Source organism: Palaemon carinicauda, chromosome 41 (genome assembly GCF_036898095.1).
Source record: "Palaemon carinicauda isolate YSFRI2023 chromosome 41, ASM3689809v2, whole genome shotgun sequence".
Taxonomy (NCBI): domain Eukaryota; kingdom Metazoa; phylum Arthropoda; class Malacostraca; order Decapoda; family Palaemonidae; genus Palaemon; species Palaemon carinicauda.
The window spans coordinates 26,177,053-26,238,000 of NC_090765.1; the positions used below are offsets into that span (position 1 = coordinate 26,177,053).

Below are 60,948 nucleotides of genomic sequence, written 5' to 3' on the forward strand. Positions count from 1 at the left end.
ATTGGGCCTTCCTACCCGCATCACGCCTCTCTCGGGCTTCTCGGCACCAGTCGAGGAGGCGTTCCTTCATGTCGGGGCACGAGATCTCGGGACCCCCCTTGGCCGAGAAGGCCTCCTGGATTTCTCCATTTAGAAATCTTCCGAGATCAACGGTCCACCGGCCAGAGCTCCCTGCGGTATATTTACTCGAGCAGTAGGCCTAAAAATCCCTCAGGAATCGGACAAAACTCTGGCCAGTTTCCAGCTGGAAGATTCCAGGCTTGGGGTTCCTCCTGGAGTCGAGGACCTTAAGCAGATCAGACAGATTGCGTTCTGTCTGGAGGGACTGGACATGGTCGGTGGAGACAGTGTCGTCTGAGCTGACACTGAGACAGGAGCTGGAAGTGTCACTACCAGAATCTTCGCTGGTAGACTCCTGGAATGATAATGTCACTTCAGGTATGGATGGTCTGGTGTTGTCCTTAGCTTGGCGCATGTGCTTTGGGATGGCCCCTATCTTGGCAAGAACTGCCTCAGCTGTAGCTGCTAGAGCCTTTTCTGGCCTACTGGCTTCGGCCGGGTTGTCAAGGAACTGCTCCCCTAGTCTACTGGCTACAGTCTCTGGTGGACTAACGGGGTTAGTTGCAGGAACAGGCAAGGAAGCAAGCAGTCCACTTGGAACAGGAGACTCCCAGAAGCCTGGTACAAGGGGGAGTAATGGTGTGAACCCTGGAGGGAGCTGGAGACCTCCAATCACTGGCTCTGCTCCAGTTACTGGGATTGCCAGACCATTAATATTTGGCCAAGCTGGGGACGTAGAAGGAGCACTGGTGGTCACTGTGGTTGTGACCCAAGTGGCAACGTGGCGGGTTGGTGATGGCTCAACGCTTTTCAAGGCCGTCACTTCAAGTGTCAGGGACTTGACCTTAGTTACCAGGTCACTGACAATCTGGACAAAACTCGCCACATCCCGGCTCGGGCTCTTCTTAGCCTTACAGCGTTTACTTGATTACGATGCCATACCTAAAGATTGGTGTTTCCCGGGTCTGGGCACCCAAAATTATGCAGTGGTTTGCGGACTGTGGCCAGAGACTGTTCCAGCCAACTTGCAGCTCTGCTCAGAACAGTTATTAGGAGATTCCGCCTAAGCTCCCTCCGGTCCAGACTACGGCGAGGATAGGCCGACCTGTACAGGGAGACCAACCGGACGGTGTATATCTTCAGCAGTTCGCCCTCGCCACAGGTAGCACTGCTGAAACACTTGAAAGTCCCGAGGCTGGTGAGCAGGCGATCTGTGAGATGGAAGCTGAGAAAGCAATTGATAGATGCACAGGCGATTGACAAGCTGCAGGTCGGCGGGAGTCTGGACGTCGAACCTAATAAGCAGCCGAACGCTGGGCAGGAGCCCAACACTATGGAGATCGCTGTGCAGGAGCTTGGCGAGCAGGTGAACGGCATGTAGATAGACGGTGAATACTTGGTGGATGCTCAGGCAAGGAGATGTGACCATCGGAAGGGAGCACATACTTCGGAGGAAATCGCAAACGATCCCTTGCAGGAGGAGAACGAACAGCAGTTCGTTAAGGAGAAGACGAGTCCGAAGAGCCAGGCAAGGGTCAGGAACCAGAAGAGGAAGGCTGAGCAGGATCCTCCAAAAAAAAAAAAAGTTGAGGAGAAGAACCAAAAAAGATTTCGACCGAAGGATAAGGGGCACCCCGAAGGCTATGGAGGACGAGCACAGTGAGGTCTCCAGCAACGACGATGTCCTTCAGCAACCGGTGAATCAGCAAGCTGACCGTAAGCAGGCCTCCAAAGGGGAGTCTCCATGAGTGCCCCTTCACGCAAACGAGAAAGGGGAACATTCGGAGGATACGTGCCTTGGACTTTCCTCTCCCCCCAAAGGATGTTCGTCAGGGGGAGAAGCGCAGTCCTCGGCAGCAGCAGCGGGGGAAGCAGAAGGCGGCGCAGCAGACAAGACCCTATTCACAACGACATCGACTAAGGACAAGGGGTCGACATCAGAAGCCGACGATCGCTGCGTCTCAGCACCACGGTGGAGTACAAGCAGCAGCGCTTCCTTGGAGGCAGGACTGAGCAACTGCAATGAAGGCCAAACCTGCAAACTGTAAAAGCGGAGAAAGACACACAACTTCCTCCGGGGAGAGAGCCGGGCCACCTCACTAGGGGAGGCAATACCGTCTCTTGAGAACTGAGGGTTAAACGGCCTACGCTATTACTCGACGGCTCCCCAGAGAAATCAGTTTGAGTAGGAGCTTCGGAGGAAGGTCGAGAAGCGTAAGAAGTAGTCTTGGGTTTCTTCTGCTTCAAAAACCTTCGAAGGAGAAGTGCCCCGCTTAGACGACTTCTTTTGCCGACGCCCATACCTTTCCCACTGGGAGGGAGGCAGACCACTCCCGGCATTCACCAGACTTATTGGATTGGTCACATTGTTGGCCCCTATACAGAGGGCGAAGGCGGTGAGGATCGACATCCACCGCGGACATGAAGATGCCGCAGGTACGGCCCTCCGAACCAGGGCAAGTACGCATGGCCGATAGAAGATGTCAGCACACACACACAGAAGAGAAAAAAACCAAAACATATTAATGGCAGCTCACAATGGAAAGGAGGAAGAGCGGTAACAACCGTTCTCCATCTGAGCCAAAACCAAGTGAAGCACAATCACAAGTATGTGAGTGAGAGCAGTAGCTGGCTACCCCCCTATAACCCCACCCCCCCCCCCCCCCCTAGCCTAACTAGCAGAATGGGTAGTTAACCCTCACTAAAATTCTAATGGCTCGTCCTTACAGCTTTGCCGAAGGTAATATCCCTATACATAGCATTGGTTTGTACAGTATTCCAGTTATGGAACAACTATTAATTACTTAATAAGGAATGAAATAATACTGTACTTCAGAAAAACAATAAAACTTTGAATACTGTATTCAGTAATTAATAGACATGATCAAATAAAAAAAATTTATGATTGTATACTATACTGTACTGTACTGTATAGTAATTAAATTCTGATCAGTACAGTATAGGTTATTTTAAGACTACATATAATCAGAGTTGTGTGGAAAAATAAGGTTCATACATCCAGAGGTACAGAACTGTAGAGTCCAGTAATCAAAATAAACATTCCGAAATACCCATTGTTGCTTACTTTGTTGCCGCAATTCTTGTATATATTGACGAGCTAATCTCACTTTCTTTTCTTGCGCTGTTTCCAAGTCTTCAACCCCCTTTTCTTCTGCTGCATCATTAACTTTTCCTTTTAAATATTCTTCATCCTCCTCACTTGTTATTTCTTCATCAAGACCAGAGTCTAATTTTGACTTCTTTGTAGGAAGAGCTTGTTTATTTTTCAATCCTCTCTTTTTTCCTTTCTGTAAAGGAAAAGAATTTAAAATGCAGTGCTTGAAAAATAATAAACTTAAAGAAGCTAAGTAACAATTCCTGTCAGTAATACTTTACATAAATACATTTAGAAATAGTGATCAGAAGAAAAAACCAGTATTATTTCTGTGAAACTCCCGATGTTCATATTGCTCTTCTTTTGAAGCTGTTTAAATGTCGACATCTATCCTTAATTTAAAATTTCCCATTTCCCTTCCTTGCCAAATGCCTGGAAGTTGATGGTAACCATCTAGGCATGAGTGTACCGTTTAAGAGTGTTAGATGTGTCTATCATTATTAATCACCTACAATCCTGATTGGATTTATGTTCTTGCTTTTAGGTTATTAAATGTTTCAAAAGGGGATGTCTTCTGGAATTGTTAAGAATACTGAGGGTGGGGTTCAAGCAGCTTTGTGAAAGCATGCCAGCCACAAAAATGTTTAGTTTTATTGTTTTGAGGACTATTGTTTACTAACAGTTCCTCTTCTTAAGAGTTATGTTAAGCTGATAGCTGACCGCTTTAATTGTTAAGAATGGAAAAGTAAATTAACATTTAGTTCAGGGGAAACTCCAAGAAGACTAAGCTAGTCAATTACACAGATGACGTTGAAATGGCACTCAAGCCATTTTTTTAATTTTCTGGGTTCATAGCATTACACTGCAGTGGGTTTCAAAGGCTTCTGCTACTTTTGCTGTGTGTGCATCTTACAAGGCCAATTAGTCTTTGGACAAGGCAGTGGTTATGGTCTAACCTCTCCTGTTTTTAGCTTATTCCAACTTCTCCAAAAATGACAAATTCGTAGATAATTTGTATTTTTCCTAACTATACAAAACTTAGCTATTTAATTGGGGTATTACTTTTGGCATAGCTGAAATGACGTGCCATTAATTTTTAATGAGGGTTAACTACCCACACCGCTAGTTAGCAGGGGGGGGGGTGTAGCTTGCTACCGCTCTCCCTTACACACCTGTGACTGAGCTCACTTTGCTTGGAGGTAGGACTTCAAGGGGGATAGGGTTGGCGGGCAAGTTTGGATGAATAGATAAGGTTTGTATAGTTAGGAAAAATACAAATTATCTACGAATTTGTCATTTGTTCCGTAACTGGAGTACAAACCACGCTATTTAATAGGGGTGACACCCATTAGGAAGGGTGGACGTCCCAGCCAATCTGCTTTTTGGCTTTACTCGGGGGCTCCTTATCTGAGCGTGTTAGCACTCAAGGAATAAGGAGTTCCTGCGCCTCGCTAAAACCCTGCTACCCAAGGTTCGCGGCCAACGACAACTGTGCTGTAAGACTTTCCCAATACCAACTCATCAGGGTATGGGGACGCAACAGTATTAATCTTAATACTAGGTACACAAGGGAGCATGGTTTACCTGCAGTGGTTTGAGGTCAGCTACGCAAAGAACCCAGGATGTTGCTTTCCCCAAGAGAGGGGAGAATGAAGAAAAGAGTAAGGGCCAGTCAAAACTTTTCATTCATGAAGACTAAAACTGGGTAACAATGCCCCCAACCTTCTGCTACTTGTCCAATAAGGAGCTTGAGGTTTCTAAACCAGCTGTTGTGCAGCCACCACCGGACCGATAGAAAACGTATCGAGTCTCCTGTGGGTCACGTCTTGCAGGCAGTGGGATGTGAACGTGTTCTGATGTTTCCACACCCCATCTTGAAGAACCTGTGTCACTGAGTAGTTTCTTTTGAAGGCCATGGATGTAGCTATGCCCCTGACATCATGTGCTCTGGGGCAACGTGACAGAGGAGGGTCTGGAGCCAGTGCATGGTCAATGACCCTGTGAATCCATGCTGAGATGGTGTTCTTGGTGACCCTCCTCTTGGTCTTCTTGTGCTGACGAATAGTGCAGGCATACGAGGATGGGCTGCAGCTGTTCTCTTGAGGTACACCCTCAAACTCCTTACTGGTCATAGTAAGAGATGGTCTGGGTCATCTATTACAGTACGAAGACTAGCAATCGGGAAGGAGTCGAATCGAGGATCCGCTACTCCCAGGTTCCGAGTCTTAGCAATAAACTCAGGGACGAAGCTGAACGTTACCTCTCCCCATCCCCTTGAATGGGTGATGTTGTATGAGAGACCATGAAGTTCACTGACTCGCTTGGCCAAGGCCAAAGCTAGCAGGAACACCATCTTCCAAGTCAGGTGGCAATCTGTTGCCTGGCGTAATGGTTCATAGGGAGGTCTCTTAAGAGACCTGAGAACTCAAACCACGTTCCATGGGGGAGGTCTCACTTCTGACTGGGGGCAGGTAGGTTCATAACTCTGTATGAGTAAAGAAAGTTCTAGCGATGAAGAAATGTCCATTCCTTTCAGCCTGAAGGCGAGGTGATAGCCTTTCACCGCCGATACTGATAGGTGCATTTCTTCACGCAAATACACGAGGAACTCCGCTATTGCTGGAATAGTGGCATCGAGTGGAGAGATACCCCTTCTACGACATCAACCACACAGAACTTTCCACTTTGCCTGGTAGACTGCTGCTGATGATTTTCGCAGGTGTCCAGACATCCTGATCACAACTTGTTGCGAAAATCCTCTCTCACAGAGATGCTGGATAGTCTCCAGGCGTGAAGTCGTAGCGAAGCTACGGCTTTGTGGAAGATGTTGGCATGTGGTTGTTTGAGTAGATTGTCTCGTGGAGGGAGTTCTCTTGGAGGCTTCGTTAGGAGTTGCAAAAGGTCCGGGAACCATTCTGCGTGATGCCATAGCGGAGCTATGAGGGTCATTGAAAGATTGACCGATGTTCTGGTCTTGTTGAGTACCTTCCTCATCAGACAGAATGGGGGAAAGGCGTAAACGTCGATGGTGTCCCACTGTTGTTGGAAAGCATCTTGCCAGAGAGCCTTGGGGTCTGGGACTAGGGAACAGTACAGCAGGAGCCTGAAGTTCAGGGCCATTGTGAAGAGGTCCACAGTCGGAGAACCCCACAAAAGTCAGGACTTTGTTGGCTACTAGATGATCCAAAGAACACTCGGTACTCACTATCTGAGATGCTCTGCTCAGGTGGTTAGTGAGCACATTCCTATTGCCCGGAAAGAAGCGTGCCGATAGTGGTATCAAATGAATTTCGGCCCATTTCAGTATCTCTACTGATATATGGGATAGTTGCTGCGAAAAAGTACCTCCTTGTTTGTTGATGTAGGCCACTACTGTGGTATTATCGCTCATCACCACCACAGAGTGGCTTGCCAGGAATTGTTGGAGTTGTTGAAGGGCCAGAAAGACGGCCTTCATCTCTAGGAGATTTATGTGGAGGTACTTTTCTGACTCTGACCAGAGGCCTGAGGTCATGTAGTGCAGCATGTGGGTCCCCCACCATTTTTTTGAAGCGTCTGAAAACAGCATCAAATCTGGGGTGAGGACGAGAAGGTCCACTCCCTTTCGTAGATTCTCGTCTGACACCCACAACAGAAGGTCTGTCAGTTCCGCAGGTCCCATGGGGATCTGGATGTCCAGGAAGTAGTATACTTGATTCCACCGGGACTTGAGTCGCCACTGGAGGGATCTCATCCTGAGGCGACCATTGGGAACTAGACGGACCAGCGATGAAAGATGACCGAGGAGCTATAGCCACGATTGGGCTGGAAGTTCTCATCTGAGAAAAGGTCTTGCAACCTTTCTCAGCCTTGCTATCCTGTCGTCTGATGGGAAGGCTTTGTGGAGAATGGTGTCTATGATCCTGTCTTAGTATACCAGTCTTTAAGTGGGAAGCAGAGAGGACTTCTCGAGATTTACCATGATCCACAGATCCTGGCAAAGTCTCAGAAGTTTGTCTCGGTGTTGAAGAAGGGTTGACACTGAGTCTGCTAGGATTAGCCTGTCGTCCAGATAACGGAGGAGACGGATGCCAATCTTGTGTGCCCAAGATGACACTAAGGTAAACACTCTGGTGAAGACTTGTGGTGCTGTGGAAAGATCGAAGCACAGCACCTTGAACTGGTATATTCTGTTGTCAAGGCTGAATCTTAAGTACTTCCTTGAAGACGGATGGACTGGGATCTGGAAGTACGCGTCCTTTAGGTCCAGTGTGCACATGAAATCTTGTGGTCTTACTGCTAGTCTGACCGTGTCTGCCATCTCCAAGCTGAACGGAGTTTGTTTGACAAACTTGTTCAGGGCTGAGAGGTCGATGACTGGTCTCCAGCCTCCAGACGCCTTCTTTACAAGAAAGAGTCGACTGAAGAAGCCTGGGGATCTGTCGAGGACCTCTTGAAGAGCGCCCTTCTTCAACAGGGTCTGGACTTCTGCCCGAAGGGCTTGCCCCCTTGCCGATCCCATGGCAAGGGAGCTCAATGACACTGGATTCCTGGTCAGGGGAGGTAGAGATGTTATGAACGGGACGCGATATCCTAGACTGATCAAGGATTGTCCAGGAATCGGCCCCGAGTTGCTTCCACCTGTCTGCGCAACTTTGTAGGCATCCCCCCACTGGTGGAAATGCAGGGGGACTGCCTATCCTAGCGTTTACGGCCTCGGCTTCTCCCTCTAGGATTTTTCCCTCCCCTAGAGAACTTTTTGCCTTTCCTGTCTTTGACAAGAAATGGCTTAGACACCACTGTTTTTGCTACAGTTTTTGTCGTCGTTGTGATCTTGGTTGGACGAGACTGCTGTGGTGCTGGATGTTTATAGGGCTTAGATGTTAAAGCCCTATGGAGGAGGGTGTCTTGATGACACTTCCTTCACTCTCAGCAGCATGTTCCACATCCTTAGGCTCAAACAGATGTGACCCCTCTATGGAGGAATGTCTGAACCTATTGATCTCAACGCTAGGGACCTTCTGGTGGAACCCCTCAGCTACTGCATCTCGTCCTTTCAAGATGGTATTTGCCCACAAGTTCGAGACATGGTGGGCAAGAAACTAGATCGTGCGAGTGCCTGAGAGTAGGAAGGTTTCCATAGCTTTCCTGGTATGTTCCTTGGTGAAATCCTCGGATCGTATCAGGATACCTAAGGTCCCCGACCAGATATCGAGCCACGAAGTGGCTTGCATAACACACTTCGCGACTTTCTACTGATTGAGGATCTCGGCTGCCGAGAATGAGACCTGCCGGTTTGAGTGTCTCTCAGAGGGATTCCCCTGGTTAGCTCTTCCTCTTCCAGCGAGTGGTGAAGAAGAAGAGCTGAACTAGGCTCCTCCAGGATCTCGAAGTACCTCCTCTGCTGTACGCGAGGTGGTGGGAGGAGCTTGTTCATGGCTACCGGAACGGTTGGAGGAGGCAAACTCGGAGAGCTGCTGGGCGATCTTGTCCCTGGTACTCTTCACCCCTCGAGACCAGGGCAGGGCTGCACTGGTCTTTGAGGGTTTTGAGTACTAAAGACGCGGTCTAGGACAGTGTCTTTGCCCTCTCGAGGGGGGATCTCTGGGTCGGAAACCCACTGAGAACCCTCATTAGAGTCAGAACCTGCCAGAATGCATGTTCTGACTCCTGCTGGTCTCCTGTTGTAGGACTTGCAGCGAAGTCTCCTTCTGTCCCCAAAGGCTCTTCTTGGGGAGATTCGTGGACATTCCCTGAGTGGCTGGCTGGCTGGCTGGCTCCATTCTAGCCCTGGTGGAGGACTTCGGCATGGTTTTGGAGTCTTTGGATTCCTTCCGGGGAAGGAGGTAAGACTCCAACATCGATGTGTGTGGCATGTCCCTTCAGTTCTCAGACTGTGGGGAACTCTTGGCATGAAGAGAGATTTCCTCCATTGGTGCGATGGGGGTCTCTCTCTCTTCGCATGGTTCCCTAGGTGACGGAAGATCTTCGTCCGACAGGGATGGAGAGTTTGTCTGAGGAACATGAGGAACTTGCCTCGATGGTCTGCATGGAGTCAGCTTCGCCTTCGGGGGAAATGACCGCGTCAGCAACTCCTCATTTCCTCTTCAAAGGGGTAGAGGAAGCCATGGTTCCATGCCTTAAATCTAGAGCTATAGGTTGCTCTAATGAGCGATCAGACAGGACAGGCTTGAAAGCCTAGGTTACGGCTCTGATTAAGGCACTGAACCAAGGCTGTTGGCTGACAGATCCCCTGAAGGGAAAGGGACCAAAGGTTCCCAGGGAGGAGCTACTGTAATAGGTGGGTTTTGCCTTAGAAGGTATCTTAGGGATCCTGAACCCCTCTGCATGAAATGGTTTCCCTTCTCCCCCCATGCACAATGGTATGCGCTTGCGGGGAGGGGAATGAGGCGATGGCGACCTTGCCAGATGACATGCCTGTTGATGCGCATGCTCGCGCGCGAGAGAATACTGGCGCTCGCGCGAGGGAGAGGGAGAATACTGGCGCTCGCGCGAGGGAGAGGGAGAATACTGGCGCTCGCGCGAGGGAGAGGGAGAATACTGGCGCTCGCGCGCGGGAGAATACTGGCGCTCGCGCGCGGGAGAATACTGGCGCTCGCGTGCGGGAGAATACTGGTGCTCGCGCGCGGGAGAATCATGATGAGCGCGCGGGAGAATACTGGTGCTCGCGCGCGGGAGAAAGATGGTGCGCAGGTGAGTGCACATGTTCTGGCGAGCGCTGGCGTGCAGGTGAGGGCGGCAACATGGTTGTCGTCTCACCTACGGACGTGTGCGCAGGTTTCTGTTGGCGCGTTGGTTGGCATGCAACATAGCGCACAGGAGAGCGCTGGTACGCAGGTGATGTAGGGCGAACAATGTTGGCGCGCAGGAGAGCGCTGGCGCACAGGTAAATACTGGCGCGTAGGAGAGAATTGCCGTGCAAGTCAGCGCTGGCACGCAGGAGAGTGCTGGCATGTAGGAGATCGTAGGTGCGTGCGGGCAGGGTGTATAGGTGTAGGAATCGTGGGCGCGTGTGGGCAGGGCGTATAGGTGTAGGAGAGCGGTGGCGCGCAGGAGATCATTGGCAGGCAAGAGAGCGCAAGTGCGCTGTGGTGTGCTGGCATGTAGGCGACCCTAGGCGTGTGTGGGCAGATAATCGTGGGAGCGTGTGCGCATGGCGCGCAGGAGTGCGTCGAAGATCAGGAGACTGATGGTGCGTAAGCGTATGTAGGCACGTAAGCGCTTGACGCTGCTGCCGTCTGTGAGGGCGAGCAGGATGAGTGGTGCGCCGAAGCGTTGTAGACTGACGAGCGCTGTTCAGGGGGCGTGGTGCGCAGTTGCGCACTTTGGAAGAGCTTTATTAGGCTCAACTGGCGATAGGAACGGCTATGGAAGGTCGACGTGTCCTTTAAAAGGACGACCATCCACTGAAGGAGATCGCGAACGATCTGCAAAGATGTCCATGACCGAAGTCACAAGACTGGTTGCAGGTGCAGTGATGGATGAATGAAGGTCTAGAGGATCCTCTGCAGGAGAGTGCATTGAAGACGTTGTACCAAAGAGACACCTCTTCACCTCAGGTGAAGGGAGGCTTCTAAGACGAAGAGGAAGGAAAGCCTTCCGACGGATGTGCCCTCTGGGGGCCGTTGGATCAGCAAGCTGACCGTCAGCAGTCCTCCGAAGAGGAGTTTCTGTAAGCGAACTCCCCCGAGAGACCGATGAAGAACTTAGTTTCCCCCTCGGAGGATGGTCAGGAACGGGGGAAACTAAGTCGGCAGCTACAGTTGTAGAGTTTGGAGTGGCAGAGGAGATAGGTGATGTCGCATGAGACACCTCTGACACAACAACGTCAACAAGAGTCATTGGATCTACCTCTGATGGTGACGACGATTGCTTGACAGAAGCACCCATGCGGATGAACTCAAGCAGGGCCTGCTTGGAGGGCGAATCCGTGAGCCCCAAAGAGGACCAATTCTAAAACACGGAAGTTAGTGACAAGGCCTCACCCGGGGGGGAGGTGGTACTGCTTCGCCAGGGGAAGCAACCTCATCTCTCAAGACACAGGGTTGGTCAGAAATAACTTGGTCTACGCTACTACTCGACGGTCCCTCGTAAGAGACCGACCGGGTAGGAGCTTCGGAGGAGGATTGGGCGACGGAAGAAGAGGCCTTGGGTTTTTCTCCCTTCAAAGCAACCTTCAAAGGAGAAATATCCAGCTTGGACTTCTTCCGCCGTTGCGAAAACCTCTCCCACTGGGAGGAAGACCACTCCCTACACTTGTTGACGCTATCACACCATTGACCTCTGCAAGAAGGACAAAGGGCGTGAGGATCAGTCTCGACCACCGACATAAATGTTCCACAGGGGTGGTCGCAGAGTCCAGGGCAGGTGCGCATGGTCGCAAGAGTCAATTTCACACACTTTAAGAGATAAAGAGAAAACAAAATGGCGTTAACTGCTGCCAAAAGTCAGCGAGGATGAAGCACAGCAACGACCGTTCACGATCCAAGCCGAAAGCAAAGTGAGCTCCATCACAGATGTGTGAGGGGGAGCGGTAGCAAGCTACCCTCCCTACCCGCCACTATCTAGCGGTGTGGGTAGTTAACCCTCGTTAAAAATTAATGGCTCGTCATTACAGTTACGCCGAAAGTAATACCCCCTATTAAGTAGCGTGGTTTGTATTCCAGTTATGGAACAATGACAAATTCGTAGATAATTTGTCAGAGATCAGCCAGCTGAGGTCGATGATCGAAGAAAGATGAGCTGCCCATCGGCAATCTGTTATCAGCAAGCTGATACTAATATCGCTAGCAATTGGAGAGACTAGAGGTTAATGATGAGAGAGAGATGAGCTAGCAAACAGTGATCTACCGATCAGTCGGTTGATGATTTCTTGTTTGCTGATGGTGGTACTATCAAGAAAAAAACTCCTGAAGAGAATGGGACCAAGGGTTCCCTGTGAGGAGTCTCGACCAATGGTAGATGCGTTTGATTCCCCTTGGAAGATGGAATCTTCGGGATCTTGAAACCTTCTGTGATCTGTGAAGCCATCTACCCTCTTTTCCCAGCAGACATGCTGTTATGCGTTTGCTGGGAGAGGAATGGGGCAATGGTGACTTGTCAAAAAGTTTTTATTCTTTTTGCCTATTGCACAAGTGTGCAGGAGAGTACTGGAGCGATGGCCCACAGGATGATGCTGGTGCTCAGTTTTCGGTGAATGCACAGAAGAGCGCTGGAGAGAAGGCAAGCGCTGATGCGCAGGTGAGCGCTGGCTCTTGGGCAAGAGCTGGCACATTGGATCTGAGACCGCAACTGTGGATCTGAGAGCGGAGGAGAGCGCAGGTTCTTTGTGAAGAGCTGGCGCAATGGCTAGCTACCCCTCCCCCTCCCCCCTCACACACCGGTGAAATGATTCACTTCGCTTAGAGGTAGGACTTGCCTTGGGGGACAGGGCTGGCGGGCGAATATGTGTAAATAGCTAAGGTTTGTATGGTTAGGAAAAATACAAATTATCTCCGAATTTGTCATTTGTTCCGTAACCGAAATACAAACCACGCTATTTACATGGGGTGACTTACCCCTTAGGAAGGATGGAAAGTCCCAACCTTACCGGCTTTGGCTTTGCCCGGGGGCTCAGAATCCGAGTGAGCAGCACTAGAGAAAAAGTCCCTGCACCTCGCAAGTTACGTGCGGCCTACATAAGCTCGTGTGTGGAGGAATGAAGTGACTTGTCCTAGGAAGTTCACCTGAAGTCCCTTAGATGGAATTCTAGGCTAGGACGTTCCAATACCACCTCGTCAGGGTATGGGGGACGCGACAGTATTATTTTAATACTAGAAACACAAGGAAGCATGGTTTACCTGCAGAGGTTTGAGGTCAGCTATGCAGAGAACCCAGGATGCTGCTTTCCCCAAGAGGGGGGAGAATGAAGAAAGAAGTAAGGGCCAGACATACTTCTTTCATTCATGCAGTCTAAAACCAAGTAACAATGCCCTCAACCTTCTGCTACCTGTCCATTAAGGAGCCTGAGGTTAGACCAGCTGTTGTGTAGCCACCACAGGCCCGATAGAAAACGTATCGAAGCTCCTGTGGGTCACATCCTGCAGGTAATGGGCTGTGAAGGTCGTTTGACGCTTCCAGACTCCAGCTTGTAGCACCTGCATCACAGAGTAGTTCCTCTCGAAGGCCAGGGACGTTGCGATGCCTCTGACGTCGTGTGATCTAAGGCGACGTGACGGAGGAGGGTCTGGATTCAGGGCGTGATGGATGACCCTTCGAATCCAGGCTGAAAAGGTATTCTTGGTGACCCTCCTCTCCGTCCTTCCTGTGCTCCGAAACAGGGCTTGCACGTGAGGACGAACTGCAGCTGTTCTTTAAGATAACACCTCCGACTCCTTACTGGGCATAGTAGGAGATGGTCTGGGTCATCTGTTACAGAACGGAGACTCAAAATCCTGAAGGAGTTGAACCGAGGGTCCGGGCTCCAAGATTTGAGTCTAGTAACCCACTCAGGGACGAACCTGAACGTTACCTCCTCCTCTCCTCTTAAATGGGCGACGTCGTACGAGAGACCATGAAGTTCGCTGGCACGCTTAGCCGAGGCCACTGCGAACAGGAGCACCGTCTTCCAAGTCAGGAGACGATCAGAAGCCTGGCGTGAAGGTTCACAAGGAGGTCTCTTGAGAGCCCTAAGAACCCGAACCATGTTCCATGGAGGAAGTCTCACTTCCGACTGGGGCAGTTAAGTTCGTAGCTTCGTATGAGCGAAGAAAGATCCAGCGAGGAGGAAATGTCTATTCCTTTCAGACTGCAGGGCAGGCTTAAGGCTGAGCGATAGGCTTTCACTGCCGAGAGCGAAAGGCGCATTTTCTCCCGCAGGTATACAATAATTCCGCTATTGCTGGAATAGTGGCATCAAGGGGAGAGATACCTCTCCCACGACACCCATCCACAGAAGACTCTCCACTTCGCCTGGTAGACCCCTGCGGATGACTTTCGCAGGTGTCGAGACATCCGCTCCGCAAATTGTTGCGGAACGCCTCTTTCTGTGAGGGGATGCTGGATAGTCTCCAGGCGTGAAGCCAAAGCGATGCTACGGCTTTGTGGTAGATGTTGCAGTGTGGTTGCTTGTGTCGTGGGGGAAGCTCCGTCGGGAGTTCCGCCAGGGGATGCAGAAGGTCCGGGAACCACTCTGCATGATGCCGTAGCGGAGCTATCAGAGTCATCGACAGGTTGACCGATAGTCTGGTCTTGTTGAGCACCCTTCTCACCAGACAGAACGGTGGGAAGGCGTAGACATCGATGTTGTCCCACCATTGTAGGAAGGCATCTTGCCAGAGTGCATTGGGGTCCGGGACTGGGGAGTAGTACAGCGGCAGCTTGAAGTTCAAGGCTGTCGCGAACAGGTCCACAAAGTCAGGACTTTGTTGGCTACTAGAGGGTCCGGGGAATCGTTGCCTAGGTTCCACTGGGACTTGAGCCGCCATTGCAGGGATCTCATCCTGAGGCAGCCGTTTGGAACTAGACGGGTCAGGTAGGAAAGGTGACCTAGGAGACGTAACCAAGATTGGGCTGGAAGCTCTCCTCGTCTGAGGAAAGGTTCTGCGACTCTCCTCAGCCTTGCTATCCTGTCGTCTGATGGGAAGGCTTTGGGAGATTGGTGTCTAATATCATGCCTAAATATCCAAGTTGTTGGGATGGAAGGAGAGAAGACTTCTCGAGATTTGCCATGATCCCTAGATCTTGGCAAAGCCCCAGAGGCTTGTCTTGGTGTCGAAGAAGGGTCGATTCCGAGACTGCCGGGGTTAGTCAGTCATCCAGATAGCGAAGGGGACGGATGCCGATCCTGTGTGGCCACGAAGATATCAGGGTGAACATTCTAGTGAACACCTGCGGTGCTGTGGAGAGATCGAAATACACCACCTTGAACTGGTAGACCTTGTTGTCTAGGCTGAATCTCAAGTACTTCCTGGAAGACGGATGGATTGGGATCTGGAAGAACCCGTACCTCAGATCCAGTGTGCACCTCAAGTCTTGTGGTCTCACTAAAAGTCTGATCGACTCTGCTAATCCACGCTGAACGAAGTTTGTTCGACAAACTTGTTCAGAGCTGATGACAGGTCTCCAGCCTTCAGATGCCTTCTTTACAAGAAAGAGTCGACTGAAGAAGCCGGGAGAGCCATCGACGACCTTATGGAGAGCATCTTTCTAGAGCATGGTCTCAGATTCTGCCCGAAGGGCTAGCCCCTTTGCCGATCCCATGGCATAGGAGCTCAGCGACACTGGATTCGCTGTCAGGGGAGGTAGAGATGTTATGACCGGGACACGATATCCTTGGCTGATCACGGAGATCGTGCAGGAATCGGCCCCGAGTTGCTGCCACCTGAACGCACAACTTTAGGCATCCCCACTGGGGGGGCAGGGGGGTTGCCAATTCTAGCGTTTGCGGCCTCGGCCGCTCCCTCTAGGATTATTGCCTCCCCAGGAGGACTTCCCATCCTTCTTGTCCCTGACAGGAGGGGGCTGCTGTTTAGACACCTTTGTCTGTACCGTCGGAGCCGGTTCCGATGTCCTAGGCTGACGAGGCTGTTGTTGTTGAGGCACTGGAGCCTTGTAGGATCTGGATGTAAGCGCCTTTTGGAGGGGCGAATCGTGATTCGATTTCCTCTACCTCTCAGCTGTCCGTCCCACGTCCTTGGGCTCAAACAAGCTCTTTCTAAGGATGGAAGAGTGTCTGAGCTTGCCGACATCCACGGTTGGAACTTTCGAGAGGAACCTCTCGGTCACTGCATCTCAATGCTTCAACATCGAGTTTGCCCACAAGTTCGAAACTTGGTGAGCCGGAAATCGATGGTGCTCGTGCCCGAGAGGAGGAAAGTTCCCATGGTCTTCCTGGTGGCTCTCCTTGGACAAGTCCTCGGATCACAACAAGATGTCCAGAGATCCAAGCCAGATGACCAGCCACGAAGTGGCCTGCATGGCGCACTTTGCGGCAGAGCTTAACCAGGCTCCCCCATAATCTCGAAGTACCTCCTCTGCTGACAGCTGACAGCCGCAGTGTCAGCGACTCCCGCTGGAGAGAAGGAGATCGGGTGATCCTGAGGAGTAGAGATGATGGGGCCTGCCTGAAAAGAAGGAGAAGAATGTTGCCCAGACCTCTCTGAAGCTTCTTCCTGCTCCTGCATGTGCGCTGCTCTGCGTTTACGGGGTGGAGATCGTGACAACGATGATCTGGAAGTACGCGCTCCAGAAGACTCACCAGGTTGCCCGTGTTGCGAAACCCGACGGGAATCGCGGACGAAATCGCGCTGGCGCTCGCGTGATGGTGAAATCGTTGGTTCGCGCGCAGGCGAACGTGAGTGCGCGTGGGCGCTCGGTTGTAAGGGCGAGCGCTGGCGGCCGGAAGACCGATGGCGCGTAAGCGAGCGATGGCGCGTTGGCGGGCGATGGCGCGTACAGAAGAGTTAACGCGTGAGCGCGTAGGAGACCTACGGCGAACTGAAGCGTGGGCGCGTTGAAAAACGTTTGCGCGCAGGAGAAGACTTGAGCGGGCGCTTAGGAGATCGCTGGTGCGCAACAAGAGCCCTGGGGTGCCTGTGAGCGCACCTCTGCGCTAGCTTAGGCACCTCCGGGGCGGCGCGCTGTGATGTGAAAGCTTGCTGGCGCGTTGGCGAGTGCGTGAGCGCTGGGACTGGAACTGCGCGTGGGCACGCTTCGCGCGAAACTCCAGAAGGGTGCTGCGAGCCCAGAGGGACCTGTGAGGGCCTGTGCGCTAGCGTAGGAACCTCTTGAACTGCGCGCGACGAGGCAGGTACCGTGTGCAGTTGTGCGGCCAGAAGATATCAGCGAGGGTGCAAAACCAGATGGTGAGGTTGCGCGCAAGGGCGAACGCTCGTGGCCCCACAGGAGACTGCGCGCCCCGCGCGCAGAGACTCATTCAAGTCTGGAAGTGCGCACCGGAGATGGTGAGCACTGAGGGAGCGCATGGAGGCGAAGGAACAATCTCCTTGCTTGCGCCCAGATCCGGAGATCGTGGGCGCGTGGGCGAACGTTGGCGTGCATTGCGCACATCAGGAAAGGGCGCGCAGATGTGCGCTGGCGAGCAGGCGAACGTGGGAGTTCAGCGAAGAAAAAAATCTCCTTGCCTGTGCCCAGATCCGGAGGTCATGGGCGCGAGGGCGAACGTTGGCGCGCATTGCGCACATCAGAAAAGGGCGCGCTGACGATCAGGAGATCTACGGCGAGACTCAGCTACAGGAGATTACTGGAGTGTTGATTCAGCAGAAGTCTGGTCCATAGCAGGAGAGCGTTTGCAAACTACTGCGCACTCGCAGAAGAACAAGGTTGCACAGGTAAAACCCTGGCACTAAAGAGACTTACTCACATTGTGAGATAAGCCCTTTGCCCCGAAGGGACCGGTGCCCATTGGAAAACGGGGTGGACTGACGCTCACTGCGCATCTGTGTCCAGGAACGGAGATGGAAGACAAGAAGGTCTGGCAGGTGTCGGAGATCGCGAACGATCTGTCGAAAGGTCTAATGAAGTAGCTGCAACGGTCTGTTCTCGTCGAGGAGGATCCTCTGCGGGGCTGAAGATGAAGACGACCACGGACAGGAGCACCATCATCAGTACTCCGAAGAGGAGTCTCTGTTAGTGAACTCCCCCGAGGGGGAGAGGCACTCGCAGGAGAGACCGTTGGACTCAGCTGCCCCCTCGAAGGATGTTCGGAGGGGGGAACTGAGCCTTCAGCAACAACAGCAGGAGGAGTCTCTATGAGTGTCCTCTCTCGCGAACGAGAGAGGTGAACACTTCGTAGCAGAGACAAGAACTGATGAAGGCGCCCCTTAGGGCCGTTGGATCAGCAAGCTGACCTAAAAAGAGCAACCCTCCGAAGGGGAGCTCCTGCAGCTGCTAAGCCCCTTGAGCGAGCTGCAAGTGAGACCGCTAAGCACCAAGATCATAGTTGCACGAATTCCATGGTACGGCCTTGCAACCGCTCAGCCCCTTAAGCATGGTTACAAAAGCGGTCGCTCAGCACCAAGAGCATAACCGCCCGAGGACCAGGAAACCAACCAGGAATTATTAAGGTAAGAGAAGTTTCCCCCCTTGAAGGGGAAAGACTCATACCTGGGATGGGAACCTCCCTCGGAAGGGAAGTTACCCACCCATGGAGGCGAACCTCCTGAGCGCTCTAAATGAACTAAGGAGCTGACAGCTGTCAAGGGAGAACTTCTAGGAGAAGGGAACACGTCCATGACGAAGTCCTAGAGAGGAGGCGGCAACAGCAGACTCCCCAGGCCCAAACAGGACAGCTCTGCTTCGTTGGCGCATTAGGCAAACGAAAAACTAGATAGCTAACTGTGAAAATAAAATAAATAATTAGTTAACAATCATTCCCCTGGGGAACTCCGAAGAGGAACCACAAGGGAAAAGAACATAAGAATTACACACCAGGAATGCGCCCTCCTCCCCCCACTGACACTCATGGGAAGAGGGGGAAGGCGGAGAACTGTAATAAAAACAGAATTATAACAATTATAATTCTGTAATTCATCTAAGAATGTTCACTAATAGAAGAACGAATGAACCCTAAAGGGAAGCGTTCTACACAGAAGCTGAAAAGTTAACAAATACAATTAGATTTCTATAAAATAATTGAGACAAAATAAACGGAGAAGCAACTCAACCAGCAAAGGGAAGGAAGCTACCGTAATACGTAGTAGTAATAAAAAGGTGAACAACCTCGAGAGAGAGAGAGAGAGACCGTAGTAAAAATAAACTCCCATGTTCCCGACGCTGATAGTCCAAGTTCCCCGTAGGAAAGGAGGAACAGCGAAGAAAACAAATTAATAAATAAAGTCCAGCGATGACGATTCCCCACGGCGCCCGAGAATCGGAAGCCGAAGGAAGGACCAAAGGACCAAGAGAGATCACGACCCATGAAATGCCACCATGGAGGCCTGGAACTACACGGAGATGTTGTCGTACACTACACACACACACCACAAACACTGAAAAGGAAACTTACTGTATTTCTATACTCAAATATATACATAAACATAAGAATGTTTATATATATATATATATATATATATATATATATATATATATATATATATATATATATATATATATATATATATATATATATATATATATATATATATATATATATATATATATATTAAGTATAAGAAAAGTAAGTAATTAAGTAAAGACAAAACATTAATGGCTGCCATGCGAGGACGGGAACAGACACATCTGCCCACCGTCCAAGCCAAAAGCTAAGAGAATCAGTTCACCGGTGTGTGAAGGGGGAGGGGTAGCTAGCTACCCCTCTCCTACCCCCTCGCTAGCTAGCGAGAGTGTAGTCAACCCTCGTTAAAAATCTAATGGCTCGTCATTTCGACTACGCCGAAAGTAATACCCCATGTAAATAGCGTGGTTTGTATTTCGGTTATGGAACAAACTAGTTTTAGTGAGTTTGTAGTGAGGAACGAAGTAGTCGACCTGGTTGCTCTGTTTGTTTGAGGTTAAAATCAAGGTAAAATTCAGTTAAATCACGTTATTAACTACAGGAAAACATGTATCCGTACATATAATTTAACCGTTTTGTGACCTGGGAAGGGGGGTTCCCTCTGCTAGATATGTGAACTGGAATCTACTAGGTTAGGTTAAGTGGGTTTGTTAGGTTCTGTGGCATTTTACAAATCTCAAAAGTGTTAAATAATCACATTTTGTCCTGTTTTTGCACACCCAAAGTCAAAAGTTCCCATTTGTGTGAATTGGGAAAGGAGGGTCAATATTATTACTATCATCATTACTTGCTAAGCTACAACCCTAGTTGGTAAAGCAAGATGATATAAGCTCAGGGGCTCCTACAGGAAAATGACCCAGTGAGGAAGGAAACAATAAAAAATAAAATATATTCAGAACAGTAACAACATAAAAATTAATATCCCCTATATAAACTATAAAAACTTTAACAAAACAAGAGGAAGAGAATCTAGATAGAACAGTGTGCCCGAGTGTACCCTCAAGCAAGAGAACTCTAAACCAAGACAGTGGAAGACCATGCTACAGAAGCTATGGCACTACCCAAGACTAAAGAACAATGGTTTGGTTTTGGAGTGTCCTCCTAGAAGAGCTGCTTACCATAGCTAAAGAGTCTCTTCTATCCTTACCAGGAGGAAAGTGGCCACTGAATAATTACAGTGCAGTAGTTAACCCCTTGAGAGAAGAATTGTTGGGTAGTTTGTGTCGGCAGGTGTATGAGGACAGAGGAGAATCTGTAAAGAATAGGCCACACTCTTCGATGTATAGGTAGGGAAAAGGAAAATGAACCGTAACCAGAGATAAAGATACGGGGTGTATGTATGATAGAGGCCGACTAAAAATACGGCAGTGTAAGGGGGGTCGTAAGGGGTTGTTAGCCCCCCTCCCCCCCCCTTTGGGTAAGGACACGGCTTGTAGGATAGGTTAGGGGGGAAGTTTACATTAGTTGGTGTCTTGGAGCCTTTGTATATCAGCGGCCAGTTCCTCACGTGTTCATTAAAAATGGACATCATTTAACCTAAACTTTCCTCCCTAACCTAACCTACAAGCCGTATCCTTACCTACTTACCTAACGGGGGGACTAAGCCCCCTGTGACCCCCCTTACACTGCCATATTCTAAGTTAGACATAATAATACATACAGGTGGCCACTATCATACATACACCCCGGGTGTCCCTTTTTAATGCTCGAGGGAGAAACTGGCCGCTAATATACAAAGGCTCCAAAGATACAATGGAGTACTGTCTGGCTAGTCAAGGGACCACATAAATCTCTAGCGGTAGTATCTCACCGGGTGGCTGATGCCTGGGCAAACCTACTACCTAACAGCAGAACGGCTTATTTGCAGTAAAAATAAAGACCAAATTCGTTGAAAGAACACGGTGTGTAAGCGTGTGTAAAGGATACAAGTCTAAACGAGGATGGCTCCCCTGTCAAGTAAATAGGTGAGGCTATGGCCCTTAGATTAGCAAAATTATAAAACAACACGGGCGAACATTTCTATTAAGAAAACTAGCTATTCCTACAGTAAGTGGTGTTCTGAACACCACTTACTGTAGGAATAGCTAGTTTTCTTAATAGAAATGTTCGCCCGTGTTGTTCTATAATTTTACTTGAAGCTAATCTAAGGGCCATAGCCTCACCTATTTACTTGACAGGGGAGCCATCCACGTTTAGACTTTTATCCTTTACACCCGCTTACCCTAAGACTATATCAAACAATGTTCACTTCCCAACTGGCCACAAACCTGGTTAGATAACACTAACACTAAACCATAATTCGTAAAAGGTAAATCCAGCGTCATGTATTTTAGACCACAATAAACCTTTTCCATTTTCCTTAAAGAAAATCGATTTAACATAATAAAACAAAGTTTAAGCCTGCCCCAACGAACTACATTAATCCCCATAATAAGTAATAGTAAAATTATAAATCCTATATCATTCGTCTATCGGAATGCCTACAGACTAGGCCTAGACCTACTAAATACCATGGCCAATGTAAACATACCTTTTCCTTAGCATCACGTACACGTCCCCTGATGAAGAATGGCATTTTAATGATCTAGGCCGCAGAATCCAATCACATGACACACAATAAACAGAAATAACGTAATAGACTCTTGAGTTTTAATGAGTTTATGTTGTAGGTTGACACAGAATCTTTGGACTTGTCGACTCGAACGGCGTGTTCCCTGGTTCTGGTTCTGGGCAAGGTTGCCATTCGTACGATAATTATCGTACATGTACGATTATTTTGGGTCCGGAACGATTTACGATACATACCTTAGGTACATACAATGTATGTGTGTGTGTTTAATTAAACAATTATACTAAAATATTTTGAAATAAGTCAATCATGTAACTCGTTAATAATTATATTAAAACTGTGTACGATAATTATGGTTGAGAAAACGATAATTTTAAGGCTCATGTACGATAATCCAGTTGAAATAATCTGGCAACCCTGGTTCTGGGGCGAGGCCTAGCCTTTACAACGGCGCCTCTAACGCTTATCTTCTTGTACTGTTTTGTCTTTTCTTCCACATTATGTTCAATACTTCTTTTTTCTTTTCTATATTTGTTTCACTAAATAAAAATAATCCTACTATTTTCTTTGGGTCTTCCTCGTATGGTTGCTGTAGCTCAATTACTTCATTCCTTTTCTATATTCCTGGCAAAATAACAAAAAATGTATCAAATCTTCCTCTCATTTTCACAAAAATTACAGTTTACATTCCCTCCATTGTGTCTATTTATAATATTTAGTTTTAACGTATTAGTTCTTGCTCTAAAAAATATCACTGAAGCAAATGTATTGTCATAAATTAACTCTTCCGCAACTGTCCACCAAATCCTGTTCAGAACCGTAACCTTTGTAATGGCGACCATGTTCCCTGTATTATCTTTCATCTTTTTATTATTATTATTATTATTATTATTATTATTATTATTATTATTATTAATAATAATTGCTCAGCTACAACCCTAGTTGGAAAAGCAGGATGCTATAAGTCTAGGGGCCCCAACATGGAAAATAGCTCAGTGAAGATAAGAAACAAGGAAAAATAAAATATTTTAAGAATAACAACAAATTTAATATTTCTTATATAAACTATAAAAACTTTAATAAACCAATATAAACAGAAATTAGATAGAATAGCATGCCCGAGTGTACCCTCAAGCAAGAGAACTCTAACCCAAGACAGTGGTAGACCATGGTACAGAGGCTATGGCACTCCCTAAGACTAGAGAACAATGGTTTGATTTTGGAGTGTACTGTCTCCTAGAAGAGCTGCTTACCATACCTAAAAAGTCTCTTCTACCCTTACAAAGAGGAAAGTGGCCACTGAACAATTACAGTGAAGTAGTTAACCCCTTGGGTAAAGAAAATTTGTTTGGTAATCTCACTGTCGTCAGGTGGATGAGGAGAGAGGAGAATCTGTAAAGAATATGCCAGACTATTCAGTGTAAGTGTAGGCAAAGGGAAAGTGAACCGTAACCAGAGATAAAGATCCAATGTAGTACTGTCTGGCCAGTCAGAGGACCACATAACTCATAAGTGGTAGTATTTCGACGGGTGGCTGGTGCCCTTTACTTTTTCTAATGTTAGTTTACAGTTTGTTTAGTATTTCTTCTCAGGCTTTCAGTGGTATTTATATATTCCTATATTTCAATGTTTTCCTCATTTCTGTTATTTTAGTTGTTGCCTTTTATTATGTCTTCTTTCTTTTCTGAATATAGTTCTTTTGATAAAATATATATGTTTCTTGTGGTATGTAATTTTTTGTAGTCTAGTAATTGAAGCATCAAAAGTTTCTTTCTCCGCTCACATGATTTATATTGACGATATGTATTTTCAAATTTATTCCCCCACGACAGATCTAGTGTTAGTACGTTCCTTAAAAGTGGTGTTGAATTTTGTCTATTTCCATAATTGGATTTTTTCTCCCTATATAGGCCTATGTGCTTTCCATCTGTAGTAAAGTTGCATTGTAGGTTATGTTTCTTTCACATATCGTCTTTCCACAATTGAATATATTAATTTTATTACTTTATCTAGATATTTACGTTAAGGAGACCCTGGCACATTGATTAATTACTTTTGCCCATTTGCGTTATCTTCCATGGTATATCTGACAGAGTTTAATTGTTTCATCAACACCCGAAGAGTATTTTGGATATTGGTTTTCATAACAGGAAGAACCAACTTCTCTTAATAATGTACTGATTAGTGTATACTTTAGAGCTCTTGGTATTAATATGCATGTTTTTTTCTAACAATTGTAACTTATATATCCCCTGTAATGAGTGCAGGAGACAATCGTTAGGAAAACCCCTTTCCAAAAGACGTTTCTTCTGGTGAGCATAACTGAATAACCAGAGAAAATGAGGGAAAATACTTACAGAATGAAAGTTAGCGTCGATTAAAAACCGAAAGTGCATTGGCAGAATACAAATCGGCAAAATGCTAATATGATTATTTGATAAGGAGTAAAAACCAAATACTATTAGAAATAGATCCAGGAAGCAGCAGCACCAGACATGAAAAAGTTATATAGTCTATTAAATGATGTAATGGGTAATGTAAAAAAAAAAAAAAAAAAGTATACCAGATGGGTATAGCGACCAAGATTTTGTTAATAAATTTCTATATTTCTTTTTGAATAAAATGGAATATATAATTGGGTCATTTGACGATATTCTGTTATTACCGTGATTGGCTATTGCAACTCTTTCTACTATAATCTACCTAAAGTGCAACTTAAGAATTACAAAACATCTCGAATAAAGATTAGGCCTACTCTTATACTAAATGAATTACAACTAAAGCTAGAATAGAGTGCAAAAAGCCATCAAATGATTAAATCATACGCCCAAAAGACACAAGAGAATTGTAACACATCGTGCAGTCAACGAATCGTGTGGACACGAGAATAGTTACAAATAGTTTCAAATGATTGTATTCAATGTGTATGCCCATTGTAGGTTCTGGACATCTAGAGATTTCAAATTTATTATCGAAAGCTTTAGTCAACTGAAATAACTAGGAAAAGATGGTTTTGTCTATAAGAATCTCCAAGAATATATTGCCTACTGAACATGAATATATTACTTTTACTTTACTTTAAGGGCTGCTTATCTGGTACTGTACAGCAGGGGAACCCTACTCTCTACTGGACCTCCACAGTCATTATATCATGTTCATTCGGGAGCATTTAAGATTTCACATCCCTTACAGTTAAATCGTCACTATCAAAGCACTTGCTGGATAAGAAAGTCGTCAGTTTCCTCTCGATAGCCTTAATATCTTAAATAATTCGGATCTCTCGTGGGAGCTTATTGTATAGTCTTGGGCCGCATATCTAATATGTCTGTGTTCAAATATTTGGAAACCATCTGTAACTATTCTTGTATCAACACGATTTCTTGGCTGCATAATATGTAGTGATTTTCTTAGATATTTTGGTGAGTTATTGTACATATTTCAAATTAAATTCTCGCTTTAACTGGCAGCCATTGTAAATCAATTAGCATGAAGTGATCCTATTTCTAGGTGGGACACCTTCTTTTTATTTATTTTTTTTTTAAGGTAGATTGAAGTAGATGGAGTTACAGTAGTCAATCCTGGTAATAACACAGTTTATCACTAAGTTCCTTTACAGAATATTCATCAAGGTACTTTTTTTTTTATAAAAGGAATTTTCTAAAATGATAACCAACAGTGTTCACTACATTATTTATTTGGGCCTTGAAACACAAATTAGGCAAGAAATGCGCCTAAATCACGAACTTTACTAGATATCGGGGTCGAGTTGTTATTTATGTTTATTTTAATATCACATAAGTTTCTTACGCTATTTTTTCTTTCCCGCCACCATAAACCCTCATTTAATTTAATTTTTTTTTCATCCATTCTCTAACGCTATCAAGGATTTGGTTTAGAGTTTCAGTAGTGTTGTCTACATTATTTATGGCGAAGTAAAATTCTGTATCGTCCGCAAATAGTTTGAACTTCACACCAAGCCTTTGTAGTATTTTCGATAGACGAATAGCATAGATACAGAATAAAATTAGGCCAAGTACACTCCCCTGAGGTACCCCTCTATCTAAGGGGTTTCCAATTTGCACACAGTAATTTCTGCCAACCATGTAGTCTTTTAGATATTCGAAAGCTTGATCTTCAACACCGATAGACCGTAGATCATTTAGTAGAAGTTCATGCACAACTGTACCAAAAGCAGCAGTAAGATTGAATAATACAAACACAACATTTATTTTCATCCATCATTTCCAGCATATCATTTACAACAGAACAGATGGATGTCTTCTTAAAATATAGTTTTCTGTAGCAGACTGGTTGTCTGGCAAAGCTTCTATTACTAAGTGACTGACTAGTTGTTCAAGAATTACGCATTCTAGCACTTTTAAAACAAAGGATAAATTCGAAATAGGTTTATAAGAGCTTAATTCTTAATAACCCAGAGCCTGTTTCAGGACCGGTGAGACTATAGCCATTTTCTCAGATTTGGGAAACTTACATTCATCGATGCTAGCATTTGCTGTTATGATTATCTCGGCTAGACTTGAAAAGTTTCTTTCTCTAGTTACTTCAGATATAGGAACAATCGCACTGTTGGTTTTCTTTGTTCTCTTGATAATCCTGGTGATATCGCCTTGTGTTATGTAGTTAAATCTCGTTAATTTTACCCGTGTATCTGTTGTATCGTTAATCTGATGTTGAATATTTACAAATGACATGGTTATATTTTATATTTTGTTTTTAAATATTCTGCCCAGTTGCACCTGCTTTCTTCTTGCCCTTCTTTGAGTGTGAGAAGAGAATGATTTTCCAAGATTAAATGTTCGGTGATAATAAAAAAGGAAAAAAACTTTATTGTTTCTGTTGCCATACTCGAAATACGTGAGAAGATTATCTGTAATGGATCCTCCCATGATAGGGAGGTGCAGTACCTTTGTCAAAGGGAAAAATACCCGTAGAATTAAATTTCTATCGATTCTAATGATTTAAATGGAATAAACGAGTAAATAGACTTTATGCATGCGGTAGGATGAGAATAATTTTCTAAGAGGGAATATCCCATAATGGAGAAAGACCAGATTTATTTTTCATGGACCAAATAGAATTATATTTAGTAATTTAATCGGAATAACAGAGAAGGCTTACTCTGGAAATGTTAGAAAAGTTTTTTTTTTATGTTGTACCATGATGGAAAAGTAAACTATCTTAAGTATATTGAGATCGATTCTTGTGGTATAACTAGAATAATCGAGAATTTTCTATGTTGCCTTGTTTATGATGGAGATGTACAAGATCTTGGTTATAGGGCAAATGAAACAGTAATTAGATCGATTCAGCACTAAGGTATAACTGGACTAAATCCATAATATTGTACTGTAAACAATAAATTATAAGTTTCACGACAATATAAAAACAAGGAAGCGGGGACTACGGTAAAATATTATGTTAAAAGTAGGTGTATCGTTGCCCAAAAAGATTCTGTGATTAAAGAATTTGGAATAATGTCATCAATATATTAAACTCATACTGGAAATAAATTTCACAGACAATCTGAAGTTGGCACATGCACTTTAATGATAAATCCAGAATGATCTATACTGTATATACATCTCTTCTTTTCTGGTCATATTTTCAAACTGCCAGATTTCTGTAAATAGTAGAGTCAGTTGGAGCGAGTATAGCAGACTTTTGGTAATAGAAACCTTCGATCAGGACTTATCTAGAACATGGTCTAATAAAATGTTTTTTGCCGAGACTCGTTTCCACGAAGTAATCGTCTGAATAGCTCGTCAATCCATTTAATGTATCACAATACAGGCTGAAGCAGAGTAGATGTACCTTCGACAGTTTCCTTCTTCGTCTTTCATAGAGTCTTTTTCTCGTAGAGCCAAATCCCTGCCACGAGTATAACTAGCGAGAGCACATACAACCAACTGATGGTGAATTCAGCTGGAAACAAAGCACCAATCACAACTGAAAGTAGCAAATTGTTGGAGGCACCCAGATAATCCTGACGAATAAAGAATCAATAAATGCACGTTAATGATTTATTTAAAAAAAATGGAAATTATTGGAATTATCAAAATAAATGGGACAGAACTAACCGGTATTTCTTTGAACTAACTTTTGACTTCATAGAGTTTACAAACTCCCCCTCTCCTTATGTTTAAATGGATATTAAACTGGGGCATAACATAACTAGATTGAAATTCACCTTTCGGCTTTAACTATTGCACAATATGATTATTACACTATTGGATACATAAATAAACAAGTTCTTAAATAAAAGAAGGTTCAAAAAAGAGATCTTTCGCACGGTAGACCCAATTAGAAGTTCACTATCTTATAATGGTTTGGTACAGATATTTTTACGCTGGTCAATGGCTAAGTGTGCAATGCCCTAGTTATGTGGAATTTAAATGAATCCCGCTTTCATAAGAAGAAACAATAGGCCTACTCTGATGAAATCGAAATGCTTTTCACTTCGAGTTAATGTATCCCAAAGCAAGCGGACTCAGTCTCACCAAATTGAATGTAATTATGTGTGGTCCCTTACTCTGGCCGGTCTAGTGAATATGGCTCTGATGTTACACAATGAAAAAGTAAATGAGCTAAAATACCTATCAATATATACCTAACTTAGTAAACGAGTTCTTTCCTTGACGAAATACAATATATTTCACGTGTATAAAAAGCAGTTTGTATTAGTTGAACTAGGCCTATAGAACTTTCTTTAATGGCGTATTTTTTTCAAATGCATAAATTGACATCTATTATAAATAATTGCTAAAAACTATTGCATTCTTCCCATCAAACTACCCGAGTTCATACACAAATCGGTTCTTGTCCAAGTCCTAATTCAAGTGATATTCAGAGTATTTCATACAATGATCATGACATCATTAGAATATAAGTTTTTAGGTAAATAATAAAAAAGAGTAATTAAACAATTAGCTGAGTGAATTAGCTTTTATACAGATGTGTTTTAAGATATGGATAATTCTTACCTTTACAATAGTATCAAGATTTTTCACAACGTGAGGAATACAGAGCCCAGCAAAAGATGTAGTTATGATAGAGAGCCAAAGCAACGACATCTGGTGCCAGTTATCCAAGACTTCCTGCAAAAGAGACATGAGGAGAAAGTGAAAAGTGAGTACATACAGTTTATATGGTAATGAAAGCAAGCTCATTGAACAATATAGAATGGTGCAGTCAATATACAGTGAAGAGGTAGTTATCAGCAATGCTTTATAGCAACAAAAAGAAAATGATTAAAAACAGCACATTAGTGATCTAGGAGTGAAATTAAAGGAATGCATTGGAAACAACAAGAAAAAGGCTTAGATTTCCAGCTTGACAGCGGTTTATAAAATAAACTTCAGGAGGATGCACTCATTCGATTTTGCGTTTTTGTTAAAATCGATCAACTCAAAACACCTTCCCACCCCTAGATAAAAGATGCCCCTTTTCCTTAATCAACTCACTTCCAGTAAGACGACATTAATTTCATGTTTTTATCTGTAGTTAATCTGTAGTTGTCCAAAAAAAAAAAATTAAAAAAATTCCGGAGCACGTACCGAGAACCAGGAGTCATTGTCATTGCCTTTCAAAAAAAAAAAAAAAAAAAAAAAAAAAAAAAAAAAAAAACAGGAGTCCTTACCGAGAACCAGGAGCCATTGTCATTGCTTTTCAACATTCATACTGAGCATGGAGCAGCGTTTTTCCTTCCTGCTGTTAGTGGAATAGAGGCTCAGAGGAGAAACGCCCCTTCCACGACACAAACCACAGAAGATGGCCCCCTCGGCTTGGTAAACGAAGGCTGAAGATCCCCGGAGGTGCAGACATCTCTCGCGCAACTTAGTGCGAAAAGCATTTTTCTGAGAGGAGATGCTAGATACCCTCCCCACGTGAAACTAAAGTGGAGTATCTTCACATCTAGTTGGCACAACAGGTCGGGAAGGGGTAGCCATGCCCTCCACCAGCAGAAGTAGAAGGTCCGGGTGCCATTCTACTTGGGGCCAATTTGGAGCCATTACAGTTATATTGAGACTAAAAGTGGCTTGAACTTGACTTAGAACCCTCCTAGTCAGGCAGAACGGCAAAAAAGTACGGGGTGAAACGCGTCCTCGAACGCTGCTCTCGAATCTGGTACTGGAAGACAGTAAAGTTGCAGTGTGGGGTTTAATGAGGTCGGAAAAAATTTGATCGTTTATGAACCCCACAAAGTCTGGATCTCGATCACTACCCGAGGATTCATAGGCCATTCAGAGACAACCACTTGTGTCCTCCTGCTCAATTAGTCTGCTACCCTATTCTTCCTGCCTGGAATGAGTCAAGCTGTGAGAGTAATCGAGTTGAGCTCTGCCCACTCAAGGATCTCTATTGCAAGTTGGCAAAGCTACAAGAACCATGATCCAAGCCCAGCAGGGCTCCTGATTCTCAGGCTTGGCTCCGGATTCTCGGGTTGGATTCCTAGTTTTTGGTCTGGGCTCCTAGTTCTTGGGCTGGGCCCCTGGTTCTTGGGCTGGGCTCCTGGTTCTTGGGCTGGGCTCCCGGTTCCTGGGCTGGGATCCTGGTTCTTGGGTTTAGCCCCAAGGGTATGGGAGAGCCTCAAGGGATGTTAGAACGTTATCAGAGGTGTGGAAAAGTCCTGAGGGGTGTTGCAAAGTTCCCAGGACTGTGTTAAAGTCGACATGTGATGTGGAGAAGTGCTAAGGGTTGTGAAAATGTCCTAAGGGTCTAGTTAAGTTCCCAGGGATATGGGAATGTCCAAGTGGTGTAGTGAAGTCCCCAAACGGTAGAAAAGGTAGATGCATAGTTAAATCTTAGGGGTGTAGTGAAGTTCACAGAAGGGTACTAAAGTCTCCATTAGTATATAAAAGTCCCGATAGGTTGGCCAGGGCACCAGCCACCCGTTGAGACACTACCGCCAGAGAGTTAAGGGGTCCTTTGACTGGCCAGACAGTACTACATTGGATCCTTCTCTCTGGCTACGGTTCTTTCCCTTTGCCTACACAAACACCGAATAGTTTGGCCTATTCTTTACAGATTCTCCTCTGTCCTCATACACCTGACAACACTGAGATTACCAAACATTTCTTCTTTGTCTAAGGGGTTAAGTATTGCAATGTAATTATTCAGTGGCTACTTTCCTCTTGGTAAGGGTAGAAGAGGCTCTGTAGCTATGGTAAGCCGCTCTTCAAGGAGAAGGACACTCCAAAATCAAACCATTGTTCTCTAGTCTTGGGTAGTGCTATAGCCTCTGTACCATGGTCTTCCACTGTCTTGGGTTAGAGTTCTCTTGCTTGAGGGTACACTTGGGCACAATGTTCTATCTAGTTTCTCTTCCTCTTGTTTGTTGAAGTTTTTATTGTTTATTTAGGAAATGTTTATCTTAATGTTGCTATTCTTAAAATATTTTATTTTTCCTTGTTTCTTTTCTTCACTGAGCTATTTTCCCTGTAGAGGCCCCTGGGCTTATAGCATCCTGTATTAAACCCCCACCTCCTGGGTGTAGTAAAGTTCCTAGTGGTGTAGTAAAGTCCTCAGGGGTGTTGTGAAGTCCCCATTGGTGTGCAAATGTCGCAAGGGATGTGGAAGTGTTCCCAATTGTATAGTAATGTCCCCAGTGGTGTAGTAAAGTCTCCATGGATGTAGGAAGGTCAATATTGATTTGATTAAGTCCCAAGTGGTGTGGGAAAGTACCATTCCCGTACAGTTGTTGCTTCATAGAACTGGTTCTCGTCTCATCGTCGAAGTTCTTGTCCAGCGACTTGAATCTTTCTAAACCACATCTCTTGTGGGTTGCCCATGCACAAAAACTTGCGTCATACCAAAATGAGCGATGGCAATCTTAATCTATCAAATCTTTATAGAGATTCCCTTACTAAAGCCATTATTTAATGACTGAAACAAATGTTGGTAAGACTTGAATAAATGAAGCGGCACAGTAACAAATTCCGTCTTTTTCTTCAAGACCTTATTCCCGAAGCCAAGAAAAGTGTCACAAGTGCTTTAGTATTTAATGAAAATTGTCCAAGGGAATGACTAAACCCAAAGAGCATGTATATGTTTACATATCTATTTACATGCTTTAGATAGATTAAAAGGCAGTCATTTCCACCTCTCAGTTTTGTATGATGACTTGTAATAATTCCTTAAGCATAAAACTTCAACACTGTCAGCTTCGTTATGTACTTACCCAGAAGGCTTTTAGACAATGCACAACTCACCTCCATTTAGTTCACAAACTAGACACTCATGAAAAAGAAGAACCTTTATTTATCCCCCTGCTTCTCCCTCCCAAGTTCAAGTCTATATACTGACAGATTAATAAGATACTGCACATGCCCTTAAATCCGTGAATATACATACCTGTACATCCGTGACTAGTTTTGGAATGTCTTCTTTCAAGATCATAAATAGCAAACCTAGGAATGACCCCCAGACGTACAGCCACCACTGCTGCTCACAAAAACTGCGTCCGTCATTTTTTAGAAGTACCTGTAAAAAGACAAGAAGTATATAGACGGTGTTGAAAGCTTAAGAATAATAAACTTCTGAGTAAGCCGTAATGTGTTCTCTTAAAAAAATATTTGTACCTGTTATGGGTGAACTGAATAATGCAGATTGATACTTTCTTTAAAGATAAACTTGTTTGCTTGTATTGCTTAAAACTAATTACAACCTTTGTTCCATCGTTTAATTGACCATATTGATTCTCTTGGCTCTGCCACTATACCAACATTTCTAAAACAGTCAAGTTTAAAAATCCCTTAAAGATGGACCGGCAAGTTGGGTAATTGAAGATAAACGGAGAAAAAAAAATTAAAAGGCAGACGGTGTCTAAATGCGAAACTTAGTTACTCATCCCGAGAATTATTTTTGTATGAGAAAGAGAGGCAAAACAAAAAAATTATACTTCGCAAGAAATTAGATCTTTGAAAAATTTTCCTCTACTCTCAAATATAGAACTAATCTCAGGTTCAAAAATCTTAGTCATTAAACTGTACTGAAATGGCAGATGATGAATGGCGAAGTATTAATTTGAAAGCTCAAGATAGAGACGATTAGTGAAATCTAACCGAGGCCTTTTGCGTCAATAGGCGTAGGAGATAATGATGATGCGTTATACATTTTGGCAAAATATAAGTTACAGTTCTGCCAAAAACAGAGTTGATTTGATCAGCCTATTCTGTTTACCTACAATCGTATTCTACGAAATTTACTAATTCTTCTACTTCATTCTGCATGTTTGGCAAAGTATTCATAAGTAGGAAATGTATTTTCATCCCCCAATTTTACTGCTCGTAAAGGTAGATCCGACGCCGTCATTTCCCTTTACACCACTTATAGAATCAATGTAAAATTATGAAATTTTATATTACCAAAGGTTCAATTTCATATAGTCTTCCTAGTATAGCCTGAATTTCTGTGACAAGGAATGAGGCCATTGCAACATTAGGCATCTCTGCACTCAAAAAACCTCTCCAAATTCAATTAGCACTATTTTACCATCGTGTTTTATTAACAATTGCTTCATTTTTATTAACAACATTAAACTAACCTTCTAAATACTCCATCAGCCGATTCTTTCCCCAGATGTATCTTTTATTCTAAGATACGTTTATTCAGTAACTTTATTTTCTGCATATAACTCCTCAAAGAATACGTTTCTTTTCTTCCCTAAAAATTAACCTCAGAATGGTTACCTTTCTTCGCTTTCTACTTGACTGTCCCACTATCCTGATTACCACTACTGTTCCCATTCTAACCTCTTGATTTCACTATCCCAATATTCATTCCTTTTATTCCCCAACCCTGTGATTCTTTACATGCAAAAACGTCCCAGCGATCTTCGAGCCCATCCTGTAACTAGGCCTATGCATAATCCTTATATACTCCTTCAACTTTAGCACCATCATCTGTAACCATATCCTATTTCACTTCATTTCTTCATAAGCTAATTTATAATTTTTATTATAAGGTTAATTTGATTATATTCAAAGCATAATATTTAGCTTTAGTTTCCAACTAATATTTCAATAAATTTTCAGTTTTGCCCTTACTATAACTATTGATTAGATATAGCCTACCTTTAACACCCCTCCGCTTGCTCTTCCATCCACTCATAATACGAACGAGGTACCAATTGTGGAGTACTTAATAATGGTTTAAGAAAAGTCGTATGAATACAAACAGTCGAATACATAAATTCTTCTAGTATATTTGGCAGCGTTAAAAAAAAAAAAAATAATCGAGGCTTGTTTCCATATTGTAGAAGACATTCTTAACTTGATTAAGACATTAATATTTTTGTAACATTAGGACTGAGAAGTCCAATTCTTTTAGTGTATCTAAAGAAGATATCGGGATACGCCTCTAACAAGTCAAGAAAAAAAAAATTCTAAACTTCTAAACTTCTAAAATTATATCAAAATTTACTTAAACAAAGATTGACAACGTCATCATTTTCGGTACAATGTAACAAAATCAAGGATTGTGGAATTGATTATAAAATGATTAGGTGTTCCATGGCATGTTATCCAGTGTGTATCTTCCAACTTCCATAGTAAAATTCGAATCGGGTTTCTATAACGTTTCTTTGCATAACTATAAAGAATGCCTTGATGCTACGTTCCTGTTTGATTCACGGACTCTGCCGAACCCATTGTTCTATTTGAGGATGAAAATCTAACTATAGTCCATTTCTTTTAGCGAGGCAGATTTGCACCGACTCGCAGCGGTGCCCTTTTAGCTCGGAGAAGTTTCCAGATCGCTGATTGGTTGGACAAGATCATTCTAACCAATCAGCGATCAGGAAACTTTTCCGAGCCAAAAGGGCACCGCTGCGAGATGGTGCAAATCTGCCTCGCTAAAAGAAATGGACTATAGGAAGTCATGAGGCTGAAAATTACAATGATTATAATGTTGCAGAGTATGAATACGCTGATAATTCCGCATCCGAGCTATAGTGAAATGATGACTCTGAAAGTAAAGATGGCTTGCAACTTGTAATGTTCTGTAGGTAATGGTAAGTAAAGTTGAATTTGTCCCACAACATATATTGTAACATTAGAATTATAGGATATATTTTCTGATGGAACTTGCAGATCTAACAAAACTACAAAGCATCTTCATACATACATACATACATATACCAAGGCACTTCCCCCAATGTTGGGGGGTAGCCGACATCAACAAATGAAACAAAACCAAAAAGGGGACCTCTACTCTCTACGTTCCTCCAGCCTAACAAGGGACTCAACCGAGTTCAGCTGGTACTGCTAGGGTGCCATATTATATATTTCGTTGAAAGTTATATATATCATATATGAGAATTTTCATGTACTAATGTTTTGTTTGGTACAATTTATGTTGTCCAAACAAAGTTTGTGTGTGCGCTCGCGCGCGTGTGTCAGTGGCCTCATACAGTAGATGGAATGTTTGACAATTGGAATAACATACCAATAGAATGTTACCATTCGTTTAAACAAATAGTTTCATTCAGTAGCATTTTGTTTTATTAATATCAATTTTCCGATAGCTAAGGGTAGGTGGGTCAACTTTTGGGCGTTTGGCAGCCACAATGAAGATAATTTGTCTGGCGTTTGTCATTCTGAATTCCCCGAGTTGCGTAGAATTATACAAACTGGTCTTCAAATGTTACCAAGAATGTTTGGTCTAGCCTATATTTTTTTTTTCTGGCAGACGTAATGCAGCAATCGGCATGTCTGGTAAGGGTCACTTTGCAAGATGCTATCTTTCATTATAAAGTAGTTTCTATCACTACGTTATATGTTTTATCCACATCCAATTTTTTATAACAGAGGGTGACCAACTTTGGGCGCTTCTGGCAGGCATAAATGCAGATAATTTGTCTGGCGTTGGTCATTCTGAACTCTCCGTGATATATATATATATATATATATATATATATATATATATATATATATATATATATATATATATATATATATATATATATATATATATATATATATATATATATATATATATATATATATATATATATATATATTTCAAGTGGTACCACGAATGTTTGGTCTACCCTAAATTTAGGCCTAGTGTTTTGTTTCTGGTGGGCATAATGCAGCAGAGATTTTGTCTGGCATGGACCATTTCTTAATCAGTGTGGCGTGTACGTTATCCTGATATGCACTGTGTATGGTACGCCTCTACGTTTGATCAAGGTGATATTTTTTCGCCCCCTTCGGGGATCCCCAGGGCCCTAACGCAGCAGGTGGTCTCCGGCAGAAGTCCTACGTGACCCTGCCACTCTATTAATAACACCAAGGTCTGTAGAATAGGCCTTGAATAACACGGTAAGATTCTTTTCACCAGTTTTTTTTATGTAAAACAAATGAACATTATTTGGGGGAAGTCATATGCTACCAACAATCACACTTTATCACAAACACGTCTCCATAAGACCATTTCTTTACTTATTTATTTCAGGAACCTTACACCAACTACGCTAAACATTTATGTTACCTACTTTTGCATTTAAAATACCAAGGACGACCAGGCTTTTTCTTTCTCCAAACTTAGTCAGGCACAGAATCTGAAACTTTCTATATTTTTCTTTCCTCCTCAGATCATATTCAAGTACACACACCAGATATGTTTAGAAGAGGATAATTTATATTTTGGCCGTAAAATACAGAAAAAGGGGTTAATGAATCTTACCTCTACGCATATTGACGCTACTGTAGAAAGAATGGCAGCAAGTTGAGATATGAAGAGAACGAAAAAAGGCAGGGCCGTCTGGCCATCTCCAATTGCTGACAATCTGGCCACACTAACGCTGCACACGACGAGAATGCACCCCATTCCTTGGACGTAGGTCACTTCACGTCCGAAGACTATCTAATTGACATTAACATGTGGTTTAATATATCATGCTGTACTATTACTGTGGATGTAATTGCATGCAAACAAAGAGAGAGAGAGAGAGAGAGAGAGAGAGAGAGAGAGAGAGAGAGAGAGAGAGAGAGAGAGAGAGAGAGAGATACAAGGATTTTGGATTCACGGAGACTCCGTATGCTCTCTGGTAGAGCTATTTAGTTTAAGCATTTGGGGAGTTCTTTTGATCTTGTCTAACTTATTCTTGAACTCGTTTACTACATCCACTGGTAGTCTATTCCAAGGATTTGATATTTTGTATGTAAAGATATTGTCACATTAAGTGGTGTTATATCTTTTCAATTCCAGTTTGTATCCATTACCTGTGTACTGATTTGTGATAATCGTGAATAGATTGTTGTAATCTACATTTGTTAATCGTTTAAGAATTTTGAATGCCTCTATTAACTGTCCCCTTAGTCGTCAAGTTTGTAGATCAAATTTCAAACGTTCAAACCTCCATCTATATCCAAATTGCCTTAGTATTGGGGCTAGTTTAGTGGCCACAGCTTGTATTGCTTGTAGTCTATCTGTATCCTTCTGAATACTTGGAGCCCAGAATTGGACTCCGTATTCTAGATGGCGTCCTTATAGAGATGTGTACAGCCGTAGTACAGTGTCTTTGTATCTGTATTTGAATTGTCTCCTTATGTAACCTGTTAATTTTTGGTGCTTTCTTTTCAGCTTTTATGCTCTCTTTGGTGAACTTTAAATCCTTGCTGATAGTAATACCTAGATCTTCCTCCTGGGTCCACACTTTCTATTCAGAACCAAGCAGTGCGTAATCTGATGATAGGTCACTATAACCTATGTGCATGACTGCATTTCCCACAATTGAAAGGCATTTGCTATTTTTTTGGACCATTCTCCTAGCTTAATTAGATCTTCTCTTAAGGCTTCTACGTCTTCGGAGTTGGCAACATTTATGCCTAGTTTAGTATCGTCGGCAAATTTGGCTATTCTACTAATCATAAATCTATGTAGTTAATGTAGATCAGAAATAGCAGTGGGCGAAGGACGGATCCTTGAGGTCCTCCGCTTGTAATAGCTGCCAACTCTGAAGCTTCTCCATTGATTACAACTGTGTTATATGTTTGTTAGCCAATCTTCGATCCATTCGGCTGACTCATCAAGGATGCATAGTCCTCTAATTTTGACCATTAATTTTTATGAGGAGCTTTGTCAAAAGCCTTTTGAAAATCTAGGTATACGATGTCCATTGCCCTGCTTTTGTCATGAATTCTAAACATATTGTGGAAAAAATTCCAAAAGTTTTGTCACACATGATCTCTTTTGTCTAAAGCCATGTTGGCTGTCTATCAGAAGATTTTTTTCTCTATATATTCTACTATTAAATCCAATATAATTGATTAAAAATCTTACAAGGCACTGAAGTTAGACATACTGGTCTGTAGTTCCTATGTTCTTTTGGTCCCTTCTTTGTAGATTGGAGGAGCATTGCCTAGTCCTTGCGGTACCTTTCTTTCGTTGGCTGTCTTTCGGAACATTTTGTAAAAGTGTGGGGTTATCTCTTCTTCTAGTTCGATCATCTCTCTTGGATTAATATCATCTGGACCTGGTTCCTCAGACCAACTGAGTCCTTTTATATTCTTTATGAAATCATCCACTGTAAAGGTGATTTTGTTTAATGGCTGTGGCCCTTCATATTTGATAGCTGGTTCAGGGAGGGTCGTTGATTCTTCCCTAGTGAATACAGATGTCAAATGTGCATTCATTAGTTGGGTTTTTTTCCAAATAATTCGTTATAAAATTACCCTCCGAGTTTCTTAATGGGTTAATGTTTATTTTTGATAGGTTTTCTACTGTTTACATATACAAAAACTTCTTTTGGGTTTTCTTTACTAGCTGAAGCCGCTCTTTTCTCTTTATTGATCTTGGAATTTTTAACTAGTTTATTTACGTTTTGGCTTAATTTCTTGTGCTCGGAAATTTTATAAATAGCAGGCTGTGTACCCATTGATTTATGTTTGCTGTGTGCTTCTTATTGCATTGGCTATTTCTCTGTTGAACCACTCAGGTTGTGGAGAGAGAGAGAGAGAGAGAGAGAGAGAGAGAGAGAGAGAGAGAGAGAGAGAGAGAGAGAGAGAGAGAGAGAGAGACTAAACTAATGAAATAGGATTGACTTTCAGAATGTAATAGTTTCCTTTGTATTTTAAGAATATTTGAGATAATAAAAATGCAGGAATCCATTAGAAATTATTACAAAACAAACCTTATAAGCGACGGCCGTGTACAAAGTCCGTGTCTGAATTAACACCATCCAAATAGGAGGAGATATTTTGGTAAGAGCACCGAGATACATAAAGTTGGTGAGGAAATAGCAGACAGCAGGCAAACTGAACCTTATTGACGGACTCCAGCCTTCCATCTGAATACCAGTGACCTGAAATGCAGCAGATAATATTTCAGATTAGTTGAAACAACTCTTTAGCAAAGGTTACGAAGAGATTGATAGCTCAATCAGATCAATTAGTCCTCAAACCTGATTTTAATACCTGTCTCAAATTGCCTTCCAAAGTTCTTTGAGAGTCTTAAACGCGGACACTAAATATACCGTAATATCCCATTTACAAATTAATGTCCTACTCATATATCCCCTTGGATTTAGTTATTAAATAAAACTCACATAGTTCAAGGATTGTTTGTTTGATCCCGTAATAGGGCCAAATGCCACCTTAATCTAATGATAAAAAAAATCTGGACTCTGTTACGGCCTCTATGGCCGTAGTCAGGCCCTTCATAGCAGGTATAGCTTAATGAGCACACTATTATGCAGTTCTGGCAAAAATTAGTGTATTTTTCTTTATTATCTCCCATACTAATTACTTGATCAGAATAATACTTTGACACAACATTCTATAGACCTCCCCTTAATTTGTTATACTTTATTGCAATGGCAAATCTCGTTAATCGAGGTGTTTCCTCTTGTCATAATAAAGCCCAAGTCAAGTGAATCGGGTGAGTAGGGAAAGCAATTTGAATACCTACACTCCTACGTCCCTCCCCTCTCCTTCCTTCCCTCTGTCTAGACCCTCCATTTTATCCCTTCTGTAACCCCCTTTCCTGGTCCCTCTAGCGTCACTTACTCTACCTTTTCGGTAACCTGTTTCTTTATTTCTACACCGTTTAAAGAAGACCTCAGGGCCGGGTCATCAAGTTGGATGAATAGGTTAAAGGATATAAACTCCTTATATACCATCACAAAGTACAACAATATCATGAAATGTTAATAGTAACTATAAAAAAAATCCAACATAAATTCTATCAGTTATTAACAAATATAACTGGTTACAGATAGGGTAGAGTAAGCGCTGCCGGAGAGACTAGTTACTTGAGGGATAAGAGGAAGGTCTAGACAGAGTGAGGGAAGGTGAGGGGAGGGCTTGGGCTTTAATTGACGAGATTTGTCAATGCATTAAAGTATCAAAAATTAGGGGGAGGTCTATAGAGTGCTGTGTCAAAGTACCATTCGGATCGAGTAATTAGTATGGGAGATATTAAAGGAAAATACACTATTTTGTCAGAAATGCATAGTAGGTTTGTCAGTGTTCTTTCTATAGTCCTGCTCAACAAAAGACATAGTAACTAACTGATATACAGTGAGTTTATAGTTTGATTTCTCTGTACAATTCCAAGATCCAAGTATGATGATGCTTATATCCTAATCGAACAGATGAAAGTGATTGACTAAATATACTACAAGGTATCCCCATCTGAAGGAGCTACTAAACTTCATTTGCCACCGTTTTATATATAGGTTACTTATTAAATTCATGCATATTCACAATTTCTTTCATGTCATATCTACATAAGACAAAGAAACCTGAGAAGAGTGCTTTATAGTGCACTTTCTCGATGTGATGGTTGTATGCGGTTCATGTTGAGCTAGCATTAGGTCACCCGGTTGCAAAACAATCTGTGGGAGTAAAAAGGCCTTAGTAGACCCTTAAACTCATCCTCACAACTGGCGCATACCCTGCCAAATCTTACTATAATGATATATGGCATATTTCTTATGTATAGCTAAACGATTGAGCATTATAAAAAACACAGGGGAAAAAAAGCAACATAGTTATACTAACAAGAAACAAATATCGCAGCTTTAAAGTCCTGTTTTATAGGGAGCAATATATTTTTGTGCGGCCAGTAAACTATACAATAAATAGATTATCAAATTTCAATATTCATCCAGATTATCTAAAAATCAGGAAGTTATAAGTTAAGTCAAAACCTACACTGTCATGTTACGTGTGCTCTTCTCAATTTTATTACTTATGCATTGTTACCTATCAATATCTTTGCACATTCAATAACCTACGAAGGACAGGGCTTCTTTTATGGGTCTTTCTTATGATTTGGATGTGCAACATAAAGTAAAAGTTATATTATTTGTGAAAGGAGTAAAATAACGTACAGTATTGAACCATTATAGGCCTAGTTTAGAATTACATTTAAACACGAAAAAACACCTATCTCCATGTTAACTCTACCTATTTCGCGTAAACATAATGATTTAAAGGTCACTCAACCTTTTTGTCCACCTGTTTCAACCCAGATGGAAATTAGAGCTGAACCACGGTTTGAAAGCTCGTCGCTAATTGGCTGTTGTTTGTTGGTTCAGGCATTATCTCCTCCGGCCGACCGACGACGAAGCAAAACATTGCATTTGTCTGCGGTATGTGTTCATTTTTGCTCTATGCCTCACTTAGTTTGCGTAATATCTACCTGGTTCTTTGGTCATACACAGATTAAAGGTAGATGATGAGTAATACCTTGAAAAAAATATCCATATCTTGAAAAATATTACGCAAACTAAGTGAGATATAGAGCAAAAAAGAACACACACTTAACCTAGCCATTGTCTCATTTGCTCTTTTCAATCTTAATAAAAAAAAATGAATCATGTTTTAATTATGTCCCCTAGGCCGAGAGCATCGTGTAAGTAGTTGTAGATTGCTCTAAATCTCTCTACACTCAAAGTCTAAAGAGAAGTCTATCCTGTTCGTAATACTAGGCAGGCAGTTAATTCTAATAGCCAGGCCTTCTCCATCATGAGGCTCAATACTACGCAGTACTTTAGAAGTTTTATTCCAGCTGTTACCAAGTTGTGGAATGATCTTCCTAATCGGGTAGTTGAATCAGTAGAACTTCAAAAGTTCAAAGTTGGAGCAAATGCTTTTTTTTGTTGACCAGGCGGACATGAGTCTTTTTATAGTATATTTATGACATATTTGTTTTTGATGTTGTTAATAGTCTATATATGACATGTCTGTTTTGACGTTGTTAATTTTTTTAGAATGATCTATTGTCAATTTGTTCTCTTCATTTATTTATTTCCTTATTTCCTTATTTCCTTTCCTCGCTGGGCTATTTTTCCCTGTTGGAGCCCCTGGGCTTATAGCATCTTGCTTTTCCAACTAGGGTTGTAGCTTGGATAGTAATAATAATAATAATAATAATAATAATAATAATAATAATAATAATAATAATAATAATACATCCATACTTTTTCTCCACTCGTATACAAGGAGTCTTTAAGTTCAAAGCAGCAGGAGGGGAAAAGACACGTGAAGTGGGGGCGTATTCACCCTTATTTGCTTACGAGATTTTATCAAATTTCTGTGCGAATTTCAGCGTGTGAACCTGCTTATAAAGTGAGACATCCCATACACACACGTCTGTTCATATGTTAAAAAGAGATATTTTTCTTACCTTACTCCAAATGAGGATGACGAGAAGTTTGAAAACCTCCACCAGGACAAGCAGAAGCGATGATGGAATAGGGTAGATTCCGTCATTACTTCGTGCAAGGGCGAAGTTGCTGACTTGCTTGTTAGTCTTTAAAAAAAAGTTATACGATTATTAAATGTATGTGCTTATTACTTATACAATAAAATTAAATTACATATATTTTGCCCGTTTGTAGGTAGATTGCTAAAGTGACGCGTATCTGACAGCCATAGCAGATAAAATGCTACTTATATTGACTGTTTTCACATTTCGTTTCGAACAAACCTTAATGAAATTGTTATTACTGTTAAATGCGACATTAAATCATTAGATATTAGACGATGGACTATGTTTTTAGTACGGTGACTCTTGTGTTATTGAACAAGTAGGACTAACCAAGAAATTAACTCTGAAGAATTGATCCAATGCCGTGTTGCCCATAATCTAATATTTTCAAACTTTACCGTAAATGCGAAAATATATCCATTTGCTCTCTCTTACAACCACTTATAATAGAGTGAGTAAAAGGGAATATGATACAATGTGTCCACTGATGGAAAAGACTATAACTGTTAGCGATCAATCTCCTTGGTTTGATGGAGAGACTTTAGTGAAAAAGAGAAAAAGGACGTAAAGAAAGGAAGTGGAATCGGTTAAAACTGAAAGTACTTGGGTAGAATACAAAACTGCTATTTGTCAATACAACGACCTACTAAGAAGGAAAAAAACAAATACTACAAGAAAAAAATCCGCGAAGCAGCAACAGATATAAATAAGTTATATTGTCCCCTAAATGGTATAATGCGAAATGTAAACGAAATAATGCTACCTGATGGGTACAGTAACCAGGAACTAGCAAATAATTTTCTAGTATTCTTTAAAAAAATTAAAATATAGCCAGGTCATTTGCAAATATTCTACATCAGATTAATGATACACCAAATACACAGATAAAATTAATGACATTGAACAACATAACACAAAACAATATCACCAGGATTATCAAGAGAGCAAAGATAAATTGCAGAATTGATCCTATGCCAATATCTGAAGTTATTGGAGGAAGAAACTTTTCTAGTCTGGCAGAAATAATTATGAGAATAGCAAATGCATTGATGAATTCAAGTTTCCCAAATCTGGGAAAATGGTTATAGTCACACCAGTCCTGAAAAGTGTTCTGGGTTACTAGGAATTAAGTTTATATTGACCAATTTCGAATTTATCTTTTGTATCAAAAGTGCTAGAATACGTCATTCTTGAACAACTAGTCAGTCACTTAGAAGTAATAGAAGCTTTGCCAGACAACCAGTCTGCTTACAGACACCATATATACTACGGAGACATCCATCTGTTCTGTTGTAAATGATATGCTGGAAATGATGGATAAAAATAAATGTGGTTTTTATATTACTCTATCTTAGTGCTGCACTGCACTGCAGTTAGTAGCAGTTCATGCACAACTGTATCAAAAGCAGCACTGTGCTGCTTTTGATACAGTTGTGCATGAACTGCTACTAACTGATCTACGCTCCATCGGCGTTGAAGATCAAGCTTTCGAATGCCTAAAAGACTACTTGGTTGGCAGAAATTATTGTGCGCAAATTGGAAACTCAAATTCATCATATTAACCTTGAAACAGAGGGGTACATCAGGGGAGTGTACTTGGTTCAATTTTATTCTTCATCTATACTATTGTTCTATCGAAAATACTACAAAGGCATGGTGTGAATTTCAAACTATTTACGGATGACACATAATTTCACATCTCAATGAATGATATAGACGACACTACTGAAACTCTAAACCAAATCCTTGATAGTGTTAGAGAATGACTGACAATTAACAACTAAAATTAAATGAGAAGAGAAGTGAGTATATGGTAGTGGTAAAGAGGAACAGCGTAAGAAGCTTGGGTGATATTCAAATAAATATAAATACTGGCTCAGTGCCGATATCTAGTAAATTTCGTGATCCAAGCGTATTTCTTGATGGCAACTTGGCTCTTAATGTCCACATAAATAATGTAGTAAAAACTACTGGTTATCATCTGAGAAATATTACTTTTATAAAAAAAAAAAAAGTACCTTGATGAATATTCTGTAAAGAAACTTGTGATAAACTGTTGCTTGTGAGAGTGCCACCGTGAGACTGCCACTCTGCCAGCAGCCAGTTGACATCTTGACGGCCACAAGCCCACAGCTACATCTCCGATACGTTCTTTATGTTATATACATAACTATGGTGGCTAAAAATTCAGATTCATTGAGTATTTTTTTATCATAATTAAAGATCATTGGAATAATTTTTCCATAATGATCTAGCTGATATTTTGATATAAAAATATGGCATAAATTCTTTAAAATCCTGCATAATGAACTGTATCTTTTATTGAGCGAAGTTTCAAAATGCTTCGTCCCGGGAACCTATTCTCATTAGAAATGTGAAGAATGTGAGAGGTGCAATAGTGACTTTTGAACGAAAATCACTGTATTCAGGTATCACCAGTTTTGCTGTATGCTGTACATGTTTACTGTAGGCTCTAGAGCCTTTAAATATTGCGGCCCCGAAACTATACAATAGGCTCCCACAAGACATCGGAATAATAATTGAAGATATGATTCAAGGCTTTCAAGATGAAACTGAAGATTTTCTTATTCTGTGAGTGTTTCGAGTGATGATCTAACAGTAAGAAAGCAATATGCATTGTAAAATGTTGAATGCTCCTGAATGAACATGATAAAACGACAGTGGATGTCTAGTACAGAACAGAGTTCCCTTGGTGTACAAGACCAGATAATTATAGTTTGGTGCTTCAAGTGTTACTTACATGAAAACAGTGTTGCCAACTTTTCTCAATCAAATTTTGATAGAGAAGTAAAATTCCGGTAATACTGTATTTCCCAAATTCCTCATATAACCTACAAATTTTCACCCAAAATTCATCATTGATAAAAAAAAAGTCTAGAAATTCGTCTAGATGAAATACTTTTGGTACTGTGTGTGTTACTCTAAGGCTATTTACTTTTTTGTTAACTTGGTAACACTACACTCAACTAGCAGTGGTGTTTTTCTAAGGCCGTATTCAACAACTGTCTCTGTTTGTACAGTATTATTTCTGAACACGGGCAACAAAGTCATTTCCAAAATATAACTTTATCACAAAATATGAGAAAATACATTAATACTGCATAAACAACTATGTCTATCGTTGTCTGCATGTTTGCTAATAGGAGGGAGTTGGCGAGTCATCAAAAATAACTTGATATGTACTTCATCAAACGAAGTACAATACAAAATAAATTTATTTATTACATATGAGTCATAACTGTAGGTTTTATTTTTTTATGTCTGGTGAGTGTGAGTGCTTGTATGTCATTAGTTGGGCGGTTGAGGGTTGTCAAACTCCCCTATATCACATTTTCTTGGTGTTAACCCTTTTACCCCCACCATAAGGTTAAATTTCGAGCAAATTTTGCTTTGTATTTTTATATTTTTTTAAATTGCTCTAACAGGCTTAATTTTTGTCCTAGAGAGGTCAGGTTGGTCTCATTCTTTTGGAAAATGCCTTTAGTTTCTCATAAAATTATCAAAAATATGCAAAAACATGTAATTAACAGTGTTTTGCAAGAACGTACCGGTGCGTCCTTTGGGGGTGAGAGGGAATTTTTCCGGAAAAAAGGTGCGTCTTATGACACGGGAAATACGGTAATTGATAAAAAAAAAAGGAAACTTACTGTGAATAGCAGGAGAAAGACACGTGGTATAATGTATAGCTTATGTTTAACCATAAAAATGTCAACGGGGACATTATTTGAATGAAAACATTCAAATATAACAATGCAACCTTCCCTAACTTAGCCAAGGATGCTACATCCTTGAATATTAATAACATCAAAGCAAGTAAAAAACTAACTCTTTATTATTGATATGCAATTTTTAAATATCATATTGCCTTTATGAAAAAATAGATGTAATTTCAGCATAAATCTCTTCAAGTTGGTCATTTATCTTTTACGATGTCAGCTAGTGGGACCACAAATGAACACAAGGTTTTTGCACTGGGCACCGCCAAAAACCGGGGAATAGTCAATAGGAATGGTATTATATATATATATATATATATATATATATATATATATATATATATATATATATATATATATATATATATATATATATATATATATATATATATATATGTGTGTGTGTGTGTGTGTGTATATATATATATATATATATATATATATATATATATATATATATATATATATATATATATATATATATATATGTATATATGTATATATATATATATATATATATATATATATATATATATATATATATATATATATAAATGAGAATAATTTAGAAACATTAGGTCATGTGTACAACAAATGATAGTGAAAACGAAAAAGTTCATAGTACTGTACAAACAAATTTAGCAACTTAGCTTCCTTAACCTAGTGTAACCCAATGTGCATAAATTGTCTCAAGAACATCCCAAGTTATTAAGCGTTATTATTTTTTTTTCTAGGCTACAAGATTAGATTGGAACATCAAATGATAGATTTCCCTATATAGAATTTTCAATATTTTCTTGAAAACCTTTGAAATTTGAAATTGTTTTTTCTCTTATTTTGATTCGTCAAAATGCCATAGAGGTTATAATACTTTAATGCTGGAACTGGTGATTCACAGTGTAGCCTAGGCCTATTCCACCAAGGATGGTATTTCATCCTTTTGTTAAATGAATTAATCTCAATACTGAAATTGACCATCTATCTAGTGTCCCATACTGCTTGTTCTGGTCGTATTCATCATAGCTTTATCTTCATTTAATCAATTACTTCAATCATGCACTTAATAACACTGATTTCAGGTCCTGTAATGAATTCGTCTATTTTTTCTTCTGTCATATCGGCAGTGCCTTCTCTGTCGATTTATTTTGCTTCTCAAAATATTGTGAGTCATCAAAAACTTGTGCTGAAACATATAATTTTTACTCAATTACCTCGTAATCGGTTAGTAATTTAAACATCCAACGCACAAGAAGACCTTCATAAACACATTTCTTTAGGTAGGCTTTGCCAGGATCACTTTTTTTTTTTTTTTTTTTTTTTTGCGGTTTATCCATGAAAATTATTTAAATCGCGTGACGTCAGATATGCCAATTTATTTATTCTTTGTTACGCATCGTAACTAATTGAACATGTGATGGGATGCCAGAGAAGCAATGGACGAGAAGATGAATAATTTGAATGTACAATTAAAAAAAAAAAAGTATTATGTTCTTGATTTCATTTATTACTCTTAACCAGCTTGAGACAATTGAAATCACATACAGCTGCTTAGTCTACACATATGCAAGAGACAAATTTACTTCAGTTGGGCCACGAAAGTTGCTTAAATAATCCTCGGCTTTATCTTATATTGTATAATGTCATTTTCCAAATATTACTTGTTACTTGGAAATTACCAGTCTTGAATACTGAAAAATGCTCTCACATCTTTGAAGAAACATAAGTGGCCACGAGCGTTAAGTGAAAGATATTTCAAAATATCTTTTTCTTAATTTAAGTAAAGATGAGACAATGTTGTTATGATGGATAATTAACCAATATACTAAGCAGAGTAGATATAAAATTACCCATATTTAGATTTCACCCTTTTGTATATTATTAAGTTCATTAATCACAAACATTAAGGAGGGGCAATCAATAATGGATTAATGCTCTTCATGCACCCATTGTATAAGGATTTCATATGATTAATAAAATTTTTTTATTGAATTTGTTTGCCTTGAACATTTGTCTTCATGCTGTTTCTCTCTGACTTTGGCATTCGGTGCTTAGCAAATATTTACTAGTAGCGTAGGTTCACTTTAGAAGGCGTAATAAAACATCTAATTACGATTTCAAGTAATCTATTACGTCAATTGCATTTTATTTTGTATAATTACTTTACGATGAAGTATTAATGTAAGTGCCTTAGATGACCGCGGAGGTAGCAGCAGTAGGGGACTCAGCAGTATGAAGCTTCATCTGTGGTGGAAATGTGGGAGGTTGGGCTGTGGCACCCTAGCAGTACCAGCTGAACTCGGCTGAGTCCCTGGTTAGGCTGGAGTAACGTAGAGAGTAGAGGTCCCCTTTTTTGTTTTGTTTCTTGTTGTTGTCGGCTATCCCCCAAAGTTGGGGGAAGTGCCTTTGGTATATGGATGGATTAATGTAAGTCAAACGTAGCATATGGTGACTGGAGAGAAAGGTAAGAAAAGTTTTGTTTGATAAAGAAAAGAGGGGGGGGGGAGAATTAATGATAGATGACGAAGATAGCTTCGCCTATGAAGTTAGGTGATCCACAAGTGTGATTTGTTGAAATAATGATTGTTCAGATAGTAGTACACTTGGTAAATATACGTTTAGTAATCGATAGTTCACTGTTGGGACTATTCTAACGCACTGGCATTCTAATTTGTAACAGGGAGAGATTCAAGAGAAAATGATGATTGATTTTCCATTCTTTTAAAGAATATTGGTATTTTTATTTTCATTTTTATCTACTTCATCTTAACTTTTTAACGTTGTCTATCTATTTATGAGGTTAATTCTAAGTTGTGGTTTTTTAATCCATCCCATTACTTGGATTTTATGAAGGCAAGGAATGGATTTCTTCGCCGCAGCTTTTCAGCTTTGGCCACTGATAAGCAAAATGATTACATGTTTCCTAGGACATAACAATATCTTATTTATCAAACATATTTATAAGATAACATTGAACTTATGAAGAAAACAGTTGCGTGAGATCAGATGCTTCGTAAAAACATGAATATATAAATTTTTATATTTCTTAATTGTATCTCGAAACAAGTGAAATATTGAATAGATTATCTTGAAAATTTCGAAAAATCTGGAATGATCTTATATGCTTATGAGAGTGTTGCAATTTAAGATCAAACTATAGGCCCACGTACCTCTAAATATAAGAAAGCCAGGATGAATCCCAGAGATCTCCTCACATTTGATTTCCTGTCGAGTGTTATAGCGTTACTCGGTATCTTTATCACCTCCTGATTCGACGTCTCGACCGTGGAGTCACTGAAGTCTACTTCTTCGACTTTACCTTGGTCAGCAGGTCGCGCAATTATTTCGTCAAGCTCAGCCATCACGTACCTAAAAGCAAGGCCAATAGAATTTAAACAGGTCAACCCAGGGCCGCTTGAAATTTTTGTCGTAAGCGCATCCCTGGCGTCAATAGGTTCAAAAGAGGTCCTAGGCCTAGGCCCTAGGTTAGATCACCTACGGGCCAACCAAGGGAAAAGCCCGTGCCAACAACAAGTGTTGGCTTTAATACCCCAAGAAGAAGAAGAAGAAGGCCCTAGGCCCTAGGCTGAACCTCTGGTCAGTCTGTAATGAGCGGCCCAGAAGGTCGGACATCCATCTCTCTCCGACCCAGTCTGTCTCACGGCAACATTATGAAATAAATTAGATCACAAATTTTTAATTTTTGTTGTCTGGTCAATTTTGCACCTTGGCATATTTTTTCTTAAATTTCCAGATATGATTATTGAAAGGTCACCATTGTATAAATATAAATCACCTCCATCATATATGATAACGGTAACAATTAATAATAATAATAATAATAATAATAATAATAATAATAATAATAATAATAATAATTATAATAATAATAATATAATAATAATATAAGGAGTATAATAATAGTAATAAAATATCAAGAGTAAACGAATAATAATAATCATAGCAATATTATTATTATTATTATTATTATTATTGTAATACTCCTGATATTATTATTATTGTTGTTGTTGGTGGTGGTGGCTGTTGTTATTATTAGTATTATCATTATTTTATATTATTAATATCAAAAGTATTATAATAATAATAATAATAATAATAATAATAATAATAATAATAATAATAATAATAATAATAATAATGATAACAGTATAATTAGATGAGATTATGGATAAGCAATCAGAGAGAGACAGGAGAGAGAGAGAGAGAGAGAGAGAGAGAGAGAGAGAGAGAGAGAGAGAGAGAGAGAGAGAACACTTGTCATAGTGAAAGCTGCGTGTGGGTTGAACTGTAAAATTCTATTGGCCTTGCCTAAAAGAAAAGGAGTGCGATAATATGCGAATAAAGATATGCCATTAAATGTTGAACTAATTGTGTATCACTCACTAGAATAGTCTGTGAGGGGTCTTCTTCGGGATTTCGTGTTTGGGCTTATCAAAGAAAAATTATACTTAAAAGTATATTCGATTGATATGGTACTACTGCTTAAGAGGTGTTTAGAGTTTAATGAGCTCTTTAGTTATATTAAGAGAATGAGCAAGAGGAGAAATATTGAAAGGATGAGGAATGGTGAATCGCTGGTGGGATGGAGAAGGCGAGTGTCTATAAAGTTCTGAGTAGAATATGTAATAGAACTATGGTCTCCATGAATTTCGAATGATATACTGTATGAAGGATCGTCAACATGATGATGTATCTTAAAAGAATTTGTAAAAGCAGCTATGAAAATATTTAAGCTTTCTAATACAAGTGTTGAAGTGTACATGTGGTTGTCTAGAGGCAATATATAATTGCAAATGTAACTAGTTCTGTAACAAAGGCCACTCAATTCATGTATTAAGGATAAGTAATTGTTGCCTTGGTGCATTTCTCTTAAGTGCGTTCCAGCTCATCAAATGAACTGTGTTTATGTTCCCTCCATTTCACTTTGTTAGCACATCCTTTTTTAACAAAGTCGACCAGTGAAGCTGTAAAATGAGAATAGCCATTCACAAGCTTCCTTTAGTATCTTATTAATTAGAGGAATGATTTCACTTGATTCTTGGTCTCCGATGGTAGGCAAATACATCCTGAATACTCATTCATTTTGGTTCATCCATGGCTACTTTGTTGTAGCTGACCTTGTGTCCCAGGAATTCAACTTTATTATATTCATTGTACCATTTTGGATGTCAAATAATCAATCTTTTCGTTCTCATCACTCTGATGGAGGCTGAAATAGTATTATTTATCATTCCAAACGACATCCTCTCAATATGAAAACTCCACTTGGCACTGTAAATGCTACATTCTTTTTTGATGCTCACAGTCAGACATATATTTTTTTTTTTTTTTTTTTTTTTTTTTTTTTTTTTTTTAGTATCCACAATCTTTCTGTCCTTGTGAGCTGGGATGAAGTCATCAGTAACTGGTGCCTAGTCCTCATTGATGTGAAGAGTGGGCTTAGGTACTGATTATATGGGCAGTCTCCTGGACATTGTACTATAGTCCATTTCTTTTAGCGATGCATATTTGCACCGACTCGAGGCGGTGCCCTATTAGCTCGGAAAAGTTTCCTGATCGCCGATTGGTTAGAATTATCTTGTCCAACCAATCAGCGATCAGGAAACTTTTCCGAGCTAAAAGGGCACCGCTGCGAGTCGGTGCAAATATGCATCGCTAAAAGAAATGGACTATAGGTCAGTGCCTATCCCTTTGGCTCTGCCACTCATGAGCGTTACAGGTCAGCCTTATTCACTAGATCAAATCAGTATTCACTTTTCGAGCACCAAAATTAAAACAATCATGTATATATATATATATATATATATATATATATATATATATATATATATATATATATACATATATATATATATATATATATATATATATGTATGTATATATATGTATATATATATATATATATATATATATATATATATATATATATATATATATATATATATACACACATATTATATATATATATATATATATATATATATATATATATATATATATACATATATATAACAGTATTCACTTTTGGGGCACCAAAATTAAAACAATCATGCATATATATATATATATATATATATATATATATATATATATATATATATATATATATATATATATACATATATATAACAGTATTCACTTTTGGGGCACCAAAATTAAAACAATCATGCATATATATATATATATATATATATATATATATATATATATATATATATACATACATACGTATATATATATATATATATATATATATATATATATATATATATATATATATACATACATACGTATATATATATATATATATATATATATATATATATATATATATATATATATATATATATATATATATATATATATGCGTAAAAATCACAGGGTAACGTGATGCTCAGATGCAAAAGAACCATAAGGAAAATTAAAATAGGAAATATAAGATCAAGTCCTAACTAACTTCGTGATACTTCTTCGGAGGACTGATTTATTTATATATATGGACAAAGCTACCCCTATTGATATGAGGAATTTGTATTGAAAGCCTAAACAAAATTCATCAGTCATCAGAAATTACCCTTTCGGGCAGATGTCTAATGAGATTTAATCTCCGCTCAGGAAACACCTGATAACAGCGCAGGTAGATGGTCACTGTTCTCTAAGTCTCTGTATGTATGTTCGTACGTTTACTGTACCTATAAAATGTCAAGAAACCTCGTTCAATAGATCAGTCCTCTGAAGAAGTATCAGGAAACTATTTTCATTTTCCCTTTGGGTATTTTGCACACACACACACACACACACACACACACACACACACACACACACACACACACACACATATATATATATATATATATATATATATATATATATATATATATATATATATATATATATATACATATATATATATATATATATATATATATATATATATATATATATATATATATGTATATGTATATATATATATATATATGTATGTACACATACACACACACACACACACACACATATATATATATATATATACATTTAGTTTGTTTTCTCCAATTTGCCAAAGAATTAAAGCACTATGAAATTCAGTCTCTAGCTTATGCTAGTATTTTGTTCAGGATATCTCAATGTTAAGACAGAACAGGACTTTTGAATATTACATTTTGTCTTAATTAACCTATGAATATCAACAACCCTTTTTGCAATGCGAATAGAAATTGGATAGATTAAAATTAAGTTTCAAATTAAAGGGGAAATGTAAATATCTGAAATCCTTATAATCATTCAATTCAACATTTCTAGTTTTTTTTTTATTTTCTTTTTTTTAAGGTAAAATCTATGTTATATTTCTTTTTTACCGTATCTTTTTTATTATATGTATTATCATTCGATTTGGTCGTAGGTATCAAAATTACTAAAGAAATTAGCAAGTGAATGCCATCGATATGAAAGGTCTAAATTATTACAAAACGTACGCTACCTTTTCCTAGACTCTCGCCTGGTTTGAATAAAAATTAAAACAGCTCTCCCGAGGAATGGCCCATTTTCAACATCGTACACTTGGTCATGTTAATCGAACAACGTAACAAGTGAAACTGTTCGAAAGAGTTAAGTTTGCGGAACTCAGTCCAGTCTGTTGCATACGTGTGCAGAGGAAAACATCACCTGATATTTCGCAGCTGACATGGGGCGGCCGGAAAAAACACCATAAACTATCATGCCTGGCTTCACCCAATCAGTGCTCTTCTTCCGCAATAGATTTTCATTTCTCATTTGTCTTGTCTTACGTGAGATATTTTTTAAGCATAGAGGTTTTGTTAACTCCATTTCTGAAGTTATGATGAACCAGCTTGATGCTGAACGCATGAAAATTACTGTTTCAAGCCAGGTGTAATGTAATTGGTATATGCAAAATATGTCTAATTGGCTAAATATACTAGCAAGGCAAATTCGATACACACGAACAATATCAAGAGCAGATTTGAAAAAAAATAATGTCCAGTACTTAAAGCGCTCCTCTCTCTCTCTCTCTCTCTCTCTCTCTCTCTCTCTCTCTCTCTCTCTCTCTCTCTCTCTCTCTCTCTCTCTCTCTCTCTCTCGATAGATAGATAGATAGATAGATAGATAGATAGATAGATAGATATGTATACACTAGTGTACGAAACTCATAAAAAATGACGAATAAATACTTAATAGATTCAACCTTTCCCACCACCTCCCATATAGTCTCACAGTACCCCCTCTCACATGGGTATGACTACTTCTTCTCCCAACCTTACCGAAGGACGGGCATACATAGTATGGCAATAGTGCTGCATGTGTACGGAACGAAATGTAAATCTATCTATCTATCTATCTATCTATCTATATATATATATAAATATATATATATATATATATATATATATATATATATATATATATATATATATATATATATATATATATATATATATATATATTAACGCAAAAGACCTTGGTTAGATTTCGTCAGCCGTCTCCATCTTGAGCTTTCAAATCAATACTTCTCCATTCATCATCTCCTACTTCACGCTTTTTAGTCCTCAGCCATGTACTCCTGGGTTTTCCAACTCTTCTGTGGCTTTTTGGAGCCCTGTTGGAAGTTTGAGGAACTAATATCTCTTGTTCTTTATTATATAAGGAATATATATATATATATATATATATATATATATATATATATATATATATATATATATATATATATATATATATATAATTTTATATATATAATCATATATATATATATATATATATATATATATATATATATATATATATATATATATAAAATTTTATATATATGTAATCATATATATATATATATATATATATATATATACAATATATATATATATAAAATTTTATATATATATAATCATTTATATATATATACATATATATATATATATATATATATATATATATATATATATATATATATATATAATATATATATAATATATATATAATTATGTGTGTGTGTGTTTCTAAGTCTAAACCTACCAATTACTTCTCCTCAATTACAGTATTCATATTAATCATATTTTTTTTTTTTTTTTACTCTGGTCTGTTTACGTCACTCTGAAAAATCAAGGTTATTTTAGATGTTTTTGAAATTATGCTTTAGATTAGAGTACCTTTGCGCTAGTACAAAGATAAATTGATGTAATACTCATCATATCAGTGAATATATAGACTCCATTATTTGTTCTTAGCTGAATGTGAAGAATGAAAGGTTGTTGGAATATGAGGAGAGAATGAGATCGTTGTAAAAAAAAAAAAAAAAAAAAAAAAAAAAAAAAAAAAAAAAAAAAAAAAAAAAAAAAAAAAAAAATCAAGCTGGCGTGGATCAGGACGATTTGATGTGGGTTGTTCTTATTTACTGGTAGAAAATAAAAATAGTCATGAAATTGGAGAACGAACAAGTGTTTTTGTACTTGCTATGTGAGGTGCATAAAAGAAGGATGGGGGCACTTAAGTAACTAAAGTTAGTTAAGTATGTTGTGTAAAACGTAGTTATCCTCATTTTTATTTCTATAAAAGTACATTTTTTTGTTTGTATTAAGTTTTTTAATTATTATTTTACGTTACATTTACATAGCAAAATCTTCTAATTACATTTTCTACAGAAACAATTCTCATTAGTTTGATAGTTGAGGTTCACTGTGATAAACATGTAAATATACTCTCATTATTATTATTATTATTATTATTATTATTATTATTATTATTATTATTATTATTATTATTATTATTATTATCATTATTATTGTTGTTGTTGTTGTTGTCATTGTTGTTGTCATTGTTGTTGTCATTGTTGTTGTTGTTGTTGTTGTTGTTATTTGCAAGCTAGAGCCCTAGATGGAAAAGCAGGAAGCTATAATCCCAAGGGCCCCTACGTGGAAAATAGCTCAGTGAGGAAAGGAAATAAGGAATCAAACTAAAAGAAAAGTTTAAGAACAATAACATTAAAATAAATTTTTCATATATAAACTATAAAAACTTCAAAATAACAAGAAGGAGAGGAAACAGGATGGAATAGTGTGCCTGAATGTACCCTCAACCAAGAGAACTCTAATCAAAGACAGTGAAAGACCATGGTTCAGAGGCTATGGCACTACCCAAAACGAGAGAACAAAGGTTTGATTTTAGAGTGTCCGTCTCCTAGGAGAGCTGCTTGCCATAGCTAAAGAGTCTCTTCTACCCTTAAGAAGAAGAAAGTAGCCACTGAACAACTACAGTGCAGTAGTTATCCCCTTGAACAAAGAAGGATTGTTTTGTAATCTCAGTGTTTTCAGATGTATGAGGACAGGGGAGAATGTGGAAAGAATAGGCCAGACTATTAGGTTATGTATGGGTAAAATAAAAATGAGCCGTAACCAGAGAGAAGGCTCCAATGTAATACTGTCTGGCCAGTCAAAGGAGCCAATAACTCTAGCGGTAGTATCTCAACAGGTGGCTGGGGCCCTGGCCAACGTACTGCCTACATCTGTTACCTATGTCGCTTGGGTAGTTTGGTGATTATTCCATTATTGCTCTTATTATGCTTTTGTAGAAATGGATTTTGGTTTAATAATACTATTTTTTTTAGCTTTTTATTTTGCTTTCTTGCTATCCATAGCCTTTCTCTTGTGAATGGATATGCCCCTTTGCCCGAATTGCTTACCTAATTATTATCATTATTATCATTATTACTTGCCAAGCTACAACCCTAGTTGGAAAAGCAGGATGCTATAAGCCCAGGGGCTCCAACAGGGAAAATAGCCCAGTGATAAAAGGAAAAAGTGAAAAATAAAACATTTTAAGAAGAGTAACATCATTAAGATAAATACCTCCTTTATAAACTATATAAACTTTAACAAAGCAAGAGGAAGAGAAATTAGATAGAATAGTATGCCCGAATGTACCCTCAAGCAAGAGAACTCTAACCCCAGACAGTGGAAGACCATGGGACAGAGGCTATGGCATTACCCAAGACTAGAGAACAATGGTTTGATTTTGGAGTGTCCTTCTCCTAGAAGAGCTGCTTACCATCGCTAGAGTTTCTTCTACCCTTAGCAAGTGGAAAGTGGCCACTGAACAATTACAGTACAGTAACCCCTTGGGTGAAGAAGAATTGTTTGGTAATCTCAGTGTTGTCAGGTGTATGAGGACAGAGGAGAATATGTAAAGAATAGGCCAGACTATTCGGTGTATGTGTAAGCAAATGGAAAATGAACCGTAACCAGAGAGAAGGATCTAATATAGTACTGTCTGGCCAGTCAAAAGATGCCATAACTCTGTAGTGGTAGTTAGTATCTCAACGGGTGGCTGGTGCCCTGGCCAACCTACTAACTATATCCTTACAGTTTTGATGAAATTCACTGATTGTTGATGCAACATTATTTGTGCAGGTGTTGTGCAGACAATGATAGTATTTGGAATTCAGATTTATCTGTTATATTGCAATTCTTTTTAAATTGATTTATTCTTTCAATTTGGACCATTAAGTTTTGAGCTAGTTGTCTTTTCAAGGTTGGGTCCTTTCTTCGAGTAGGTTTTTTTCTGGGTGTATAACTATTTGGATTATATCATCAGCGAAGCAGACATCAGTATGGTACTTTAGTGGTGGAGTCACATCTGATGTGCAGTACATAAGATTAATAATGTTTCATAGGCACTTTTTTCTTTATGATAGTGCAACTCTTATATATATATATATATATATATATATATATATATATATATATATATATATATATATATATATATATATATATATAGTGAGAGAGAGAGAGAGAGAGAGAGAGAGAGAGAGAGAGAGAGAGAGAGAGAGAGAGAGAGAGAGAGATTTATAAAGCTTTAGACAATCTGATTTAGTAAACTTGAATATTTCCTATCCAGGCTTTTTCATTCCATGAATATTCTTGAAACTTGTTAAAAGGTGGTCTGGCTTGAGTGATTTTTTTTTCTGGTAAAGACCAATAGCTTATCTTTTCTGCTGTTTAGATCCCCTGGTTCTTGATCCCAAGGTTCCTGGTTCTTGATCTCAAGAAGTCCGTGGGAACACTATTGGAGCAGGTCATCATATAAAGCTGATATTAACCTTTACAGGGCTTCATTTTATACGATATATTGGTCTATTACCACTTATTCCCATTGTGTACATTGTCTATTTTTTTTTTTTTTTGACATTTTAAATGTTTAATTCTAAAGTTTCTATGTTAACTTCTAAAAGTTTTCTAGTATAATAGGTAGGCCCTACTGTTTTCTTTCCCCTTCTGCTAACTGGCTAACACCAGCCATATTGCGACGACTGTTTGGTACCCTTAACAGTAAGGTATTTTTTGACCGAATGTCCCACTCATAGCACATAAAGAAATAGATATCTGTCTGAGGCTCCAGGTAAGGAAGGCAGGTTCATCCTTGCCAAGATTCTTGGATATGATGTGTCATAACATGCTTGGGGTATTTTTTTTTTTTCAGATTTATTTAAGAAGCGGGTCTTATGAAAGCTACTTAACTTTTTAAAAGACATCTTTGCTTTTATTGTTTGAAATTTAATTTCCTTTTATTCTTTGTTTATTAAGAATTGTACCGGCGTCAATAACCTTAGATGTCAGGATGCCAGAAAACTCTCAGTCAATCAATCAATCCTCTTCTGTCCTACATAACACGGAGCTACAGTATATCATCTTCACTAGTTTCTTTAAGATTACATTTAGGTTGTGGCATGATTCGTCTAGCTTTCACTGAAATTATTGCCTCTCTCGAGCTAAATGGTTCTACAGATCCTTCCTGACCTTACTATCAGTGAATCTTAAATTTGTAAATATACTTAATTTTAATTTCTACACAATTTCAACCATTCCTTTGATATCTTATGATCTATATCCTTTGTAAGCTTTGGTTTCGAATACATTTCTACTTCTTTCGCTTTTACTTAGTATTTTTTTTTATTACATATTCCAATTCCGATTTCAGTCCAGCAGCCGTTACATGGTTTTTGTTGGCAATCTTTTGCCTTCACGTCATCCCCAGACTAACTATGCTTCTCAAAGTTTCAGGTATACAGTTAATTCCAAGTCTTAGATTTTTCTCCTTTTTTATCAAGGCTTAATACTACATTATATTTTACCTGTGAACAAATTATGAAACGATCTTCCAAATCAAACATTTGCCTCGGTAGAACTAAAAAGCTTGTCAATGACGTTTTTTTTTTTTTTTTTTTTTTTTTTTTTTTTTTTTTTTTGTAAGGTAAATTTTGTCAGACCCTAAGCTTACTTTCATAGTTTATTTCTGTTACTTATCTATTGTGATACGTGATATTTTGGCTCCTCTTATATGGTCTGTCCTGAAAATTTCTTTTCTTTTCTGCGGTGGGCTATTTTCCCCATGGAGGCTCTTGGGTTTCTTGCATTCTGCTTTTCCAACTAGGGTTGCAATTTCGCTAATAACAATGCTAAAATAGATCCACAATACCATGAATAAATCGGTTTATAAAAAAAAAAATCTGCAGTAATAGCTAGATTTTTAAAATCAAATATGTATTGAAAATATATTACAAAAATTTTCAAACACCTGTACCGTTTTCCTCATCAGTATTTACACTTTACACAAAAGAATGAAAATTAGTATCCTAAAATTTAAATTTTTCGGTTGATGAGGAACACCATGCAAATTTTTTAGTCTGTCATATATTCTTAATACAAATTTTTCATTAATGTAATTCTCATTATCAATATGAATTTTTATATATCATACTGCAGTAACTTGAGTACCTGTTTCATATAGGTACTCAAATAGTAGCTATGGCTATTCATGGTTTCGGCATTTTTTTTTTTTTTTTTTTTTACAGTCTGATGCCTTTCCTGCCTTTCTCTTTTATGCCAAAATAAACACAGTTGATGCAACATTTGCACGTAGGCAGACAGTAGAGAAATGTAGAGAGAAACGGAAAGGACTACATCTAGTGTTTATTTATTTGTAAAAAGCGCATGATATGGTACCTAAGGAGGAAGTGTAGAGGTGCTTGAGAGAGAAAATGGTTTCTGAAAAGTATGCCAGAATAATGAAAGATATGTATGTATTGGCGTGCTACTGTTATAAGCACACATTGAGTATGAGTTGTTTTTCAGATGTATTTAAATGGTACATGAATACATCTTAATAGTTTTTAAGTCTTTATTATATAAAAACAACAGAGTTAAACATCTCCATCACTGGAGGAAGCTGTGTTGGTCCAGATGACCAATTCTGGTGAAGTTTAGATATGAACTCCTAAATTATCGATATCACAGATATCGTATGCTTGGTTTACTTTAGCCACGTGACGAAATCGGAAGACACCTGCATCCGGTGACGTCACAAACTTTCACACGATGAGACAATGTGTTGACGTTTAAGAAGAATGTCAATTTGCTGAGACTTGCATTGTATGTCCGGTTTACGATTTGAATGACTACAGCAATCCCAGGGTTAGCTCTTCCAACCAACATGACATATTACGTCATTTGTTTTAAACATGTAATATTAACTATTCTAATCATTACATATGTAGAGGCAACCACACAAGTAAGAGGCACTGTGGAACTACAGAGAAGTTTAAGTTGACAGTTGGTCTCCACCAGGGTTCAGCCCTTAGTCTTTACATGTTTGATATTGTGATGGATGTTATAACATCGGAAGTTAGAAA

At 39.9% G+C, this 60,948-nt stretch overlaps 2 protein-coding genes across 3 annotated transcripts in view; both read right to left on the reverse strand.

Annotated features, from left to right (window-relative positions):
* The window catches only part of LOC137632457 (U3 small nucleolar RNA-interacting protein 2-like), a 71,232-nt gene extending 49,327 nt beyond the window's left edge, over positions 1 to 21,905 (reverse strand). Inside the window, exons 1-2 of the mRNA XM_068364389.1 lie at positions 21,721 to 21,905; positions 3,146 to 3,368 (exon numbers count right to left, since the gene is read on the reverse strand). Coding sequence (XP_068220490.1) covers positions 3,146 to 3,368; positions 21,721 to 21,765 — 268 coding nt within the window. The 5' untranslated portion in view covers positions 21,766 to 21,905. The remainder of the gene's footprint in view (positions 1 to 3,145; positions 3,369 to 21,720) is intronic.
* Positions 21,906 to 25,600: 3,695 nt separating this feature from the next.
* LOC137632228 (uncharacterized) lies at positions 25,601 to 53,894 on the reverse strand. 2 transcript variants are annotated; one of them, XM_068364112.1, is made up of 8 exons: positions 53,731 to 53,894; positions 49,403 to 49,601; positions 42,415 to 42,540; positions 38,915 to 39,085; positions 36,466 to 36,645; positions 32,131 to 32,259; positions 28,761 to 28,874; positions 25,601 to 27,763 (listed from the first exon to the last, which is right to left on the reverse strand). In XM_068364112.1, the coding sequence occupies exons 2-8, from the start codon at positions 49,592 to 49,594 to the stop codon at positions 27,617 to 27,619; spliced, it is 1,059 nt and encodes a 352-aa protein (XP_068220213.1). In that variant the 5' UTR covers positions 49,595 to 49,601; positions 53,731 to 53,894; the 3' UTR covers positions 25,601 to 27,616. The 2 variants fall into 2 exon arrangements, with proteins under 2 accessions (XP_068220213.1, XP_068220214.1); XM_068364113.1 differs by lacking the exons at positions 49,403 to 49,601; positions 53,731 to 53,894 and adding an exon at positions 44,517 to 44,615.
* Positions 53,895 to 60,948: the final 7,054 nt, after the last annotated feature.

Coding starts and splice junctions, on each gene's coding strand:
- LOC137632228 (XM_068364112.1), bottom strand. CDS start 49,594: ATGGCTGAGCTTGACGAAATAATTGCGCGACCTGCTGACCAAGGTAAA. Junction 42,541..49,402: donor TGGCTTTCTTATATTTAGAG/GTACGTGGGCCT, acceptor TTTTTTTTAAAG/ACTAACAAGCAAGTCAGCAA. Junction 39,086..42,414: donor TCATCCTCATTTGGAGTAAG/GTAAGAAAAATA, acceptor GCTGCATTTCAG/GTCACTGGTATTCAGATGGA.